The sequence below is a fragment of the Triticum urartu genome, chromosome 7 (assembly GCF_003073215.2).
Source record: "Triticum urartu cultivar G1812 chromosome 7, Tu2.1, whole genome shotgun sequence".
Lineage (NCBI taxonomy): Eukaryota > Viridiplantae > Streptophyta > Magnoliopsida > Poales > Poaceae > Triticum > Triticum urartu.
The window spans coordinates 558,373,688-558,445,776 of record NC_053028.1 but is presented as its reverse complement, the minus strand read 5'-3'; the positions used below and the strand labels follow the sequence as shown (position 1 = coordinate 558,445,776).

At 46.6% G+C, this 72,089-nt stretch overlaps 3 protein-coding genes across 4 annotated transcripts in view; 2 read left to right on the top strand and 1 right to left on the bottom strand.

Moving 5' to 3' along the window:
• LOC125517968 (TBC1 domain family member 13-like) overlaps window positions 1–463 on the bottom strand; it is a 14,898-nt gene extending 14,435 nt beyond the window's left edge. The window contains exon 1 of one of the 2 annotated variants that reach the window (XM_048682930.1): window positions 2–463. In XM_048682930.1, the coding sequence (XP_048538887.1) occupies window positions 2–283 (282 nt within the window). In that variant the 5' untranslated portion in view covers window positions 284–463. The remainder of the gene's footprint in view (window position 1) is intronic. The other variant, XM_048682929.1, reaches the window with a different exon arrangement.
• Window positions 464–32,602: 32,139 nt separating this feature from the next.
• LOC125519066 (protein MAIN-LIKE 1-like) lies at window positions 32,603–34,059 on the top strand. The gene is made up of 3 exons (XM_048683954.1): window positions 32,603–33,039; window positions 33,120–33,749; window positions 33,838–34,059. The coding sequence occupies exons 1-3, from the start codon at window positions 32,971–32,973 to the stop codon at window positions 34,057–34,059; spliced, it is 921 nt and encodes a 306-aa protein (XP_048539911.1). The 5' UTR covers window positions 32,603–32,970.
• Window positions 34,060–34,363: 304 nt separating this feature from the next.
• Window positions 34,364–35,677, top strand: LOC125522634. Its single transcript, XM_048687680.1, has 4 exons — window positions 34,364–34,751; window positions 34,835–34,936; window positions 35,012–35,188; window positions 35,266–35,677. Exons 1-4 carry the CDS (start codon window positions 34,416–34,418, stop codon window positions 35,539–35,541), a joined length of 891 nt encoding a protein of 296 aa, XP_048543637.1. The 5' UTR covers window positions 34,364–34,415; the 3' UTR covers window positions 35,542–35,677.
• Window positions 35,678–72,089: the final 36,412 nt, after the last annotated feature.

Sequence of the window (72,089 nt, the reverse complement as noted above, 5' to 3'; positions counted from 1 at the left end):
CCGCGGCCTTGAAGTCGGCAAGCAAGTGCGCCCGGAGAGCAGCGCCAGCGCCGTCCTCTTCTCGTATCTCTCCCCCGCGGCCAGCATAGGAATCGACCGCCTGCTCGCGCATCGGCGGCGGCGGAACGGAAGGAGACGGCTTGGGGGACGGGGCAGGTGGCGGGGAGAAGTCGGTGCCGAAGGGGTCGGCGGGGGTCGAGGCGAGCGGCGGGGTCGACCAGAGCGGGCTGTTCAGCCACTCCGGCACGGCCTTCGCCTTCTTCCGCATCGCTTCTCGAGTCATCTAGAAACCGCGGGGAGGACGGAGGTGCGAATAGAGGGGTTTGGGCTCGGGAGGTAGGTGGGGAAATTTGGGAAAGGTCAAGCCGCAATTTTCTCAAGCCGAAGAGTATGTTAGAGCATTTGTAGCACAGCAATCTCGGCGCAAAATCGATTTTGCGGACACTTTTTTCCGAAGTAGTACTCCCTTCATCCGGTCCTCGAAATGAATGAAATGAATATATCTATAACTAAAATAAGTTTAGATATAACTATTTTAAAAACAAATATTTTAGGACGGAGAGAGTAACTTGTAAAGTTAAAAATTTAAGATAAACATGTTCTCGCTACATTTTAGGTAGTCCGGACCTCACCGGAGTTCACACAGACACGCACACAAATCCTAGACGGAGTGCGGCGGCGGCTCACGGCTTCACGCCGAGGTGGTACTCAAACGCGGATTTGTAGTTGATGTACGTTAGCTCGTGCTCCGCGTCCATCTTCTTGAAGCGTGCGGCGGCGCCCTCCTAGCATGCGCGCCTCCTTCGTGGCGAATCGGGGACTTGCACCTTGAGGAGAGCCTTCATGGACGACTAGCGGGCATCGTATAGCTCGTCGAAGCGCCGCCACCCGCGGCTCCTTTCTTTACGGGAGAAGGCGTCATGCTGGCAAGCCTACTCACGGCGCCACGGCGTGGCCGCTGGAGCTGCCAGCCTCTGCGTCGTGCTAGTTGCATTTGCGCGGCGGCGACGGGCGGGGGCCACCATGTCCGTGGCCTTCTCCCGACATGGCTGCACTCGCCAGTGGTATGAAGAACGGTGGCGGGAAGAGTAGGAAAGCGACAAATATGATACGAGGCGGTAGGTATAGCGGCTGGAGGGGGCGGAGCGAGCCGCCCGAATATGGCAGACCTGTTTTGGCCCGAAAACGACCGGATACGCCATCCCACCCGCGAATATATGGGTCGGCGGGGGTAGTGCACCTCCTAGAGATGCTCTTAGAGCAACTCTACCTTGTCCGCCCCGCATAATTCCGGTCAATATAACGCGTGTACATTTTTTACGGCCCGAGCAGATTCACTATGTCTAGCCCACCCCGAAAGATTATACAAGCGACCCGCAAAACTGCCCTTCCGCCGCTATATCTACCGACCGCCAGCGTATCAGGTTTCGCATCTTGCATTTCCTCCGCCAGAATCCACCTCCTCCTTCGCCCCCCTTTCTATCTGATGGGTTTCGTAGTAATTTCAAAAAATTTCCTACGCTCACTCAAGATCATGTGATGCATAGCAACGAGAGGGGAGAGTGTTGTCTACGTACCCACGCAGACCGACTGCGGAAGCGTTGACGCAACGTAGAGGAAGTAGTCGTACGTCTTCACGATCCAACCGATCAAGCACCGAAACTACGACACCTCCGAGTTCGAGCACACGTTCAGCTCGATGACGATCCCCGGACTCCGATCCAGCAAAGTGTCGGGGAAGAGTTCCGTCAGCACGACGGCGTGGTGACGATCTCGATGTACTACAGCAGCAGGGCTTCGCCTAAACTCCGCTACAGTATTATCGAGGATTATGGTGGCTGGGGCACCGCACACGGCTAAGGAATAGATCACGTGGATCAACTTGTGTGTCCATGGGGTGCCCCTTGCCTCAGTATATAAAGGATGGAGGAGGAGGAGGCCGGCCAAGGCTTGGTGCGGCCAGGATGTGGAGTCCTACTAGGACTCCAAGTCCTAGTAGGAGTCCACCAAGAGGGGAGGAAGGGAGAAGGAAGTGGAGGAGAAGGAAAGGTGGCCGACCCCCTTTTCCCTAGTCCAATTCGGACTAGAGGGGAGGGGGGCGCAGCAGCCCCTTGGCCCTTTCTCCTCTTCCCACTAAAGCCCATCAAGGCCCATTGCTTCTCCCGTAACTACCCGGTACTCCGAAAAATACCCGAATCACTCGGAACCTTTCCGATGTCCGAATATAGTCGTCCAATATATCGATCTTTACGTCTCGACCATTTCAAGACTCCTCGTCATGTCCCCGATCTCATCCGGGACTCCGAACTCCTTTGGTACATCAAAACTCATAAACTTATAATATAACTGTCATCGAAACCTTAAGCATGCGGACCCTACGGTTCGAGAACAATGTAGACATGACCGAGACACGTCTCCGGTCAATAACCAATAGCGGGACCTGGATGCCCATATTGGCTCCTACATATTCTACGAAGATCTTTATCGGTCAGACCGCATAACAACATACGTTGTTCCCTTTGTCATCGGTATGTTACTTGCCCGAGATTCGATCGTCGGTATCCAATACCTAGTTCAATCTCGTTACCGGTAAGTCTCTTTACTCGTTCCGTAATACATCATCCCGCAACTAACTCATTAGTTGCAATGCTTGCAAGGCTTAAGTGATGTGCATTACCGAGAGGGCCCAGAGATACCTCTCCGACAATCGGAGTGACAAATCCTAATCTCGAAATACGCCAACCCAACATGTACCTTTGGAGACACCTGTAGAGCACCTTTATAATCACCCAGTTATGTTGTGACGTTTGGTAGCACACAAAGTGTTCCTCCGGCAAACGGGAGTTGCATAATCTCATAGTCATAGGAACATGTATAAGTCATGAAGAAAGCAATAGCAACATACTAAACGATCGGGTGCTAAGCTAATGGAACGGGTCATGTCAATCAGATCATTCACCTAATGATGTGATCCCGTTAATCAAATAACAACTCTTTGTCCATGGTTAGGAAGCATAACCATCTTTGATTAACGAGCTAGTCAAGTAGAGGCATACTAGTGACACTCTGTTTGTCTATGTATTCACACATGTATTGTGTTTTCGGTTAATACAATTCTAGCATGAATAATAAACATTTATCATGAAATAAGGAAATAAATAATAACTTTATTATTGCCTCTAGGGCATATTTCCTTCACTATCTTCAATGAGGAATTTCACCCGACGCAGGTCTTTTTTCCGACGAGCCATGGCGGGATCCGCACGCGGGCATGGTGGCCAAGGTCATGGCAGGTCGCGACCAAGCAAGATCTCACGCAATGACACGGAGGCCGGCAGATCCAGCTGGCCCCCCGTCGAGGCTTGGCAGTCCAAGCAAGCACGGGAGCACAATCGCCTCTCCCACAGCGGCGGGCGGTCCCCTTGGGCCAACTTCCACCGCCTCCACGAAGAGCTCTACCCACACATTGTGGCGTGCCGTAAGGCGGATGCAGAGCTCCTCGCCGTGGAGTGCACCGACGAGTCCAGAGAAGAAGGGGTCGCCGACAGGCTCACTGTGGTGCAGGAGGAGCATACCTACGCCCACGCTTGCTGCAGGTCGGCGGAGGCGTTCTTCCTCAGCATCGGCCACTGAGCCACCACCTCCCTATCTATTAGATCTAAAGTTAATCTAAGTTTATCCATGTTTTATCTATGTATGAACTCCGGTGTGTTGTGATGAACTTTGTAGTGAGAACTATGTATGACATATGTGTTTAAATTTGCAATATGTGATAGCGGGTCTGTTTTGCGGACACTTTTTGCCCGGCGTAGAATAGATACCACAAATCAACCTGTAAATTTAAAAACTTAAGATTAACATGTTCTTGCTACATTTTAGATAGTCAGGATCTCACCGGGGTTCACACAAACACACACGCAAATCCAAGACGGAGGGCGGCGGTGGCTCATGGTTTCACGCCGAGGTGGTGCTCGCACGCGGATTTGTAGATGGTGTATGCGAGCTGGTATTCTGTGTCCACATCCTCGAAGCGTGTGGCGGCACCCTCCTAGCCGGCGTCCAGTGCCTCCTTCGCAATGAATCGAGTGACCTCCACTTCATGGAGAGCCTTCATGGACGACCAGAGGGCGTCGTATATCTCGTCGAAGCGCCCCCGCTTGTGGCTCCTACCGCTACGAGAGAAAGCGTCACGAGGTGAGCTTGGTCACTGCATCACGGCTCGACGGCGTGGCCGCTGGAGCTGCCGGCCTCCACGTCATGCCGGTCGCGCTTGCGCGGCGGCCACCACGTCTGTGGCCTTCTCCTGACATGGATGCACTCAGCGGTGGTATGAAGAACGGTGGCGGAGGGAAGGAGGAAAGTGGCGGATATGATACGGGGTGGTAGATATAGCAGCTGGAGGGGCGGAGCGAGCCGCCCGAATATGGCGGACCTATTTCTAGCCTGCAAACGACCGGATACGCTATCTCGCCCGGCAATATGTGGGTCGGCGGGGGAATAGTGCACCTCCTAGAGGTGCTCTTAGAGAAACTCTACCTCGTTGGCCCCACATGATTCCAGTCGATATAGCGCTTGTACACTTTTTATGGCCCGGACAGATCCGCTATATCTAGCCTGCCCTGAAAAATTATACAAGTGGCCCTCAAAACCACCCTTCTACCGCTATATCTACCGAACCGCCAGCATATCAGAGTTCGCATCTTGCATTTCCTCCGCCGCAATCCACCTCCTCCGCCACCTCCATTTCTATCTCCGGTGAGCAATTCCACCCGACATAGATCTTTTACCGACGAGCGATGGCGGGATCTGCACATGGGCGTGGTGGCCATGGTCGTGGCAGGTCGCCACTGAGCAAGATCTCATGCAACAACACGGAGCATGGTGTGAGAGCCTGGCTTAATAGGAATGATAGACTACTCATATCAACAAGGAATTCCTTATTTTTGGGGAGCCCATTCGAAAAGAACTCCACAGTTAAGTGTGCTTAGCTTGGGATAATTCTAGGTTGGGTGACCAACCGGGAAGTTGGTCCCAGGTGCGCACGAGTGTGGACAAAGTGCCCAGGAAAGACTATTGTTGGTCTGTGGGGCCAGTCTTGATCACGCCAGGCGTAATGGGGTGTTACAATTGGTATCATAGTTGACCCTCGTGGTTATACAGGCATGCACGGGTCAAGTGCGCGAGCATGTGGCGCATGGCGTGTGTGGCCCGTTGTGGCACACGACATGGCCCATGTGCCAGACTGGATGCGCATATGTGTGATGACCCACAAGTATATGTTGGGGAACGCAGTAATTTCAAAAAAAAAATCCTACGCACACGCAAGATCTATCTAGGTGATGCATAACAACGAGAGGGGAAGAGTGGTGTCCACGTACCCTCATAGACCGTAAGCGGAAGCGTTATGGCAATGCGGTTGATGTAGTCGTATGTCTTCACGATCCGACCAATCTTAGTACCGAAGGTACGACACCTCCGCGATCTGCACATGTTCAGCTCGGTGACGTCCCGCGAACTATAGATCCAGCTGAGTGTCGAGGGAGAGTTTTGTCAGCACGAGGGCATGATGACGGTGATGATGAAGCTACCGACGCAGGGCTTCGCCTAAGCACTACAACGATATGACCGAGGTGGATTATGGTGGAGGGGGCACCTCACACGGCTAAACAATGTCAACTTGTGTGTCCTAGGGTGCCCCCTGCCCCCGTATATAAAGGAGCAAGGGGGAGGCCGGCCGGCCCTTGGTGCGCCCAAGGAGAGGAGGAATCCTCCTCCTAGTAGGAGTAGGATTCATCCTTTCCTAGTCCTACTAGGAGGGGGAAGGAAGGAGTGGGAGAGGGGAAGGAAAAGGGGGCACCACCCCCCTCCTAGTCCAATTCGGACTCAAGGGGGAGGGGCGCGTGGCCTGCCCTGAAAGCCCCCCTCTCTCTCTCCACTAAGGCCCATCTAGGCCCATTAGTTCCCCGGCGGGGGTTCCGGTAACCCTCCGGCACTCTGGTTTTACCCGAAACCACTCGGAACACTTCCGGTGTCCGAATATAGCCGTCCAATATATCAATCTTTATGTCTCGACCATTTTGAGACTCCTCGTCATGTCCGTGATCACATCCGGGACTCCGAACTATCTTCGGTACATCAAAACACATAAACTCATAATACTGATCGTCACCGAACATTAAGCGTGCGGACCCTACGGGTTCGAGAACTATGTAGACATGACTGAGACTCATCTTCGGTCAATAACCAATACCAGAACCTGGATGCTCATATTGGTTCCTACATATTCTACGAAGATCTTTATCGTTCAAACCGCATAACAACATACGTTGTTCCCTTTGTCATCGGTATGTTACTTGCCCGAGATTCGGTCGTCGGTATCTCAATACCTAGTTCAATCTCGTTATCGGCAAGTCTCTTTACTCGTTCCGTAATGCAACATCCTGTAACTAACTCATTAGTCACTTTGCTTGCAAGGCTTATAGTGATGTGCATTACCGAGAGGGCCCAGAGATACCTCTCCGATACACGGAGTGACAAATCCTAATCTCGATATATGTCAACTCAACAAACACCATTGGAGACACCTGTAGAGCATATTTATAGTCACGCAGTTACGTTGTGACGTTTGATAGCACACTAAGTGGTCCTCCGGTATTCGGGAGTTGCATAATCTCATAGTCATAGGAACATGTATAAGTTATGGAGAAAGCAATAACAGTAAACTAAACGATCATCGTGCTAAGCTAACAGATGGGTGAAGTCAATCACATCATTCTCTAATGATGTGATCCCGTTCATCAAATGACAACTCTTTGTCCATGGCTAGGAAACTTAACCATCTTTGATTAACGAGCTAGTCAAGTAGAGGCATACTAGTGACACTCTGTTTGTCTATGTATTCACACATGTACTAAGTTTCTGGTTAATACAATTCTAGCATGAATAAGAAACATTTATCATGATATAAGGAAATATAAATAACAACTTTATTATTGCCTCTAGGGCATATTTCCTTCAGTATATGGGATCAATCATAGTCCTTTCTATAAGTAAGAGTGTCGAACCCAATGAGGAGCAGAAGGAAATGACAAGTGGTTTTCGGCAAGGTATTCTCTGCAAGTACTGAAATTCTAAGTAGCGAGTAGTTTGATAGCAAGATATTTTGTAACGAGCAAGTAACGGTAATAGTAACAAAAGTGCAACAAAGTAGCCCAATCCTTTTGAGGCAAAGGACATGCCAAAATGGTTTCTTATGATAAGCAAAGCGTTCCTGAGGATACACAGGAATTTAATCTAGTCACTTTCATCATGTTGGTTCGATTTGTGTTCGCTACTTTGATAATTTCATATGTGGGTGGACCGGTGCTTAGGTGTTGTTCTTACTTGAACAAACCTCCTACTTATGATTAACCCCCTCGCAAGCATCTGCAACTACGAGAAGTATTAAGAATAAGTTCTAACCATAGCATTAAACTTTTGAATCCAAACCGTTCCCTTACAGAATAGCGCATAAACTAGGGTTTAAGCTTCTGTCACTCTAGCAACCCATTATCTAATAACTACTCCACAATGCATTCCCTTAGGCCCAAATATGGTGAAGTGTCATGTAGTCGACGTTCACATGACACCACTAAGGGAATCACAACATACATACCATCAAAATATCGAACACATATCAAATTCACATGATTACTTGCAACAAGATTTCTCCCGTGACCTCAAGAACAAAAGTAAGTACTCACAAATGATAATCATGCTCAAGATCAGAGGGGTACTAAATAGCATATTGGATCTGAACATATAATCTTCCACCAAATAAACTATATAGTAATCAGTTACAAGATGTAATCAACACTACTAGTCACCCACAAGTACCAATCTATAGTTTTGGTACAAAGATTGAACACAAGAGATGAACTAGGGTTTGAGAGGAGATGGTGTTGTTGAAGATGTTGATGGAGACTGCCCTCCCCAAGATGTCAGAGTTGTTGGTGATGATGATGACGATAATTTCCCCCTCTGGGAGGGAAGTTCCCTCGGCGAAATCGCTTCGCCGGAAGGCAAAAGTGCTCCTGCCCAAGTTCCACCTCGAGACAGTGGCGCTTCATCCCGAAAGTCCTCCCTCTATTTTTTCTAGGTCAAAATGACTTATATACTAGATGAGGGGCATCGGAGGTGGGCCGAGGGGAGCACAACCCACCAGGGCGTGCTTGGGCTCCCTGGCGCGCCCAGGTGGGTTGTGCCCACCTGGTGGGACCCCTCTGGTACTTATTGACTCCAATATTTCTTAAATATTCCATAAAAATTCCTCGTGAAGTTTGAGCTCATTTGGAGTTGTGCAGAATAGGTAGCTTGACGTAGCTTTTTCAGGTCCAGATTTCCAGCTGTCGAAATTCTCCCTCTTTGTGTGTACCTTGCATATAATGAGAGAAAAGGCATTATAATTACTCCAAAAGCATTATTATGCATAGAAACATCATAAATAAACAGTAGGAAAACATGATGCAGAATAAACATATCAACTCCCCCAAGCTTAGACCTCGCTTGCTCAAGCGAAAACCGAAATCGAAAAACATGTCCACATGCTTAGAGAGAGAGATGTGTCGATAAAAACAAAATACGGGTATAGAAGCATCATGTAAATTAGTATAACAACAACCACTACTGCAGGTTGCTGCTAACGCGACACTATGATCAGAGACCCTTCGACGAAACTGTGTGCGATGCCATAATCGCAAACGGTGGTGTAAAAAAACCATCAAAAAGGTGCAAAACGTTTGCGATGGAGGATGCATCAAACACGGTTCAGATTTTAGTTGCATGTGCGATGCAGGGCATAGGATTCAGTTCAATTAACCCGACCACCTTGCACTTCTCCGCGGCAAGCAACAACTCCATGATGTGGATGGAGTGCTCCACCCAGACTGGGTCGTTGGTGTACACCATCGAGAGTTCCATGAACCGTCTGTGGGTGTCCACCATGGCACGCATGATGAACTGCTGCTCGTCGTCGGCAGCCGCTCGGCGCGCCATTGGAGCCGCGCAAGATACCCTCTAAGAATTTCTCGTGGTGGGTGTGCTTCTTGCAATGGCGGGGCGCGATCGAAAGGTTGAAGAGACACAAGGGTTAAATGGCCGTTGTAATAAATGGGGGTCGGCCGGCCTGTAATTGTCACGTCTTGTCACAGCGTTCATAGCGGAGGATTCCAGTGCACGCTTGACAACACCGCCCCGCACGCGTGGGCTCGAAGAGGCGCCAAATGAATCATCGGTGAGCATGTTCCCGCGCCACCGCGCTGTTTACCGCGCAAGCTTCCTGCCCGGCTTGTTTGGCCACGCGTCGGCTAGAAGAGGGACAAATCGTGGGCGTTTATTGGCAAAAAGCTTTGTAAAAACAAACTGTGTGGAATGACTTCGATTATAAGTTTACCCGTGGGTGATGAGGTCAAAGTTACACAGAAGGATGATGATGGACACTCGAGTGCGATAAGTAATTCTGCGCTCTACATTGCACACGGTGGAAGAAACCAACTGTGTGCAATAATGTCGAAGATCGCAGTCGAGTTAGCTATACAGATCGTGTGATGTGAGATCGACAAGGTAAACTGATTCGAAAATGGTTAATAAAATCTAAGACCATTGCATATTAAGGTCAAAATAGTGTTAGCAATATACAAGTCTCATACGATGCCATTTCAACAATTGTACCACAAAAGCTCAAAATATTACAAGTTTCAAATTCTAGAGTTATATGGCTCAAATTCGAAGATTACAAGGTTCAAACTGATATTAGAAATGAAATTCAGCTCATCAGCTGCAAACGCTTGCGCCTATCCGCTGAACATGGATATCAGATAGGTTCAAACTAATATCACCGCTTCTAAGTCTGGTTTCAAAACCTCACAATTTTTGCAAAGGGGTCAGCCACTGAGAAGTCATGTATGGGGTTGACATGATGACTTCCGATTACTCTATCATCTGAAGTTCCAAAACAAAATTCGGCATTTTTGGAGCCTACTCCATTCTGCCGCATGCACCGGCACTGATCAACAAACCAATCATTTTTGCGAAATAGATGTAGGGCAAACCTCATTTCCTTTAGCACCCTTGCTCTGAGAACAAAGAACCTGGTGAATATAATCTCCGGTAAGGTCCCTCGGTAGGAGTTCAAAGTAATTTCTGAGAGATGCAGATCTAGGCATTCGATGTGATTGTTATATTGTATCACATTATCCACCACTAGGCCTAATCTTATCTGCAAAAGAAGAAAACACGTGAGTGCCTACATGCAGTTTTGAACATTACTACAGGCCTATTTGGTTTGCAGGATTTGTAAAATGCACTAACATGCCATCTTCGACCTGACATGATTAACATGGGCATTTGAGTACATTCTATAAAAATGTAGCCTTCTTCACAAGAGGTTGGAGTGGATGAAAAGTTCCCTAAGAAAACTTGAACTCCCTTATGGTTAACATTTAACAGGAAAGGAACATCACCTCAATATATAGCTTCTCCAGGCATGGAAAGCATCTGAGGAAACTAATAGCTTGTTCTAGGTTGGGGCCAATAGATTCTAGTGCCAAGACCTTCACTGTGCACAGTTTCAGGGTCAAGCTTGTCGGAATCATTTTCTGAATGACAGATGGACAAACATCTTCAAAATTAGAAATAATGTTAATTTGTAGAAGGAGAGGTAGAAGGCAGCTGTTGTACTTGAACAGGTGTGGATCCAATAACAAGTTCGGAGTATTTGTGAGACGAGTAGCCCACCACTGTCAATTTTGGCACAGAAATGACATTGATTCTTGTTGGACCTTCTTGATCAACTACAAGTAATCTCTCGAGTGCAGGTGTGTCCTCAATGACCATACCGTGGTACACATCTTATGATGTCTTCCTGCCGCACCAGCAACACACATAAATAGTCCGGAGAGTCATGTAGGTGATGTGGAAGGTACTCAACCCATTGATCGCCTGAAGACGAAGGTACTCGAGTGCAGTACAGCCACGGAGTAGGTGCTCCATGTCACCGTTTGAGAGGCAGACGGCGACGATCTCGAGGTGCTTCAGTCGTGGTAGAATAAGAGCGGGTGCGTCATTAAGGGGGGGGGGAATGGCAGTTCCTGAACTTGGCGACGCGCAGCGTGCGAGGCGGAGTGCGGACATTGGCAGCGACTGCATATGCCCATCATCAAAAGTGAGATCCTCGAGCTGATCTAGGGCGGGGGATCAGAACCAGTCGTCAAGCTTGTCTCGGTCCTTGCCGTTGGAACGGAACTTGCCCATTCTAAGGCCTTTGGTTGAGCCAAGGTGACCGATGAGGATCTTGGAGAACGTATCCAAGCTTTTGCGATAGCCATGGCAGAGCTCATGGGTGTCGATGAGGTCGAGAGGGCTGGAGTTCCATAGGGGGCGCCACCGCCGAGAAAGGAGGGTTGTCCGTGTTGGGTTTCGTAGTAATTTCAAAAAAATTCCTACGCACACGCAAGATCATGTGATGCATAGCAACGAGGGGGAGAGTGTTGTCTATGTACCCAACGCAGACCGACTGCGGAAGCGATGACACGACGTAGAGGAAGTAGTCGTACGTCTTCACGATCCAACCGATCAAGCACCGAAACTACGGCACCTCCGAGTTCGAGCACACGTTCAGCTCGATGACGATCCCCGGACTCCGATCTAGCAAAGTGTCGGGGAATAGTTCCGTCAGCACGATGGCGTGGTGACGATCTTGATGTACTACAGCAGCAGGGCTTCGCCTAAACTCCGCTACAGTATTATCGAGGTATATGGTGGCAGGGGGCACCGCACACGGCTAAGGAATAGATCACGTGGATCAACTTGTGTGTTCTAGGGTGCCTCTACCTCAGTATATAAAGGAGCCAAGGGGGGAGGGGGCGCCGGCCAAGGAGAGGGCCCAGGAGGAGTCCTACTCCTTCCGGGAGTAGGACTCCCCCCAATCCTATTCCAACTAGGATTCCCAAGGGGGAAAGGGGGAGAAGGGTGGCCGACCACCTCTCCTAGTCCTAATAGGACTAGGGGAGGGGGGAGGTGCGCAGACCCCTTGGGCTGCCCCTTTCTCCTTTCCACTAAGGCCCATGAAGGCCCATATGGCTCCCGGGGGGTTCCGGTAACCTCCCGGTAACCCGGTAAAATCCCGATTTCACCCGGAACACTTCCGATGTCCAAACATAGGCTTCCAATATATCAATCTTTACGTCTCGACCATTTCGAGACTCCTCGTCATGTCCGTGATCACATCCGGGACTCCGAACAACCTTCGATACATCAAAATGCATAAACTCATAATGTAACTGTCATCGTAACCTTAAGCGTGCGGACCCTACGGGTTCAAGAACAATGTAGACATGACTGAGACACGTCTCCGGTCAATAACCAATAGCGGGACCTGGATGCCCATATTGGCTCCTACATATTCTACGAAGATCTTTATCGGTCAGACCGCATAACAACATACGTTGTTCCCTTTGTCATCGGTATGTTACTTGCCCGAGATTCGATCGTCGGTATCCAATACCTAGTTCAATCTCGTTACCGGCAAGTCTCTTTACTCGTTCCGTAATACATCATCTCACAACTAACATATTAGTTGTAATGCTTGCAAGGCTTATGTGATGTGTATTACCGAGAGGGCCTAGAGATACCTCTCCGACAATCGGAGTGACAAATCCTAATCTCGAAATACGCCAACCCAACATCTACCTTTGGAGACACCTGTAATGATCCTTTATAATCACCCAGTTACGTTGTGACGTTTGGTAGCACCCAAAGTGTTCCTCCGGTAAACGGGAGTTGCATAATCTCATAGTCATAGGAACATGTATAAGTCATGAAGAAAGCAATAGCAACATACTAAACGATCGGGTGCTAAGCTAATGGAATGGGTCATGTCAATCAGATCATTCAACTAATGATGTGACCTCGTTAATCAAATAACATCTCATTGTCCATGGTTAGGAAACATAACCATCTTTGATTAACGAGCTAGTCAAGTAGAGGCATACTAGTGACACTCTGTTTGTCTATGTATTCACACATGTATTATGTTTCCGGTTAATACAATTCTAGCATGAATAATAAACATTTATCATGAAATAAGGAAATAAATAATAACTTTATTATTGCCTCTAGGGCATATTTCCTTCAGTCTCCCACTTGCACTAGAGTCAATAATCTTGATCACATCACCATGTGATTAACATCGATAGTTCACATCATCATGTGATTAACACCCATAGTTCACATCGCCATGTGACCAACACCCAAAGGGTTTACTAGATTCAGTAATCTAGTTCACATCGCTATGTGATTAACACCCAAGGAGTACTAAGGTGTGATCATGTTTTGCTTGTGAGAGAATCTTAGTTAACGGGTCTGCCACATTCAGATCCGCATGTATTTTGCAAATTTCTATGTCAACAATGCTCTGCATGGAGCTACTCTAGCTAATTGCTCCCACTTTCAATATGTATCTAGACCGAGACTTAAAGTCATCTAGATTAGTGTCAAAACTTGCATCGGCGTAAACCTTTACGACGAACCTTTTTTTCACTTCCATAATCGAGAAACATATCCTTATTCCACTAAGGATAATTTTGACCGCTGTCCAGTGATCTACTCCTAGATCACTATCGTACTCCCTTGCCAAACTCAGTGGCAGGGCATACAATAGATCTGGTATACAGCATGGCATACTTTATAGAACCTATGACTGAGGCATAGGGAATGACTTTCATTCTCTTTCTATCTTCTGCCGTGGTCGGTCTTTGAGTCTTACTCAACTTCACACCTTGTAACACAGGCAAGAAACCTTTTCTTTGACTGTTCCATTTTGAACTACTTCAAAATCTTGTCAAGGTATGTACTCATTGAAAAAACTTATCAAGTGTCTTGATCTATCTCTATAGATCTTGATACTCAATATGTAAGCAGCTTCACCGAGGTCTTTCTTTGAAAAACTCCTTTCAAACACTCCTTTATGCTTTGCAGAATAATTCTACATTATTTCCGATCAACAATATGTCATTCACATATACTTATCAGAAATGTTGTAGTGCTCCCACTCACTTTCTTGTAAATGCAGGCTTCACCGCAAGTCTATATAAAACTATATGCTTTGATCAACTTATCAAAGCGTATATTCCAACTCCGAGATTCTTGCACCAGTCCATAGATGGATCGCTGGAGCTTGCATATTTAGTTAACACCTTTAGGATCGACAAAACCTTCTAGTTGCATCGTATACAACTCTTCTTTAGTAAATCCATTAAGGAATGCAGTTTTGTTTATCCATTTGCCAGATTTCATAAAATGCGGCAATTGCTAACATGATTCGGACAGACTTAAGCATAGATACGAGTGAGAAAATCTCATCGTAGTCAACACCTTAAACTTGTCGAAAACCTTTTGCGACAATTCTAGCTTTGTAGATAGTAACACTACTATCAGCGTCCGTCTTCCTCTTGAAGATCCATTTATTTTCTATGGCTTGCCGATCATCGGGCAAGTCAACCAAAGTCCATACTTTGTTCTCATACATGGATCATATCTCAGATTTCATGGCTTCAAGCCACTTTGCGGAATCTGGGCTCACCATCGCTTCTTCATAGTTCGTAGGTTCATCATGATCTAGTAGCATGACTTCCAGAACAGGATTACCGTACCACTCTGGCGCGGATCTTACTCTGGTTGATCTACGAGGTTCAGTAGTATCTTGTTCTGAAGTTTCATGATCATCATCATTAGCTTCCTCACTAACTGGTGTAGGTGTCACAGAAACAGTTTTCTGTGATGTACTACTTTCCAATAAGGGAGCAGGTACAGTTACCTCGTCAAGTTCTACTTTCCTCCCACTCACTTCTTTCGAGAGAAACTCCTTCTTCAGAAAGTTTCCGAATTTAGCAACAAAAGTCTTGCCTTCGGATCTGTGATAGAAGGTGTATCCAATAGTTTCCTTTGGATATCCTATGAAGACGCACTTCTCCGATTTGAGTTTGAGCTTATCAGGATGAAACTTTTTCATATAAGCGTCGCAACCCCAAACTTTAAGAAACGACAGCTTAGGTTTCTTGCCAAACCATAGTTCACACGGTGTCGTCTCAACGGATTTAGATGGTGCCCTATTTAACGTGAATGCAACTGTCTCTAATGCATAACCCCAAAACGATAGTGGTAGATCGGTAAGAGACATCATAGATTGCACTATATCCAATAAAGTACGGTTATGACGTTCGGACACACCATTATGCTGTGGTGTTCCATGTGGCATGAGTTTGTGAAACTATTCCACATAGTTTTAATTGAAGACCAAACTCGTAACTCAAATATTTGTCTCCGCAATCAGATCGTAGAAACTTTATTTTCTTGTCACAATGATTTTCCACTTCACTCTGAAATTCTTTGAACTTTTCAAATGTTTCAGACTTATGTTTCATCAAGTAGATATACCCATATCTGCTCAAATCATCTGTGAAGTTCAGAAAATAACGATACTTGCCGTGAGCCTTAACACTCATCGGACCGCATACATCAGTATGTATTATTTCCAATAAGTCAGTTGCTCGCTCCGGAGAACGGAGTCTTAGTCATCTTGCCCATGAGGCATGGTTCGCAAGCATCAAGTGATTCATAATCAAGTGATTCCAAAATCCCATCAGCATGGAGTTTCTTCATGCGCTTTACACCAATATGACCTAAACGGCAGTGCAACAACTAAGTTGCACTATCATTATTAACTTTGCATCTTTTGGTTTCAATATTATGATTATGTGTATCACTACGATCGAGATCCAACGAACTATTTTCATTGGGGGTGTAACCATATAAGGTTTTATTCATGTAAACAGAACAACAATTTATTCTCTTACTTAAATGAATAACCGTATTACAATAAACATGATCAAATCATATTCATGCTCAACGCAAACACCAAATAACACTTATTCAGGTTCAACACTAATCCCGAAAGTATAGGGAGTGTGCGATGATGATCATATCAATCTTGGAACCACTTCCAACACACATCGTCACTTCACCCTTAACTAGTCTCTGTTTATTCTGCAACTCCTGTTTCGAGTTACTAATCTTAGCAACTGAACTAGTATCAAATACTGAGGGGTTGCTATAAACACTAGTAAAGTACACATCAATAACATGTATATCAAATATACTCATGTTCACTTTGCCATCCTTCTTATCTGCCAATCACTTGGGGTAGTTCCGCTTCCAGTGACTAGTCCCTTTGCAGTAGAAACACTTAGTCTCAGGCTTAGGACCAGACTTGGGCTTCTTCACTTGAGCAGCAACTTGCTTGCTGTTCTTCTTGAAGTTCCCCTTCTTCCCTCTGCCCTTTTCTTGAAACTAGTGGTCTTGTCTACCATCAACACTTGATGTTTTTCTTGATTTCTACCTTCGTCAATTTCCGCATTACGAAGAGCTTGGGAATCGTTTCCATTATCCCTTGCATATCATAGTTCATCACGAAGTTCTACTAACTTGGTGATGATGACTAGAGAATTCTGTCAATCACTATCTTATCTGGAAGATTAACTCCCACTTGATTCAAGCGATTGTAGTACCCAGACAATCTGAGCACATGCTCACTAGTTGAGCGATTCTCCTCCATCTTTTAGCTATAGAACTTGTTGGAGACTTCATATCTCTCAACTTGGGTATTTGCTTGAAATATTAACTTCAATTCCTGGAACATCTCATATGGTCCATGACGTTCAAAACGTCTTTGAAGTCCCGATTCTAAGCCGTTAAGCATGGTGCACTAAACTATCAAGTAGTCATCATATTGAGCTAGCCAAACGTTCATAACGTCTGCATCTGCTCCTGCAATAGGTCTGTCACCTAGCGGTGCATCAAGGACATAATTCTTCTGTGCAGCAATGAGGATAAACCTCAGATCACGGATCCAATCCGCATCATTGCTACTAACATCTTTCAACACAATTTTTCTCTAGGAACATATCAAAATAAACATATGAAAGCAACAACGCAAGCTATTGATCTACAACATAATTTGCAAAATACTACCAGGACTAAGTTCATGATAGATTTAAGTTCAATTAATCATATTACTTAAGAACTCCCACTTAGATAGACATCCCTCTAATCTTCTAAGTGATTACGTGATCCATATCAACTAAACCATAACCGATCATCACGTGAGATGGAGTAGTTTTCAATGGTGAACATCACTATGTTGATCATATCTACTATATGATTCACGCTCGACCTTTCGGTCTCCGTGTTCCGAGGCCATATCTGCATATGCTAGGCTCGTCAAGTTTAACCTGAGTATTCCGCGTGTGCAAAACTGGCTTGCACCCGTTGTAGATGGACGTAGAGCTTATCACACCCGATCATCACGTGGTGTCTGGGCATGACGAACTTTGGCAACGGTGCATACTCAGGGAGAACACTTCTTGATAATTAGTGAGAGATCATCTTAAAATGCTACCGTCAAACTAAGCAAAATAAGATGTATAAAAGATAAACATCATATGCAATCAAAATATGTGACATGATATGGCCATCACCATCTTGCGCCTTTGATCTCCATCTCCAAAGCACTGTCATGATCTCTATCGTCACCGGCATGACACCATGATCTCCATCATCTTGATCTATATCAATGTGTCGTCACACGGTCGTCTCGCCAACTATTACTCTTGCAACTATTGCTATCGCATAGCGACAAAGTAAAGCAATTATTTGGCGCTTGCATCTTATGCAATATGGAGACAACCATAAGGCTTTGCCAGTTGCCGATAACTTTAACAAAACATGATCATCTCATACAACAACTTATATCTCATCATGTTTTGACCATATCACATCACAACATGCCCTGCAAAAACAAGTTAGACGTCCTCTACTTTGTTGTTGCAAGTTTTACGTGGCTGCTACGGGCTTAAGCAAGAACCAATCTTACCTACGCATCAAAACCACAACGATAGTTTTTCAAGTTGACTCTGTTTTAACCTTCGCAAGGACCGGGCGTAGCCACACTCGGTTCAACTAAAGTTGGAGAGACAGTCGCCCGCAAGCCACCTATGTGCAAAGCACGTCGGGGGAACCGGTCTCGCGTAAGCGTACGCGTAATGTTGGTCCGGGTCGTCTCGTCCAACAATACCTCTGAACCAAAGTATGACATGCTAGTAGGCAGTATGACTTATATCGCCCACAACTCACTTGTGTTCTACTCGTGCATATAACATCAACACATAAAACCTAGGCTCTGATGCCACTAATGGGTTTCGTAGTAATTTCAAAAAATTTCCTACGCTCACTCAAGATCATGTGATGCATAGCAACGAGAGGGGAGAGTGTTGTCTACGTACCCACGCAGACCGACTGCGGAAGCGTTGACGCAACGTAGAGGAAGTAGTCGTACGTCTTCACGATCCAACCGATCAAGCACCGAAACTACGGCACCTCCGAGTTCGAGCACACGTTCAGCTCGATGACGATCCCCGGACTCCGATCCAGCAAAGTGTCGGGGAAGAGTTCCGTCAGCACGACGGCGTGGTGACGATCTCGATGTACTACAGCAGCAGGGCTTCGCCTAAACTCCGCTACAGTATTATCGAGGATTATGGTGGCTGGGGCACCGCACACGGCTAAGGAATAGATCACGTGGATCAACTTGTGTGTCCATGGGGTGCCCCTTGCCTCAGTATTATAAAGGACCAAGGGGGGAGGCGCCGGCCCAAGAGAGAGGTGCAGGAGGAGTCCTACTCCTTCCGGGAGTAGGACTCCCCCCCAATCCTATTCCAACTAGGATTCCCAAGGGGGAAAGAGGGAGAAGGGTGGCCGGCCACCTCTCCTAGTCCTAATAGGACTAGGGGAAGGGGGGAGGCGCGCAGCCCTTATGGGCAGCCCTTTCACCTTTCCACTAAGGCCCATGAAGGCCCATATGTCTCCCGGGGGGTTCCGGTAACCTCCCGGTACCCGGTAAAATCCCGATTTCACCCGGAACACTTCCGATGTCCAAACATAGGCTTCCAATATATCAATCTTTACGTCTCGACCATTTCGAGACTCCTCGTCATGTCGTGATCACATCCGGGACTCCGAACAACCTTCGGTACATCAAAATGCATAAACTCATAATGTAACTCATCATCGTAAACCTTAAGCGTGCGGACCCTACGGGTTCGAGAACAATGTAGACATGACCGAGACACATCTCCGGTCAATAACCAATAGCGGGACCTGGATGCCCATATTGGCTCCTACATATTCTACGAGATCTTTATCGGTCAGACGCATAACAACATACGTTGTTCCCTTTGTCATCGGTATGTTACTTGCCCGAGATCGATCGTCGGTATCCAATACCTAGTTCAATCTCGTTACCGGGCAAGTCTCTTTTACTCGTTCCGTAATACATCATCTCGCAACTAACTCATTAGTTCAATTGCTTGCAAGGCTTAGGTGATGTGTATTACCGAGAGGCCCAGAGATACCTCTCCGACAATCGGAGTGACAAATCCTAATCTCGAAATACGCTAACCCAACATCGTACCTTTGGAGACACCTGTAATGCTCCTTTATAATCACCCAGTTACGTTGTGACGTTTGGTAGCACCCAAAGTGTTCCTCCGGTAAACGGGAGTTGCATAATCTCATAGTCATAGGAACATGTATAAGTCATGAAGAAAGCAATAGCAACATACTAAACGATCGGGTGCTAAGCTAATGGAATGGGTCATGTCAATCAGATCATTCAACTAATGATGTGACCTCGTTAATCAAATAACAACTCATTGTTCATGGTCAGGAAACATAACCATCTTTGATTAACGAGCTAGTCAAGTAAAGGCATACTAGTGACACTTTGTTTGTCTATGTATTCACACATGTATTATGTTTCCGGTTAATACAATTCTAGCATGAATAATAAACATTTATCATGATTATAAGGAAATAAATAATAACTTTATTATTGCCTCTAGGGCATATTTCCTTCAGTCCGCGCCCCATATTTGATTGAGAGGAGGGAGATGATGACTCTCAACATATCATCGGGGAGGCTGCTGATGAAGTCTGGGCCTGTTGGAGTCGCTTGCGGTTCTAGCTCGCGCCGCCTCCGCTTGTGGGCAACCCGGTTCTCCACCTCTGGAGTCTCCTTGTCAGCGGCGCTTTCTGATAGAAATGGGAGTACATGGAATATTTAGTTAAAACAGGGCAATAGAAAAGTGTATTGGTAATTAGAAGTTATTAGGTAGGAACATAGTAAGAAAAGGGAATAACAATTGGTTGCTTAAATACTACACAATTCATTTGACATTGCTGGGTAAGTCAACATGTAGATAGTTGAAAAGAAAACTTACTTCGAACAAAGTCTGGACGGATGATTTTGTCAGGGAAGTTAGCATATATCTCATGACCAGGCCCTTTTATGTGCAGTGCAATTTTAGTGCCAGCTTTTAGTACATAAGACTTTGCAATTTCTTTCCAAAAGCCAGTGCCAAAATAGGAGTCACCATGTTCATCAAGTCTTACAGTAGCAACGATTGTAAATCCATGGTTTGTGTGCAGTATGACATCCGTGGAGCCTTCATCTATGTAAAGGGAAAAATTGTGCACTACATAATATGTTGCATAGCAAGAGATGTTCTGCAGAAAATGGTAGGATTGTTAAAGAAGGTAACATGCAAATATGGGCCCAAATTGAAAGAACTGTACATCCGTTGAAATCGAAGGACAAAAATCTATAATTAAATAGATAGGGTAAACATGATGTCATGGAAATATGAGAGTAATCGAAAGAACAATACATCATTAATTTGCCTAATATAGAAAGAAGAGGGGGTAAATCCCCTTTGATGTATATGGTGCATGTGGCACATTTTATCCAAATGTAGCAATATTTAGAATATGTTCAAGAAAGTAGGCCATGCCAACCGATTTAGGGTGAGATTGAACATACCGCGCGCGTCCTCAAGTTATCTGGTACGGTGAGATGGAATCTCTCGTGGAGGTCACAAAGTCCTGAAGTGTCGGCGCACTGTACATTATATGAATGAAAGAAAACTCTCAAATCAGCTCGAATAAAAATGAATTCACGGCGATTTCCGCCAGGTGATTAAAGGAGGCAGATGAACTGGGATAAGAGATGAGATAATATCTTGTTAATTAGTTACCTTGTCGTCCATGAGAAAGAACCCTAAGTATGGCAGATTCCCCACCCGAGCGGAGCTGGGTCGACCGCGAGCAGCGTCGAGAAAGTCGATGACGATAGGCGGCGGCAAGCGGAAGTGGCGAAATGCGGTGGGCTTTGCCGGCAGCCTGGCGGCGGCAGGCGTCAAGCTAAGTGTTTACCGCCGCGATAGGCGGTGCCATGGCATAAATGCGGAGGAGCTTGTGCAGGTGTGAATGGGGAATGTACCGGAGGGGACGAGGGGGTGGCGGGCGGGGTGAGGGTTTTTGTGACGTGGGGATGATGAGGGTTTTCTTTTTTCTTTTTTGAATTGGGTGGTAAGGGTTTTCTATTCCACAAAGAATTTTGGGGGCGACGGTTTGCTAGAGCGATCCGTGTGATTGACGCAGTAGGAAAAATGGAAGTCATTGCACATGGTTCCAATTTTGGGAACCGTGTGTGATTGACGTACTACCTCTGTCCTGGTTTATTGGTCCCCCATTGTATTTTTTACCAAAATTTGGCGAAATATTTAACATACTCAGACATAGATAATAAACGTACACGTACATAATCATAGTTCAACCATAAGTAGTACATAGTTCAACAGCATTAAGCATACTCAAGCATACATATATAGTTCGATCCATCCCACATCTCATCTCACAGACCGGCACGATCCTGAAGCTTCTCTAGGTACTCGGCATACACGCCATGCGTCACCCTGTGAGAATACTTCTGCTTGAAGGAGCCAATGGCCCCTCCTCTTGCATGTGCCAGAACACTTAGATATGCGTCATGAAACTTCTGTTGCAAAATGGGCATCCATAGCTGCTGTTCCAGGTCCTAATACGCCTGTTATGCATTCCCGCATAAAGCTCCCTCGGGATTTGCCTGTTGTACCTGCTCTGGACATCTTCATCTTTGTTGTCGACATCGTCAGACAACACCTACACAAATATTAAAACAAATTTGGCATCAAATCAATTATTACATGCCGTGAAGTAGGATTAGGAATTTATGGCTATTTATTTATACATATCCGTAGATTATGGTTCGATTTTTAAGCACAGTCGTCTATGTACAGACCAATCTTGAAGAAAATAATGGCACAAACATATGTAGGTCATTGGAAATCAATTTTCAAGCCATGGCTAGGAATTATTAGCACGAAAACTAACCCTAGTCGGATTACTAGCAGAAATCATTTGCACAGATGAAACAACTAATCACTTATCACCTGTACCATTCAAACAATCAATACACCACATGGATCTAACGAAACTTACTCAGATTCCATGGATTGGGAGAACATAACCATATGATTTATATTCCAAAAAGGGTGAGGCGGGAGTAACCAGAGAAACCATATGATCTATTTGACACATAAATGTGTATAGATGACTAACCAGCTGTCCGTCGTCGTCGGAGTGGTCGTCGGAGTCGGTGTGGAACTCCGCCTTCGGCTGTGGAAGCTCAACGCCGTCGACGACGTCAGGGTGCAGCGACAACTCGCCGACGGTGACAGCAACCTCTGTCTCCATCTCCACACCGTGCTCCGGTGCTTTAGCAGCCCCAGTGTCGTGAGTCCCTCCGATGGGGCGCTTTGGCGGCATCCTCATACACTGGCGGCTTTGAGGACTGAGAGCGGCATCGACGATGCAAGCGGAGAGAGAGGATTGTGTGTGTGTAGCGAGGATGGGGGGTGCGGCCGCTCGGGCGCACCATTAATATGGAGTAGTGGGAGTTGTTGGAGAGAGGCGGGCAGTGGTCAAACCGATGGCTCGCCTCCCGGTGAGCCTGCGCACCGTACTGCTGGCATGCCTACCAAAGTTTCACACAACTACTCGCATGCCTCCCGATGACACTGCGCAGCGAGCACACCTCCGTCAATTCACACGCCTGCACGCATGCCTCCCCGTCTGCCTGCGCGGCGGGCACGTCCCGTCAACTCACGCCTGCACGCACAACACACGGATCGCGCGGCGGCACGTATATTGTTTTTCTATTTGGATGATTAATGTTGTCGCTTTATTACTTAACCGAAGCATGGCACATATTCATTGTTGGTATAACGCTCATGGTTCGAATAAATAATCCGTTTGGGATATTGGTTCCCAATTATTAATAATCTCCCGTCTGTAATTAGATAAAGATTACATCAAAACTGGTCTCAAATTTGACAAAAAAGTACAATGCCACTTTGTATTGGTGTCCATATGACAACACGATAAGTTTCATGAACTTCAAATAAGTTTTGGATGTACTAGAATTTAAAAATCAAGATTCTCAATGTTTGAAATTTGTTGAACGGGGAGTAAACATACGCCCAGTGAGACACATGTGTTTTTGCAATCCATTTAGGTGCACTGTCACATGTGCATGTAGCTCAAATTTGATTTTTGTACATTATACAAGTAGAAAATCAATCAATGTACTAAAACATCTTGTGATTTTTTTTGAAATTAAAACGCCCCTCCTTTGGTAACATGTATGTTCACCGCGGGATAATTAATTTAACATGCTTTGTAGTTGCGGTAGATTCGTGGTGTGTGTGGGTGTGTGCATCTGGGGGTGGTGGGTGGCTTGCAGTACACTACGAGTTGTGAGCCACCGTGCGGGTTGGCCATTTTGTTAGGCAGGCCGGTGCCACATCAAAGTTGTGAAATCGTTATTTAAAACATTACACAACCCTATCATACATAAATGTTTTGGCCACATGTAGTCGATGGTTGTCCTACACGACACTCGATACTCACGCGTGACGCTTTTCTGTGGGCCCGTGAGGTCATCGTCCATCACTTTGACGAACAACCGGCAGTAAGGTTAATTTGACCAGCAAGATATAATCTTTTTTGTTTGTGTTATAGTGGTATATAGTACGCGTCGAAGAGGTGGGAAGGGACTAGCGTATATACTATACGTATGCATCCGTGAACAAGTAAACCTCACTCAATGTCAGGACTTTTTGGTTTTCGAGGCACATGCCACATTAAAAATGTAAAATTGTGAAGAGGTAGGTATGGTGGACTCTCGAAATAAGATTTGGGTTTAAGGGTTTTTGGATGCACAAGTAGTATCTCTACTTGGTGCGGAATTTTTGGCTAGCAAAGGTGGGGGGCAAACACTACATGTTGAAGGATCTATGACAATATAACTTCTATGTGAATATGAACAAACATAAATCATTACGTTCTCTTCCTTGTCCAACATCAACAATTTTGGCATATAATATTTTGATGGGGGCTCACAATCACAAAATATTTCCAAGATAGTGTATTTGCATGTGGATCTTCTCTTCCCTTACTAATTCTTTCATGAATTGCATCATTGACTAATGTTGTGTTTGTCAATCTCCACTAAAATTTTCTACTTATACTTTTCCTTATGTGATGTCATTACTTACTATAAGATTAGCATATGATCTTTTTCATTTATTTCCTTTCTTTTTATTGAACAAGAAAGTAAAGAAACAAAACTCAAACTAAACTTTATTATATATCTTGCACACGATTACAAGGATAGATCACTAAGCAAACTTTCGAAAGAAAGGATCGAACTAAACCTTTATTCATCCAAGGCAAAAGATAACTATGGATCAAACTAAGATAAATAAAGGAAAAAGATAGTGGAGGTGATACGATACCGGGGCACCTCCCCCAAGCTTGGCGTTAGCCAAGGGGAGTGCCCATACCCGATACTCAATTTTCATTTTGGTGATGAAGGAGGTGGTGGTGAGATAACTCCCAATATATCCATGAGTGCCCCTTCAAGCCTTGAATCTCACGAAGGGCTTTATGAAGTAACTCGGTGTTTTTCTCCACTTCAACCATAATATGTTTATTCTTCGGTCCCCAAGAACTTGTTCCTGCATCACTTTCTCTTGGACGGGATATGTCCCAATTGGACAACATATGCAAACTAGGAGTATATTCAAACCCAAAATTGTGAATCAAATTGTGAAAATTGTTATGATGTAACCTGTGTAAAGGTCTCCTTGGTGGGGGTTGTTCTTGCACTTCAGGCTTCTCCTGATGGTTTGATGATCTCATGGCCTGATGAGGATTAGGAAGAGTGGAGATGCCAGCCAATGTGCCCCTCTCAGAGGCCAGAGAGTGAACTCCAGGAGAGTCTCCTTCATCTTCCTCCATGGAAACCTCCTCAACTCCCTCTCCCCTTAGCTCCCCCTGTGGCAACCAAGCACCATCTTCTTCATGATTGGAGAAGGGAAAATCCATGGTACCTGGCCTGACAGACCTGACAGAAAATAACAACAAAAGAAAACATAAGATTTCTCTACAATACGGAGGTCAATAGGTTCGGGGGGTATATAAAGATTTTTTATCTTGGGGAGAAAGCATACAGAAGAAAAATGGAGTCCGGATGGTACCCGAGGTGGGCACAACCCACCTGGGCGCGCCTGGCAAATATTTTTGCAGATTTTTCGGAGTCCATTTACTTACCGTATCACGTACCTCCTCTTTTCACGATTCTGGAGTGTTCCAAAAGATTTCTTTTATGTGTTCTTCCGATGTCATGGTTTGGATAATATTACTTTCAACATTAATGGGCGTACCTGAGATATAATATTTTATTCGTTGCCCATTAACAACCTTCGGATTAGTACCTTCGGCATTATTTATTTTGATAGCTCCAGATCGATAAACCTCCTCGATAACATAGGGTCCTTCCCATTTGGAGAGGAGTTTTCCTGCAAAGAATCTGAAACGAGAGTTGTACAAAAGGACATATTCTCCAACTTTGAACTCACGCTTTTGGATTCTTTTATCATGCCATCTTTTAACTTTTTCTTTAAATAACTTGGCATTTTCATAAGCTTGGGTTCTCCATTCATCTAATGAGCTAATATCAAATAACCTCTTCTCACCAACAAGTTTGAAATCATAGTTGAGTTCTTTAATTGCCCAATAAGCTTTATGTTCTAACTCAAGAGGCAAATGACAAGCTTTTCCATAAACCATTCTATAAGGTGACATACCCATAGGATTTTTATATGTTGTTATATAAGCCCAAAGTGCATCATCTAATTTCTTAGACCAATTCTTCCGGGACCTATTGACAGTCTTTTGCAAAATCAATTTTATTTCTCTATTGCTAAGTTCAACTTGACCACTAGACTGAGGATGATAGGGTGACGCAATTCTATGGTTAACATCATACTTGGCAAGCATTTTACGGAAAGCACCATGAATAAAGTGTGAACCACCATCAGTCATTAAATATCTAGGGACTCCAAACCTTGGGAAAAATAACTTCTTTAAGCATTTTAATAGAGGTGTTGTGATTAGCACTACTAGTTGGAATAGCTTCTACCCACTTAGTAACATAATCAACAACAACCAAAATATGAGTATACCCATTAGAGGAAGGAAAAGGTCCCATGTAATCAAATCCCCAAACATCAAATGGTTCAACAGCAAGTGAATAATTCAAGGCATTTCTTGACGCTTACCGATATTTCCAATTCTTTGGCATTCATCACAAGATAAAACAAACTTACGAGCATCCTTGAAGAGAGTAGGCCAATAAAATCCGGATTGCAATACCTTGTGAGCAGTTATATCTCCCGCATGATGTCCTCCATAAGCTTTGGAGTGACATTTCCATTGGATTTATTCCTGTTCATGCTCAGGTACACAACGTCTAATAATACCATCTACTCCTTCTTTATAAAGATGTGGGTCATCCCAAAAGTAATGTCTTAAATCATACAAGAATTTTTCTTTTGTTGGTATGTAAAGCTCAGTGGTATATATTTAGCTACAATATAATTAGCATAGTCAGCATACCAAGGTGTACTATGAGAAACATTTATTGCAGCTAATTGTTCATCCGGAAAACTATCATTAATAGGTTATGGGTCATCAAGAATATTTTCTAACCTAGACAAGTTATCAGCTATGGGGTTCTTAGCTCCCTTTCTATCAATGATATGCAAATCAAATTCTTGTAGCAAATGAACCCACCTAATGAGTCTAGGCTTGGCATCTTTCTTTTTTGTAAGATATTTAATAGCAGCATGATCAGTGTGAATAGTCACTTTAGAATCAACAATGTAAGATCTAAATTTATCACAAGCAAACACCACTGCTAAGAATTCTTTTTCAGTAGTTGCATAATTTCATTGAGCACTGTCTAGAGTTTTACTAGCATAATGCATAATATTTAGTCTCTTATCAACTCTTTGTCCTAAAACATCACCAACATCATAATCACTAGCATCACACATAATTTCAAAAGGCAAGTTCCAATCAGGTGATTGAATAATAGGTGCTGAAATTAAGGCTTTCTTAAGTGTTTCAAAGGCTTCTAAACAATCATCATCAAAAACAAAAGGAATATCCTTTTGCAAAAGATTTGTAAGAGGCCTGGAAATTTTAGAGAAGTATTTGATAAATCTCCTATAGAAACCAGCATGACCGAGGAAACTACGAATACCTTTGATATCGTTAGGACATGGCATTTTCTCAATTGCATCCACTTCAATACCTCGTTCAGAAATTTTATGCCTGTCGTGGAATTGTCACGGCAGATGTCCTAGTGTGAGGACTTAGTCGTGAGGCTAGCGCATCTTTATGGCAGCTTGAGAGGGGTTGATCGGGATGAGAGACGCAGGGCGGATCAAAGCATAAGACAAGGATTTAGACATCTTCGGGCCCCGGGAAACATCATCTGGTAATAGCCCTACATGCTGTTTGTGGCTAGGTCTCATTATGCTCATGAGGGAGATGCCGCATAAGCCGGCTCTCTTCTAGTTGTGTCTAGCCTTAGCTATTATTTTCTTACTTGTCCCTCTTGGGGTGCCCTGCCCCTCCTTATATATGTTGAAGGGGCGGGTTACATGACTAGTCCTAGTAGGATTAGGATTACTCTATTACAAGTGGAGTCCTAGTCTTGCTTCCTTTGTAGGAGCATATTCCTTATGCCTTTCTTCTTAAGCCGACCCATCATAATGTGAGCCGGCCTTCTGGGCCTTGGGCTTTGTTATCCATCTGACCCGCCCGCCGGGTTACTAATGAGTCGTCAAGATCAGGTGGGTTATTTGTGAATCGCCAAGCTCTAGGCGGGTCACCAGTGAGTCGCCACGCTCCAGCCGGGTCATACATCTGGCGAGTTACACCGCGGGGTATATCCCGGACATTAGCCCCCAGTTTAATTTGGATTTATCCATGTTAAACTGATCTGCTACATAAACACAAGAACAAATTTGACAGGTTGTGCTCCGGGTTAAAAAAAATTTTGTAAGCCGGCACCTGATCATCCTTAAGTCCTTGTCATTTCCTTCTTTTGGACAGTACGGGTCAATAGACCAGCTTCATAATCAATTTGCTGACATTGGCTTCTCACAGAAATATATTGTGAAGAATATTTGATTCAGCTCCCAATGCTTGACAAAAATATTGGTCTTCAAATACTATCTGATTTTCAGCCGGCTTGAAGATGTAGAACTTGCCGGTTTATGATTACTACCATTGCCGGGTTATAAAAACTGATAATTCCGGATCATGATTGTTGCCAACGCCGGTTCATGATTATTGATGACGCCGGTCTATGATTGTTGCAGACACCGGGTCATAATGATTGGTGATGCCGGGTCAATCTGGTTTGCTCAAAACAAAGACTTTGAAAATATTTCTCCCTTATATTCGTGTTACCTGTAGCCCCCAAGTCTTGAGCAAGACAAAGTGATGACTTAAGACTTGCTTCAATATAAATATTACCACTTTGAAGAAATCCATGTTGTTCATCTCAGTCACTAGTCAAAACTGAATATTCCACATATGTAGCCCCCAAGTGCCGGGTTGTCATGATTGCAGCAGCCTGGGACTTATAATTGCCTTTATGCTCATAAAAACTTCAACCAGTGTAGCCCCCAAGGGCCGGATTATTATGCAATAATGAGCAGGGACTTTATAAATATGATCATGTATAGTTGAGCAGCGACGTGTTGCCTCCAAGGGACGGCTCAGTAAGATAATACTGAGCTGGGACTTTATATATACTTCATTGAAAATAACATCATATGATGCAACCCCCATCATGGGGCTTGAACCCACGTCCATAAGGTTAAGAGCTTTGTATTCTACCAACTGAGTAGATCTTTCAATATAATGGACTGAGGCTTGTGTACCTTGAATTTTTGACAGGAGCAATTGGTAGTCCCCAAGGGCCGGCTCATTACAGTGGGATGAGTCGGGTCTTCAATAAGTTGATCAAAAAATGACTTTACATTAGCTCCCAAGTGCCATGGTGCATGCTGGCAGTGACATGGGACTTGCATATTTGATGTAATCTCAATTTGAATAATGTAGCCCCAAGTGCCGGGTTGTAAGCTTGCAGCGACTCGGGACTATTCCCTCCATTGTAAAAATAAATCATGTCCATTAATAAAATAATAACCATTGCGCTGAAGCGACTTTGAAGATCTCCATCATAATATTGGCTATTGATAACCATAATAAAAATCAAGCCATGTTGGCTATTAAAGATTTGAATAATATAATCCGGTTTGGAAAACTGGTTCCTATGATATTGAATCATACTGTCGGTTTAGGATACCTGTGCAGTAAGGGTGATAACCCAATCTTTAGAAGCCAAAACTTCCAAATGTTTATGATTGTCATATGATGGCGACCTATTATCCAAAGTCAAGCCGGGTTAATCAAAACCACATATATGCTTCAGATATGAACAAAAAGTCTCAAGACAAACCCAAAAGACTGTTTTCAAAAAACTTAAGTCAAACAGAGAAAAAAATGAGGCTTCTGATTCGAATACGATCAGTAAACCGGACCAAAGGGGTTAAGCTAGGATTCGAATACGATCATGTAGCCCCCAGTGGCTTTGGCGTTGCGCTGATCAAGAGGATATCGACAGCTATGTTCTCTTTGGTTTGAATACGACCTATATTTGAACAGGAAGCCCCCGAATGACCTTGAGAGGTTTTTAACGACCTTGGTTCGAATATGATCCAAGTCGGACCCAAAAGGGGTTAAGCTATGATTGGAATAGATCAAGAAGCCCCCTAGTGAGTTTGGCATTGTGCCGATCAAGAGGATACCGACAGCTATGTTCTCTTTGGTTCGAATACGACCTATGTTTGAACAGGAAGCCCCCTAATGACCTTGAGAGGTTTTTAACGACCCTGATTCGAATACGATCCAAGTCGGACCCAAAAGGGGTTAAGCTAGATTCAAATACAATCAGCACCCAATGGTCTTTTGAAGCAGGGTACCTATGTTTGAGTTGTGCCTTGCAACAGACTCTCTTTAGTCCCTTTAATTTTTCCTGAGAACTCGAGCTTTGCGAGAGATAAATTCTTCTTGAACTGGAATTTCTTAAACTGGATATTGAAAGCTTCAAAGCTTAGTGGGGGACAGATTTCCCTTAAGCCAGATTTTAAACCGGCACCCTTTATTTTGAGCCAGAAATTTTCTAATGGCCCTTAAAGTTTCATCAATATAGCAGCAGCCTCCGGGACCGGGTTACCTTCCCTCCAATGACCCAGGGTCTTGAATCTCGCAATGTTTGATAAGTCATGTCATTGTAGCCCCTGAGTCTTAAGACTACTCGAGGAGTTGGCTTCGAGACTCTCCATGCTTGACCATGATATGACCAGTGGATTGCTGGAATATGTTGAATCTCAGCGGGTTATAATTGACCATGTCCATTGACCCGTCCGGTGTAGGCAAGGGCCATAGCTTGATGACCTCTTTTGTGATGATGAATTGTTCTGCATAGGAAATTGCACAAACGGGAGTAATTGTTCTCAAAGAAAATAACAATGTATCAATAAAAATTGATTGGACAGCTTTCACCTGATTTGTCTGGACGAAAAATGAGTTGTATATAACGTCCATAGATCACCTCCAGTAACTTCAACAATGATTTAGCCACTCTCTCATGGGTGCGGTAGAGGTGGTGGTTTAAAGCGCGGCACCGGGCGGCTCAAAAAGGGACCCTCCGGATCATGTTGACCATTGTATTTTTTTTCGTTGTGGTAGTTGAGCCATTAAACCTTTTTGCAGTTTGGCTTGACGTGATCAGCACTTGTCATTTGACTGATGTGATATGACCCGCCATGACCGCCGAACGATGCAATCACCTAGCTGTGGCCGACATGGACCCATTGTAGTGCGTGATTCCTCACAAGACGGATCATCCACGGCGGGCGGCGGCTCTCAGCACGACGACTTAGAGGTGCAAGGCGGGTCAACCGTGGTGGAGGCGGAGATACGAGCAACACACCGAAAACGCTGGAGTTTGGCCGTCAATGCGGAAACGCTAGATGTGGACACGATGACGCCGGTGGCCGACTGTCAATGCAGAGATGTTGGATGTGGACGCGACGATGCTGTAGGTCGGCCACGGACACGGAGATGCGGGCAACGCCGGCTTCCATCTTCAAGTTTTGGCTGCCGCATGCGTTCGTGAGTGTACGTAGAGGAATGTAGGGAGTAGTATAAGAGCAATTTGTTCCTTGGAACTAGCACGTGAAGGATTTTTATGAAGCCTTCTTGCGTGTTAATTTGGCCTTCTCTTGTTCGACTGATGTACAAGTTTCCACGACGGCGTCGGCTGTGGGGGCAGAGGCGATCCCGGGACGGGTCAGAAGTGGGTGCAGGAGCGGAGATCAGCAGAGACGGCCCGACGGTTCAGAAAGCGGCTTGGCGCGTGTGCCGGCAGGTGCGGCAGGAGGCGGCCGAGCACAACAGTCAGGTGGATCCGGCCAGCATGGACCTACATTCGGTAGCTGCGGCGGTTCACGGCAGAGGCTGCGGCAAGGGGCGCCGGCGGCTCGAGGTACGGCGGCAGCAGACCGCTCGAAACGAAGGCAAAAATCATATATTTGACCTCAGGGCGAAATCAAATCACAAAATGATCTGCTCTCGAAAAAATTTCACTCTGCTGACCCTTTCGTGTGGCGCCCGACAGCTAGGCGCCACACACCACTGTGCAGCGCCTCTGCCTTAGGCGTCGCACCTCCTGCCAGCATGGCAGCCCTGGTTGGGTTGCGGCCCCACAGACAGCAGTGCAGCGCCCAAGGGATAGGCGCCACACTGTGTAATGTGCAGCGCCTATGGCTTGGGCGCTGCACATTGACTTAAGCCGCATCGGGCCAGCCCCTCCCAGCAGTTCTTCCCCCTCTGAGCAGTTGCTCTGTTTACAGAGAGCGGCGGCAGCGGCGCTCCCTTCGGATCCCCCCACATCCCTCTCAGATCTGAAGTTTTGAGGCCCGGATTCGATCTCCAATCCCTCCTACTAGGTAAACTCCTCTGTTCCCTTTCTTTTTCTCCGTAAATGCGTTGTAATTTTAGGGATTTGCCCAAGATTAGGTGGAACCTTTGATTTGCTTGGTTTGGATCTTTGTTTGCCCAAGATTAGGTGGAACTTTTGACCCCCCCACACTATATGATTCTTGTTAGTGAAACCTAGATTGTAATTTTTTTTAGATATATATGAGATGCCTAGTTTTGTAGATAATTATGAGATGTTGAGTGTTGTAGCTATATGTGAGATGTTGAATTTTTTTAGATATATATTAAATGTTGAGTTTATTTGAAATATGAGATGTTGATTTACTTGAACACATATGACATACTAGATATATATGAGAATTTACAATCATTTATTCATTGTGTGAGAAGGAGATGTTGAGATTCTTGTAGATGAATACATATGAGATGTTTAGATGAACACATATGAAATGTTGAGTGTTTACCGATATTTGAGATGAACTCATATATGTTTATTGTTTGAACTTTGTAAGGATGGTTTGGCTTCTCGATGATGTCTACGACATGAAACACCGGGCCTACATGATGCGCGAGAAGGAGATGGTAATAACGAGTAATCTAAATATTTTGCCTTAAGTTGAAATTTACATGCCCTAAGATTTGTCATTACTTGTTTTTTGCAGAAGCTTGAACCTTTGAAGATTCGGTATCACGGGGTCTCTGGTCCTGCCATGCCTTACGATGAGCGGTACACACCGTACATCAAGCAGGCAGGACTACTCCCGTGGATTCAGTTGGTCAGCCGGTCCACGCCGAATCTGAACGCTCCACCGGTGTCCGCTCTTGCTGATCGGTGGAGGCCGGAGACGCATAGTTTCCATCTTCGGACTGGGGAGATGACCGTGACGCTCGAGGATGTCTCGTTGATCACCGGTCTTGCTATCGACGGGATGCCTCTCTGTATGAGCACCGATTCTGATGGGTGGCGCGAGCAGATGATTGCTCTTATCGGTATGGCTCCTACCGAGGCTGAGGCTGATGTAGAGGAGGGAGAAGAGAAGAATAAGAAGGAAAGGAAAGCATCCAGAGCTGCTTTCACGTGGATTCAAACTCACTTTGCGACGTGCCCTCCGGATGCCACTGATGACGTGATCCAGACACATGCTCGTGTCTACATGTGGTATGTTGTGTCGAGGACTTTGTTTCCTGACTCCACTGGCAAGAACACTCCATGGATGTGGCTGAAGGCGTTGACCGTCTTCGATAGCAAATGGAGCTGGGGTTCAGCGACTCTTGCTTACTTGTACCGACAGGTAGTTGGTCTGTTTTGTGATCAACTCATTTCTTCATTAGCAATGCAAGCTTGCTGTCAAGTTAACATTGTTTTTCTTTCATATGCAGCTGGACGATGCATGTTGCAGGATCACAGATAGTGCAGGCATTGGTGGTAATATGCTTCTACTTTCTGTATGGAGCTGGGAGCGTCTGCCTGTTGGACGCCCGAAGAGCGTCAGGTTTAATCCTTGGTATGAAGATGAAGATGACAAATTACGGCGCCCCACTTGGGCTTACAAGTGGGATGTGGTTTCCGAGATGACGAACAATGTCAATCTCATGTACTAGAAGTACGTTGCCGAGTTGGACACGATTACGCCTGAGCAGGTAACGAGGTCATTACTTCAGTCATTTCTCATGTTTGCCTAAAAAAATTCACCAATTTTGCATTGTTGCCCTATTTCATAGGTGGAATGGCAGCCATATGGCGCCGATGACAGACTTGGGTACACCCCGGAGTTTACCATCAACCAGATGTGCTTGCGGGATAGGGATCTCTGGCGTATGCGGTGCCCACTGATATGCAACTGGGCTGTTGAGTTTCATTTGCCACATCGCGTGTCTCGTCAGTTTGGTCAAAGCACTTCATAGGTAAGACAGCATGAACCGTATTGACTAAGCATCGTCACTCCTTGATTTTGCTAATGTTTGGTTTTGTACCATGCAGGTTGGACAGGAGAAGGCAGCGGAAGATAAAGGACTGGGACAAGCATCATGCTTCGTATGTTACCCGCTTCCAGTTTTGTGTGGAGGAAGCTCGTAGCAGTGCACGCGCCAAGCTTCGTGAGCATTGTCCACTTGCTTTTGATAACTACATACGATGGCTTCTTGAAAATACTCGAGTTGAGATATGCCCGCCGGCATATAATGAGGATATTCTTGAAGAACCCGTAAACTTTGAGGATCTATCAAAGGGGAAGTACAACAGAGATGTCAGGGTAGGGCACGGAGTCCCTGCTGTTCCGGTGATTAACTATGTGGTAAAGTGTTTCTTCTTTACTTTCCCGTTGGCCGTATTACACATGTTTGAATGGCTAACGTGTTCATTCTTTCTCATCCGCAGCGCACCGAGATCAAGAAAGCAGCTGATGAGAGCCAGTCTATTCTGGAGGAAACACCGGTTGGAAAAGGCAATGATGATGGTCCACTACGAGCATTCCTCAAGGTACAAATCGCATTCACTATGAGAGGTAGTCTATGTTGCGGAGTTTCATATCTTCCACACTTGTTCATGTTACAGCGTCAGGCCAGGAAGTTAAGGCGGTTATCGAATCTTCTCGGTTGCCGTGATCCCAAAATTGATGAACCATCTGCCTCTAGGTCTGGTACACCATCAGACCCCTCATCTCACCATCAGAGGGACGATGTGAGTTCCTCATATGCTTATCAGGATGATGAGGGTGCGGTCACCCAAGAGGTATGACTAATCCTTTAGATGTGATTCTCACTTGATTACGACGTCGGTCTTCACCATATTGTTTGATTGTGTGATAGGGCGATGAGCTTGATGATGACATGACTTTGGCGGACGCTCAACTTCGGTCCCCATATGTGTTCAAGCCTAGGCAGCCCAGACGCCGGTACACGCCCAACGACTTTGACAACAGAGGCAACCCAAAGGTGGTCGTAGGGACCTCGCGGATGGCTAGCTTGGATCATGAGGCGGAGGCGGAGGCGGAGGAGGAAGTGCAGGAAGAGGAGGCTCGTCCATCCAGGAAGAAGAAGATTGCCTGCAGGCGTGGCACCAGGAACACGCGCGGAAGGCATTAGTGTTTGTTACTATGGAAGTGCTCTCTTGTAGCCATTTCGTTAGGTTGATGAACTTGTTTGGTTATGTTATATGTTGGTGAACTCTTACTATTGTGGTATTTGTGTTGTCCTAAAAGATGTGATGTTCAAATTATTATGGTATCGTGGTATTTGTTCAGTTGAATTGTTCAGTGTTTGTGGTATTGTGGTATTGTGGTATTTGTTCAGTTGAATTGTTCAATATTTGTATTTGCCAAAATGGAATCTGTTTCTGCAGTTTGGCAGTTAACAGCACTGCAGCGCCTGACTGTCAGGCGCTGCACTGTACAATGCAGCGCCCAAAGCCTAGGCGCTGCACCTCACAGTGCAGCGCCCAAAGCCTAGGCGCTGCACCTTACTGCAAAAACAGAGTTGACAGCACATTCATTTCACCGGAACATCATAATACTTACAATGACTGCATCATCACAACAATTTGAACAAACAAAAATTTTATGCCGACGAGTTCATAACTTAAGACAATTCGAACTACGACATGGTTCACGACACATTCATTACAAATGACAAATGGTAGCTTGCCCTAGAAAATAGTTCACCAACATCTTACATGCCCTCACAAGTTCACGACTCGTGCACCGAACCGAAGTCCCTACTGAGTAGAGCGAGGCCATTTCCCCTTCTTGTCACGGGCCGAGTCCTCCTCTTGCGCCTCGCGAGCCTTTGCAAGCTTTCTTGCCCTCTCCTCCTCACGAGCAAGTTTCGCTTGGCGTGCCCTCTCCTCGTCTCGTTTCTTCCGCTCCATCCTCTCCTTCTGACGACGCTCTTCCTCCAAGCCTCTTCAAAACGATTCTTCGAACCGCCGTTGCCGCCTAAGACAATCTTGGTATTGGTCCTTTTTGACATCTTCTGGCACTTCAAGATCTATCCACGTGAAGTACTTGCATAGAGGAGGCGGTGACTGCATACAAAATTTTTGTTAGTGTTGACACACATTTGATAATAACATTTTACTTCTTGAGCTTACCGGTGGTTGGTCATAGGCGTTAGTTGGAACCGGATGAAGCCATGCCTACAAAACCGATAATTCTTGGTTAACCCTAACCCCCACTTAACAATAACACAATCCTAACCATAGCATAACCCTAACACCAACATCAAACACACATACCCCTAACCCTAGCATACCATGAAAGCCTAACCAACCCAAATTAGCAAAGAAACTTAACATCATTCAACAAATATTTGCAAATCCAATCCAATCCCCAAAGTAGCAAGATTTGAGCAAATGTGACAATTCCTATGGATGAAAACGAGGGGAACGTAGGAGATTACCTTAAGGGAGGGTTTGGCTTCGAAATCCATGGTCAAATACTCCGGATCTGAGGAGGATTTGAGAAGGGGAGAGAGGAGGGCAAAACTAGGGTTTCCCCAAAGTAGCAATATTTGAGCAAATGTGACAATTCCTATGGATGAAAACGAGGGGATCGAAGGAGATTACCTTAAGGGAGGGGTTGGCTTCGAAATCCACGGTCAAATACTTCGGATTTGCAAGATTTGAGAAGGATTTGAGAGGGGGAGAGGGGAAGAGAGGAGAGGCGCAAGGCTAAGGGTTTGTGTGGGGTGGGGTGTGTGGGGTGGGGGTGGGATGGGAGAGAGGGTGGGGCCAGCCTAAGTGGAACACAGACTGTGCAGCGCCCAAGAGCTAGGCGCTGCACATTACAAGTGTGGCGACTAAGTCTGAGGCGCTGCAGTGCTGTCTGTGGGGCCGCAACTGGACCAGGGCTGCCACGCTGGCAGGAGGTGCGACGCCTAAGGCAGAGGCGCTGCATAGTGGTGTGTGGCGCCTAGCTGTCGGGCGCCACACAAAAGGGTCAGCAGAGTGAAATTTTTTCGGAACGAGGTCAGTTTGTGATTTGATTTGGACCTCAGGTCAAATATGTGATTTCTGCCCGAAACGAAACCGCAGTCGTAACCATATCTGTCTCTGAGTCATGGCCATATCCAATTCCAGGTCGTGGCCCTTTTTCCTTTTTAAAAAAAAATACCCCTTGAGCCTTGATGCGTGGAGTAGATTGCTTCCTGTTTCCTTGATGCGTGGAACAACCGCAGCTTTCAGTCAATCCTTCCAAGTTTTGAACAGCGTGCCGGTGCGTTTTTTCCTCATGTGCACGTGTTGCCGCACATACAAATCGGTAAATCCTTCTGATTCGAACACAAGTTGTAGGTACGGATCAAATCCACCGTCTCAAGAACACGCCCCAAAAATTGATCTGGCTTCAAACCGCCGGATCGAAGTGTATGCCACAACGCGCAACGTAATCTTAATTTTTCTTCAATTCTTCTTCATCTGATCAACCCAAGTTTCTCGATCCCTGAAGAGATCCCTCCAAGAACTCAACACCACCGTGTGCAAGCCTCACGGTGGGCGCCAACTGTCGTGGAATTATCACAGCAGATGTCCTAGTGTGAGGACTTAGTCGTGAGGCCAGTGCATCTTTATGGCAGCTTGAGAGGGGTTGATCGAGATGAGAGACGCAGGGCGGATCAAAGCACAAGACAAGGATTTAGACAGCTTCGGGCCCCGGGAGACATCATCCGGTAATAGCCCTACATGTTGCTTGTGGCTAGGTCTTATTATGCTCATGCGGAAGACGCCGCATAAGCCGGCTCTCCTCTAGTTGTGTCTAGCCTGAGCTATTATTTTCTTACTTCTCCCTCTTGGGGTGCCCTGCCCCTCCTTATATATGTAGAAGGGGAGGGTTACATGAATAGTCCTAGTAGGATTAGGATTACTCTATTACAAGTGGAGTCCTAGTCTTGCTTCCTTTGTAGAAGAATATTCCTTATGCCTTTCTTCTTAAGCCGGCCCATCATAACGTGAGCTGGCCTTCTGGGCCTTGGGCTTTGTTGTCCATCTGACCCGCCCACCGGGTTACTAATGAGTCGTCAAGATCAGGTGGGTTATTTGTGAATCGCCAAGCTCCAGGCAGGTCACCAGTGAGTCGCCACGCTCCAATCGGGTCATACATCCGGCGGGTTACACCGCGGGGTATATCCTCGACAATGTCCCAAGAAAATACCTTCATTAACCATAAGTGGCACTTCTCCCAATTCAAGACGAGATTAGTTTGCTCGCATCTCTGCAAAACTCGATCAAGGTTGCTTAAACAGTCATCAAAAGACTTCCCAGAAATAGAAAAGTCATCCATGAAAACCTCAACAATCTTTTCACAAAAGTCAGAGAATATAGCAGTCATACATCTTTGAAAGGCAGCAGGTGCATTGCATAAACCAAAAGGCATACGTCTATAAGCATAAGTTCCAAAAGGACAGATAAAAGTGGTCTTTTCTTGATCAGGTTGAGAAACAGGTATTTGTGAAAAACCAGAATATCCATCAAGGAAGCAAAAATGTGTGTGCTGAGATAGTCTTTCTAGCATTTTATCAATAAAAGCCAGAGGGTAATGATCTTTTCAAGTTGCTTTGTTTAATTTTCTGAAATCAATTACCATTCTATAGCCTGTAACAATTCTTTGTGGAATAAGTTCATTCTTATCATTAGGAACAACAGTAATACCTCATTTCTTAGGGACACAATGAACATGACTTACACATCTACTATCATCTATAGGATAGATCATACCTGCTTCCAGAAGTTTTAATATTTCCATTCTTACCACTTCTTTCATCTTTGGATTTAACTGACATTGGTGATCAACAACGGGTTTAGCATCAAGTTCCATATTAATCTTGTGCTGACATAGAGTATATCCAATAGTAGCTCGGTGCTTCCTTAGAACTTTCAATAATCATCAAGAATATATCCAATAGCAGCTCGGTGCTTCCTTAGAACTTTCAATAATCTTTCTTCTTCATGTTCTAAAAGGTTAGCACTAATAATAACAGTATAAATCTTGTTCTCATCGAGATAAGCATATTTCAAAGTGTCTGGCAATTGTTTTAATTCGAACACAGGATCACCTTTAGGTGGAGGAGGACCTCCTAGAGTTTCAATTGGAAAATTGTGCTTAAGTAGAGGTTGTTGTTCGAACAAGATTCTGTCTATCTCATTTCTTTCATGCATATGTAAATCATTTTCACGGTCTAGCAGATATTGTTCTAAATGCTTAGTAGGGGGTACAAAAATAGAAGCAAGGTGTCGGTGTCAAAACCGGCGGATCTCGGGTAGGGGTCCCGAACTGTGCGTCTAGGCCGGATGGTAACAGGAGGCAAGGGACACGAAGTTTTACCCAGGTTCGGGCCCTCTTGATGGAGGTAAAACCCTACGTCCTGCTTGATTAATATTGATGATATGGGTAGTACAAGAGTAGATCTACCACGAGATCGGAGAGGCTAAACCCTAGAAGCTAGCCTATGGTATGATTGTTACATATGTTGTCCTATGGACTAAAACCCTCCGGTTTATATAGACACCGGATAGGGTTAGGGTTACATAGAGTCGGTTACAATGGTAGGAGATCCACATATCCGTATCGCCAAGCTTGCCTTCCACGCCAAGGAAAGTCCCTCCCGGACACGGGACGAAGTCTTCAATCTTGTATCTTCATAGTCCAGGAGTCCGGCTGAAGGTATAGTCCGGCCATCCGGACACCCCCTAATCCAGGACTCCCTCAGTAGCCCCTGAACCAGGCTTCAATGACGACGAGTCCGGCGCGCAGATTGTCTTCGACATTGCAAGGCGGGTTCCTCCTCCAAGTACTTCATAGAAGATTTTGAACACAAAGATAGTGTCCGGCTCTGCAAAATAAGTTTCGACATATTGCCATAGAGAGAATAATATTTACACAAATCTAATCTGCTGACGTATCCCGTAGTGTGACATCGCACCACGGCCAAGCCTTTATTCGATCCCACCTCAGCGTGTTATGCGAGGCGGTTTCCTTGGCACGTCTTGTTAAAGCAGAGATCGTGTCCCCTTATTCCGGGATTCTCATCAATACGGGTGTGGGTAACCCAACCGCGCCATTGATTACGGCGCTTGGGAGATAAGCGAGTTTTACCAGGCTGGTGGGGACGCATAGTCGCGTCCACCCATATAAGGGGATAAGGATCCACCTTTTCACCTACGCCTTCTTCCTCCTTTGCCTATCCATTTTCGCGCACTCGAGCTCCAGCGCCCAAGTCCGCACTCCCCACCTCAACCTTCTCCAGCCATGTCTGGAGCGGGAGGCAAGTGGATGGTCTCCTCCGTAACGGAGGGACACATCAAAAGACTAAGGAAGGCCGGATACTTGTCTAATGACATTGCGCACCGGCTTCCCGAAGAGGGGCAGCTCATCCCCACCCCTAGGCCCCATGAGAGGGTGGTGTTCCTCCCCCACTTCCTCCGCGGACTGGGCTTCCCTCTCCACCCATTTGTCCGGGGGCTCATGTTCTACTATGGCCTGGATTTCCACGATCTGGCCCCGAACTTTGTCCTCAACATCTTGGCGTTTATCGTCGTGTGCGAGGCTTTCCTCCGCATCCGCCCCCATTTCGGCCTATGGCTCAAGACTTTCAATGTCAAGCCAAAGGTGGTGCACGGCAACTAGGCGGAGTGCGGAGGCGCCATGGTGGGCAAGATGCCCAACGTCTTATGGCTCGAGGGCTCCTTTGTGGAGACCCTGAAGGGGTGGCAATCGGGGTGGTTTTACATCACCTAGCCGCGCGACCCTAAGTGGGTCGCAGCCCCCGAGTTCCGGTCCGGACCCCCAACGCGGCTCACGTCCTGGAAAGAGACGGGCCTGTTGTGGGGCAGTAAAGGAGAGGTGACTGTACTGCAAACATGCATCCAAACCCTGGTGGACAAGCAGCTCAAGCTTGTCAGCGTAGTCCAGGTTATGCTCATCCGCCAGATCCTCCCGTGTCAACAACGGGCCTTCAATCTGTGGGAATTCAACCCGGCGCAGCACCGAACTCTGAGCAGGCTCTTCGACACGATGTATGAAGATGCCTGGAAGGTTCTTTTCAAGGGCGCCGAGGCTCCCGCATCCGCTACCGAGGATCGCGGATTCAGCGCGCAGCGTCACGCTAACGCGGTAAGTTGTTTGTACCTTTTACAGGGTATTAGTTTTTCATAGTTTAACTCTATGCGGGATCTAAGCTCCCTGACCTTTGACAGGATTGGCAGGCGAAGTCCAGACAGATCGACTGTCCGGCTCCTTTGCCCGAAGGCCCAGCAGACGCTCGTTTGGCGAAGCTGCTGGTCCCGGCACCCTATGTGGTGCCGGAGAAGAAGGCCAAGAAGAAGGCCACGGGGACTCGAAAGAGTGCCCGGCGCCCGGAGGTGTCGGATTCATCATCCGACGACTCCAAGACGCACTCCTCCCACGAAGACGAGGAGGAGGAAGAAGAGACCTCTCCCCCTCCAGCAGGGGAAGGGAAGAAAAGGAAGGCCGCCCCAACTGGGGAGGCCGAAGGGTCCAAGAAGGGGAAAACCCTTCCTCCGGACTACTCCACCAATGCTGATGACGGCGAAGAGGAGTGGCCGCTCAGGGCCAAGCCCCTGGCGAAATCGTAAGTATCCGGATACCAGAGTAATCCATAGTATTCCTTTATTGCACAGCTTTCCCTTATGTCGAATATGATTATGCAGCCCACCCAAAGACCGGCTCGACGCGTCGTCGAGCGGTTCGCTGGACTCGTCGGATGTGAATTCGCTTCCGACGGCTTCCTCCCCCCGCCCTATGGACGATGCTGAAGCGTTGTCCCAACAGGTTCCAAGCCGGGAGGAGGTGGTCCTGGAGGCGCCGCAAGGCGACCTCCCAGACTCCAGGAGTAAAGGGGATAAAACCCCCCAAGGCTCCAAGTCCGGCTCTAGGCCGGACACCGCTCCGGAACCTTCAAAGGTTCCAGAGTCCGGTGAGCGACCTCCTTCCAAGAGGAGCAAGCCCTCCGTGCCGGTGACCCCCGTCCAACCGGAGGCGCCGGACAGTCCGTTGGAGGCGCTCAAAGGCGGTTCCATCGATGAGGAGCACCGCACCATTATGAGTGCGGTGGTCCAGAAGGTTCAGTCCGCCAAGAACGGACTGACTGAAGCTTGTGCTAGCCTTTTAACAGGCTTTGAGGTAAGTAAAGAATGTGTAAATAATATTACCGCATAGACAGTAGCCCCTGATGCTCTGTTTGGCGTTCGAGAAGAAAAGCCGAATAGAGGATCAAATAAAATTCGCAGGAGTCTAAAAAAGGAGTCAATATGCGTATGCAGGCTTCTCTGCTGGCGTCCGCCGCACTGACTGCAGAAGTGGACACGCTAAAGCAGAACCTCGAGCAGTCCGAGCAAGAGCTCGGGCGTGCCAAGAAGCAGCTCGAGGACGAGGAAGGTAAGAAATACCTTGTTTAAATATATATATAAAAGTGCAATTACAAAAAATGACAGGATTATCATGGCTATTGTAGGGGCCACGAATGAGGTGGCGACCCTTAAGCAAGCGCTGCTCGAGGCCGAGAAGAGGATGGCCACGGAGCGCACCGAGCGGGAGAAGTATTAGGCCGAGGTTGGCAAGGTGCGGCAAGATCTCCAGGCTCTCATGGAAAAACATGAGAGTTTGGAGCTTGACTCAAAGACGCGAGCGTCCGAGCTCGCGGTGGCTATTGAAAATGCCAAGTCTACCAAGGCCGAATCCCAGAAGACCCTCCAGGAGTTGGATGAGGTGAAAAAGACAGCGGCGGGTAAGGCATTCTTTATGCAAAGCAAACACATAAACGTGAGTTACTTGTTACTTACCCGAATCCGGAGCTCTCCAGGAGCGTTCGCAGATCTTCCCCGTAGCGTGTCCGATGCCGCCGCATTCTATCGAGCCGAGGAGGGCAGCTCGACAGAGAAGGTGTTCTAGTCTCAGTATGCTGAGGCCGGACACCCCGTGCCCCTGAGCGACTAGCTGAAGCAACTGGTCAAGCTCCACAAGGCGGCCAAACAGGCCATGAAGGGCCTCATAGTTCGGCTGTGGCCTGGAGAGGCTCTGCCTGGGAGCTATTTTGGGCTGGTGCGGCGGCTGGTGGCGGCCTGTCCAAGGCTTGAAGTCATCAAGTGCTCCGTCTGCATTGAAGGTGCCCGTAGGGCCCTTGCCCGTGCTAAGGTGCACTGGGGCAAGCTGGATGCTGAGAAGCTTGTGAAGGACGGGCCACCGCCGGGGAAGGAGCATCGCAAGCCCGAAAATTATTATAAGGATGTTCTGAAGGGTGCCCGCCTTATGGCGGATGAATGTTCCAGGGATGTAATTTTTGAGTAAAACTCGCTCGTTTTGTCCTGTGCGCTGAAAACTTGTTCATATGCGCTAAGCAATGCTGTTGGAATTTAAAATATTACCTTCTGTGCGGCTGTTTATCAATTCTGAGAGATGGCGAGTCATCGGCTTCTGCCCCCGTGCCGCTAGTGCTGGGGTGTTCGGGGATAAACTTGAGTGCTCTTTTTCCCATGTTTGGGTCCTTCGAGGGAGGCGCTCAACAGAACGAACAAGGAAATCGGACTATAATGCTTGAACACTCTCACCTAGCCATAGAATTCTATAATTTTAAATTTTGGCGAAGCCCCTGGTATTCGGAAGATCGAGTTTGGGGCGCTATCCACGCCTTGGCCGGACAGAGCCGACTCCTCGCTCTAAGCGGCATAAGTCTTTAGGGACTCGAAAAACCTCTCGAACAGCGACCAGCTCTCGCTTCATCATGACAGTCAGTTTTAGCTTTCTCTACTGAGGTGCTCGACCCAGCTCAACTGGGGCACAATCGCAGTAGTTATCCTAGTGCTACCTTAGCCGATATAGCGGAACGTAAGGCACCAAAACATAGGAGCCGGGCAAACCCAACTATTGACCCAAGACATGATTCGGAGCCGATGCATATAATGCTATAAGTTCGTGGTGCCGCACTTGTTAAAGTGTTCGGACTTCTCACACCATATTGAGGGGTACTAAAGCCCATGGCGTATTTTGGCCGTACCAAAGTGTACGGGTGCAACATGTCGTTAAGGAACATATATTTGTAAAAAAAGTAATGCAAAAATAGACAAAAGCTATGCACTGTTTATTAAAAAGGGCTGGGATCAAAGGAGAACGATACAAATAATGCGATAAGCAAAAGGTTGGACTATTTAACATGTCCGCTCCAGGGGCAGGCTGCGAAATGGTATGCGAAACAGGTATATTGCTTGTGATAGAGACCACCTGGGAGTTCCGTAATGCGGCATGGCTTGTCTGCTTCCCTGGTCCTTGCATCGTTTGTGCGGCAATTGAACTGCCGAACAGGCCTTCCGAAGAATGGAGTCCTGAAAGTAAGAGAAAATTAAAAAATCGGCAGCCCCTGGTGCGGTTTAAGCCGTGTTTCGGGCGTGCCATGATGGTGCCCCTCCCCCTGTACCCATGGTATTTCTAGAGCGTAGTTATGTACGCGAAGCACTGGTGTCGCATTTGTGCGAGGGATGGGGTTGGGGCCGCATTGCTACGCCTGCTCGGAACGTGCCAGGCGGTCTTGTTGTAGGTTACTCCAGGCGCGCTTGACGGTGTCCGGACGTTTAATGGCCGGACTAGAGAACTGCCTGGAGAGGCTGCTTTGTACTTCCGCTGCAAGGGCCACTGTGTGCTCCTCCATTCGGAGGGAGCGTTCGGTGTTTCCATTGACCGTAATTACTCCTCGAGGGCCTGGCATCTTGAGCTTAAGGTATGCCTAGTGCGGTACTGCATTGAACTTGGCAAATGCGGTTCGTCCGAGCAGTGCGTGATAGCCGCTGCGGAATGGGACTATGTCGAAGATTAATTCCTTGCTTCGGAAATTATCCGGAGATCCGAAGACCACTTCAAGTGTGACTGAGCCTGTACAGTTGGCCTCTACACCTGGTATTACGCCTTTAAAGGTCATTTTGGTGGGCTCAATCCTCGAGGGATCTATGCCCATTTTCCGCACTGTATCCTGGTAAAGCAGGTTCAGACTACTGCCGCCGTCCATAAGGACTCTAGTGAGATGAAATCCATCAATAATTGGGTCTAGGACCAATGCGGCGAATCCGCCATGACGGGTGCTAGTGGGATGGTCCCTTCGATCAAAGGTGATCGGACAGGAGGACCATGGGTTGAACTTTGGGGCGACTGGCTCTATCGCGTATACGTCCCTAAACGCGCGCTTCCGCTCCCTCTTGGGGATGTGGGTTGCGTATATCATGTTCACCGTTCGCACTTGTGGGGGAAAACCCTTCTGTCCATTGTTGTTTGGTGGCCGGGGCTCTTCGTCGTCATCGCTATGCAGCCCCTTGTCTGTATTTTCGGCATTTAACTTGCCTGCCTGCTTGAACACCCAACAATCCCTGTTGGTGTGATTGGCTGGCTTTTCGGGGGTGCCATGTATCTGGCACAACCAGTCGAGTATTCGGTCCAAACTGGACGGGCCCCTAGGATTTCTTTTGAATGGCTCTTTCCGCTGACCGGATTTATAGCCTCTGAATCCGGCATTAACTGCCATATCCTCAGCATTGTCGCCGTTAGTGTGGCGCTTCTGCTTGGTGCGACACGACCTGCCACTACTGTCCCTGGTATCCGAATTACCAGGGTTCTTGGTCATATTGTTGCTACGAGCAAGCCAGCTGTCTTCTTCCACGCAAAAGCGGGTCATAAGTGTCATGAGTGCTGCCATAGATTTCGGCTTTTCCTGTCCAAGGTGCCAGGCAAGCCACTTGTCACGGATATTGTGCTTAAAGGCTGCTAGGGCCTCTGCGTCCGGACAGTCGACTATTTGATTTTTCTTTGTTAGGAACCGTGTCCAGAATTGCCTGGCTGATTCCTCTGGCTGGTCCTTTAAGCTTGAGTGGGAGGTATTTGATGGCGTGGAGATCATCGCCACAGGCCATGTGGATATGAAGGAGATAATCCTCGATCCATACCGCAGGATCTGTTGTGCCATCATATGATTCGATGTTTACGGGTTTGAAACCCTCCGGGATTTGATGATCCATTACTTCGTCTGTGAAGCATAATGGGTGTGCGGCGCCTCTGTACTGGGCTATATCATGACGTAGCTCCAATGAGCTTTGTCTACTGTGTTCGGCCCTACCGGAATTGTGTCCGGCGTGACGGTTATCGTCTCGAGTCGTGGGGCGCCCACGCGATCCATAGATCGATCTTGTTTGCCTTGCCTTGTCCTCCAACATGTCTCGCAGGTCTAGCACATATTCCCGTGCCTTGGTACGAGGTGCGGCTTGAGTGGAGGGCCGAGAGGCCTCTCTGTCGCGGCCACGAGGTGGCCGGTCGGCCATATCAAGTGCTGGTGATGTAGGTTTAAGTGCTTCCTCCTCTAATCGGGGTAGCAACCTGCGCTTTGGGTAGCTCTTGGAGGGGCGTTCGAGTTTGTGCTCTTCGGCCGCAAGGACTTCAGTCCATCTGTCGACTAGCAAATCTTGATCAGCTTTAAGATGTTGCTGTTTTTCTTGAGGCTTCTTGCCGTGGCCATAAGCCTGCGTTGAAAACGCTCTTGTTCGACGGGATCCTCTGGCACGACGAATTCGTCATCGTCGAGGCTTGCCTCGTCTTCGGAGGGAGGCGTATAGTTATCGTCCTCGACCTATCTGTCTGCCGCTCTCTCATGAGGGTTGGCTTCTCCATCCTCCTGTGCTGAATCTTGCTGGAGGGGGTGTTCTTCGGCACTCTCCGGAGTATTATTATCTCCCATGCTGGAATCACCGTATTTACTTTGGCGGGATTTTGAGCAGCGCCGCTGACGCCGGCGCTTAGGCTGTTTCTTGGAGGGGTCATCCTCCGCTGTTCCATCGCCATCTCCTTCTTTTGGGGTGTCCACCATGTATATGTCATATGACGACGTGGCTTTCCAGGGCCCAATAGGCGCTGGTTCTTCATCATCTCCTGCATCGGCGTCCATACCGTCGATGTCTTCGAAGTCGAAGTCGAGCATGTCGGTTAAATCGTCGACAGTGGCTACAAAGTGGGTGGTGGGTGGGCTTTGAATTTCTTCATCGTCCGTATCCCAACCTTGCTGACCGTAGTCCGGCCAGGGCTCTCCTGATAAAGAGAGAGACTTTAGTGTCTTCAGAATATCGCCGAAAGGCGAGTGCTGAAAGATGTCCGCGGCAGTAAACTCCATGATCGGCGCCCAATCGGATTCGATTGGCAGGGGCGCGGAGGGTTCGGAGTCCGGCTCCTTGGAGTCACGAGTCTCGCGGAGTGCGGGGCTGGTGTTCGGCTCGATCGCCGTTGGGATCGTAGCCCCCGAGGCGGCGTCCAACCACCCATCCTCGATCGGCGCAGTTGGCTTCGAATTAAGGGTCGAAGCCGATGCGGGTGCGGCCTCCAGGGCACTGTTCGATGGTAGAGCTAGGTCATGCTCGTCGTGACAGTGCGGCGCGCTCGGCAGTGGCTCGAATCCATCGAGGATCAAGTCCCCGCGGATGTCAGCCGTGTAGTTTAAACTTCCAAATTTGACCTGACGGCCAGGGGCATAGCTTTCGATCTGCTCCAAACGGCCAAGTGAATTGGCCCGCAGTGCGAAGCCGCCAAAGACGAAGATCTATCCGGGGAGGAAGGTCTCACCTTGGACTGCATCGCTATTGATGATCATAGGAGCCATCAAGCCTGATGGCGATGACACAGAGGAACTCTCAATGAAAGCACCAATGTCGGTGTCAAAACCGACGGATCTCGGGTAGGGGGTCCCGAACTGTGCGTCTAGGCCGGATGGTAACAGGAGGCAAGGGACACGAAGTTTTACCCAGGTTCGGGCCCTCTTGATGGAGGTAAAACCCTACGTCCTGCTTGATTAATATTGATGATATGGGTAGTACAAGAGTAGATCTACCACGAGATCGGAGAGGCTAAACCCTAGAAGCTAGCCTATGGTATGATTTTTACGTATGTTGTCCTACGGACTAAAACCCTCCGGTTTATATAGACACCGGATAGGGTTAGGGTTACATAGAGTCGGTTACAATGGTAGGAGATCCACATATCCGTATCGCCAAGCTTGCCTTCCACGCCAAGGAAAGTCCCTCCCGGACACGGGACGAAGTCTTCAATCTTGTATCTTCATAGTCCAGGAGTCCGGCTGAAGGTATAGTCCGGCCATCCGGACACCCCCTAATCCAGGACTCCCTCACAAGGCAAATAATTTCTTCCTTACTAGGCAATTCTTTGTTATGAGGCTTTCTATTAAACTTAGAAAATTAAACTCATGAGATTCGTCACCAAAGCTAACATCGACAGTTTATTTCTCACAATCTATTTTAGCATTAATGGTGTTCAAGAAAGGTCTACCAAAGATAATGTGACAGAAGTCATCTTGTGGGGAACCAAGTACTAGAAAATCAGTGGGGTATTTTGTTTTCCCACACAAGACTTCAACGTCTCTAACAATCCCAAGTGGTGTGATGGTGTCTCTATTACCAAGTTTAATAGTAACATCTATGTCTTCTATTTCAGCGGGTGCTATGTCGTTCATAATTTCTTGATATAAGGTAAAAGTAATATCACTCATGCTAGCACCTATGTCACATAAACCATGATAACAATGATCTCCTATTTTAATGAAGACAACAGGCGTGCCAACAACGGGTCTATGTTTATCTTTCCCATCGGGTTTGGCAATTCTAGCAGCTTCACCAACGAAGAAAATAACATGGCCATCAATATTATCGACCAAGAGATCCTTAACCATAGCAACACTAGCTTCTAATTTGATTTGCTCAGGTGGTTTAGGTGCTTTGATATTACTTCTAGGAACCACATTTGAAACCTTAGCATGTTCTTTTATCTTAACTGGGAAAGATGGTTTCTCAAGATAAGCAGTAGGAACAACTTGATCAATATTGTACATGATAGTTTCTTCTTTAGCTATTATCGGTTCTTTAATTTCTTAATTAATAGGGGGATGATATTTAAACCATTTCTCCTTAGGGATATCAACATGAGTAGCAAAAGATTCACAAGAGGCTACTATCTCAGAATCAAGTCCATATTTATTGCTAAACTTTTCAAAAGCATCGGTATTCATAAAAGATTTAACACAATCAAACTTAAGCTTAATACCTGACTCTTTACTTTCGTCGAGTTCCGAATCTTCAAAGTTGCATTTAATTCTTTCTAAAATATCCCACCGTAATTCAACAGTCTTCTTCATAAAAGATCCGGCACAAAAAGTATCGAGCATGGATCGATCATTATGAGAAAGCCAAGCATAAAAATTCTGAATAATAATTTCTCTTGGGAGCTCATGATTGGGGCATGAATATAACATTGACTTAAGCCTCCCCAAGCTAGAGCGATACTTTCTCCTTCATGAGGCCAAAAATTATATATATAATTCCGATCACAATGAACTAGATGCATAGGATAATTTTTTTGGTGGAACTCCAATTTCAATCGGTTCCAATTCCAAGATCCAATATCATCGCATAGCCTATACCATGCCAATGCCTTTCCCTTCAAAGATAAAGGGAAAACATTCTTCTTAGCTTTATCTCCGGGTAAACCTGCAAGCTTAAACAATCCACAAATTTCATCCACACATATCAAGTGCATATCAGGATGCTCAGTTCCATCTCCTGCATAAGGATTAGCTAGCAGTTGTTCTATCAAACCCGAAGGAATTTCATATTCAATATTTTCAGTAGGTGTAGTGGGTTGAGGGGCAACTAATTGTGGTTCCGGTCGAGGTGAAGCTACCCCGAACAAACCCCTCAAAGGATTGTTCTCCATAGTAACAAGTGACAATAAATTTCAGCATGTAGTAATAATTTTTCCTTACCAATTTCCACTTACCAAAAGCGCTTGACTCCCCGGCAACGGCGCTAGAAAAGAGCCTTGATGACCCACAAGTATATGGGATCAATCGTAGTCCTTTCTATAAGTAAGAGTGTTGAACCCAACAAGGAGCAGAAGGAAATGACAAGTGGTTTTCAGCAAGGTATTCTCTGCAAGCACTGAAATTATAAGTAGCGAGTAGTTTGATAGCAAGATAATTTGTAACGAGCAAGTAACAGTAAAAGTAACAAAAGTGCAGCAAGGTAGCCCAATCTTTTTGAGGCAAATGATAGGCCAAAACGGTTTCTTATGATAAGCAAAGCGTTCTTGAGGATACATGGGAATTTCATCTAGTCACTTTCATCATGTTGGTTCGATTTGTGTTTGCTACTTTGATAATTTCATATGTGGGTGGATGATGTCTACTACACAACTTTATTCTTGTAGACACGTGTTGGGCCTCCAAGCACAGAGTTTTGTAGGATAGTAGCAATTTTCCCTCAAGTGGATGACCTAAGGTTTATCAATCTGTGAGAGGTGTAGGATGAAGATGGTCTCTCTTAAACGACCCTACAACCAAATACAAGAAATCTCTTGTGTCCCCAACACACCAAATACAATGGCAAATTGTATAGGTGCACTAGTTCGGTGAAGAGATGGTGATAAAAGTGTAATATGGATGGTAGAAACATATTTTTATAATCTGAATAAATAAAAACAACAAGGTAGCAAATAGTAAACGGGCACAAAAACGGTATTGCAATGCTTAAAAATGAGGCCTAGGGTCCGTACTTTCGCTAGTGCAATCTCCCAACAATGCTAATATAATTGGATCATATAACCACCCCTCAAAGTGCGATGAAGAATCACTCCAAAGTTCCTATCTAGCGGAGTACAGAAGAATAGATTGTTTGTAGGGCACGAAACCACCTCAAAGCTATTCTTTCCGTTCGATCTATCCAAGAGTTTGTACTAAAATAACACAAAGCTATGCTTTCTGTTCGATCTATCCTAGAGTTCATACTAAAATAACACCAAAGCAAATTCATATTCATAATACTCAATCCAACACAAAGAACTTCAAAGAGTGCCCCAAGATTTCTACCGGAGAAACAAAGACAAGAACATGCATCAACCCCTATGCATAGATTACCCCAATGTCACCTCGGGAATCCGCGAGTTGAGTGCCAAAAGATATATCAAGTGAATCAATATGATACCCCATTTTCACCACGATTATTCAATTGCAAGACATATATCAAGTGTTCTCAAATCCATAAAAGTATCAAATCCGATAACAACGAAATCTCAAAGGGAAAAACTCAATTAATCACAACAAGATAGAGAGGGGAAAACACCATATGATCCGACTATATTAACAAAGCCCACGATACATCAAGATCGTGACATCTCAAGAACACAAGAGAGAGAGAGATTAAACACATAGCTACTGGTACAAACCCTCAGCCCCGAGGGTGGACTACCACTAGTACGCGTCGGTGTTATACAAACGGTTTTAAACCCCTTTCCGCGACGACGTTTGGAACCGTCGCCTAGTGAGTGACGGTGATAGGGGGTCCTTCTCACATGACCCAAAAACCGTCGGGGATATGCCCTCCTGGCACACACCCTCGGCAAAATGAGTTCGTGTGCGACCGACGAGCGCTCAAATACGGAAATACATACAGTAGAGCTAAAAAATACAATTATACATGCAAAATTGTTTCCGGTTGCAAGTACATTCCACACAGTCAGTCCCCGCTAAATGTTTCCGTTCGTATGTACATCCCACACAGTCGCTCCAAGGAAAACGCTTCCGTTCACAGGTACATCACACGCATTTTTCCCGTTAAATCGTTTGTGATAGCGTTGCCATTGCACACGATATTAAAAATTTTATCGTTTGCGTTATTGAATGCATCACACAAGGTCCGTAGAAGAAACTGTGTGGCAAAGGCTGTCCATCACACATATTTTTTATGTGGTAAACATTTGCGCAAGGTGGCCTAACGCAAACAATTTTCAAGAGGATGTCGTGTGTGTAGTGGAGATTGATCGCACACGTAGTGGATCCTAGAAACGTTTCTGATCTCCACGTCTACCACAGACGTTTCGCTTTCGCAAACCATGTGCAGTGTAATCCCTAATTATTCCCTAATTTAAAAATCACATGTTTTGAATTTGAAAGTAGGCAATCACTTATTTCATATCCAACCATGTTTATGGCAAATATAGGTTCAACCACGAATGCATAATTCGATGCACAGGTACATATACTGAAGAACTATAGAAGCACCAAGTAAAGAATGATGAACCAAATTTGTACTAAAGACTATAATGAGAGAGACGAAAGACATTATGGTTGCTGGAGAAGGTGAAGCGGAATGCCCATATTGTGCCCTCCTCCATGTGTAATGCGTGCACAACTCTAGGCCAACCCCATGTGATGGTTGCCCATCCATCCTTCACTGTCTTCATTACGACTTCTCGATGCTCATTGTAGTCTGGATGAAATACTTTAACCTTCATTGCGTGTCCACCAATCATGTACTTTGCGAGGTAATCTTGAGTGAACCGCTTCAGGAACCACTGGGAACGAAAAAGATTCAGACATTGTTGTCTAACAACTCATTATGGGCAGTAAAAAGAGAAGGCTGCAGAGTTTGTAGTTACCACCCTACGGCTCACTATTGTGTTGGATAGAGCATAAACAAATAATCTGCTTGCCACCATTCGTATCTTTTTGCTAATAATCCTTATCGGTTTCCTCACTTGATGATTGTTCATGAATATCTCATTGCCCCATACGCAAAAAGGGTCGATGTGTGGATCCTTGCCAAGGGCATATGTACCTACAAGCAACAAGTCAATATTAGAAGCTAACAAGTGTCCAGGCCTGGATCTATATGCACTACATTATGGAACGATGGGGGGAGTACAAGCCGAGGGATGAAGCTAACCTCGGCAGAAAATGGTGGCCACTCCCGTTGTTGTCCTGCATAAGTAGTGGAAAGGCATGATAAGTATAGCAACCTTAACATCAAACAAATATAGAAAAGGTAAACAACATCATCTACAAATGATAGCTTGATTGTGTTGGTTTCAGCATGCTGTTAAAGCAGATATAAAATGGAAGGCAATGTTTCCGACAGCAGGCTTAACAGCCATCAAATATTGCAATTCAAACTGGTACCGTTGAAAATGAATAGAACGTAGGCAATGCTTAAACATCACACTGGATAAATGTGTAAAACTAAAATAAAGGGCATGTGTTAACTACACCAGGAATAACTGGAACCAAATATAGCTGTTCAAACTGGTATTGATGTAGTCGAGCGGCACAGTTCCGACTTGCACATAATGAACAACACATTGTGAATGACTGAAATAAACAAGGCATAAATGACCAGTATAACAACCAAATATAGCCATTGAAAACTGGACAGAGTCTCACTACAACCAACCTAACAAGCAAATACAGATAAACAGGGCATACGCTTGAAAACCGGGCAAATGCTCACTGCAACCAACCTAACAAGCAGATAAAGATAAACAAGGCATCTGCTTGATAACTGGATAAATGCTAAAAAAAGCAACCTAATAACCAAATACAGATAAACAAGGCATCTTCTTGATAACTGGACAAATGCTAAAAAAGCAACCTAACAACCAAATATAGATAAACAAGGCATCTGCTTGATAACTAGACAAATTCTCACTGCAACCAAACTAAGAACCAAATACATATAAACAAGGCATCTGCTCGATAACTAGAAAAATGCTCACTCCAACCAACCTAACAACCAAATACAGATAAACAAGGCATCTACTCACTATAAACAACCAAATATAGCTATTCGTGAAACTGAAGTGGACAATTCATACTTAAACATCACATAGCCCTATTGAACAATACATTTTTGCATAACTGAAATAATTAAACACGTCACAGTTAAAGCACCGCATGACAAATTCTACTACAACAAAGGGTATGGGTTGGCAAGCTAGAAAAGGTAAGATTTGCTGATAGAATGTTGCCGCACATTTCATGGATGGGATCCTTCCAGTTGGAAGATCACAGACCCATGGTGTGCTCTCTGATGTCAGGATGGGTTGTTTCACCTTGGAAGAACCTTCATGGATGCCCTTTTGGTGGTCGTGGTCGATGAGATCTGACTTGGCAATTGAGGATCCCAAGCCGCCGCCGTAGAACGTGTCCTTCAGAAATGACAAAATGGGCTCGATGGCGTATAAAGCTCGCAAATCCTTGACCGCTTGGCGGAGGAGATCAGCGGCAGGGCTGTCGAAGAGATCGACGGCGGTTGAACCAGAGGGTTGGGGATGGACCACTTAACCTGTGACATGGCCTACGTGAAGCCGTCGCTGTGGACGAGCTTGATGTTGTAGCCAGCTTTCCCGAGATACAGTAATGCGCTAGCCCGCTGACATGAAGCCTTTGGCATGGCAACGTAGTCAACGTCTTCGCCAGCTTCCGCGGCGACGTGTTGCTCCGGGGTTGACAGGTCGGGGCGAACGACGGTCACCTTGCCAACGTCCACCGGAGAGGCCATGGTAAACCTCTTCTTAGCTAAATGCTCGTCGAGCTCCCTGGGATATGTGGTCGAGCTTAGGCTGCGACATTTTGGAGCAGGGGATGTGGATGTGGCGGGGAGGGACACCGCAGGCCCCATCTAAAAACTCAGGGGAGTGGGGTGACGGTATGGGAATCGCTGGGTAACTTGAACTTTATTATCTAGGCTAGGAGGAACAGGCAGACCGGCAGGGGTTGGCGGCGGCGCCGGTGGCGGCCACGAGCTAGGGTTCAAGTGGAGGGGGGGAGGGAGGGGGCGGGTGGGGGACTGTGGAGGGGGGGTTGGTGTTTGAGGATACGCTGCCGTTACTAAAATTTTTAGTAATGGTGGGTGGAGATGGTGGTGGATGAGGGAGGGCGACGGTTCAAATGCCTCGGCTACTGCAATTTTACTATAAGGTCGGTGCTGGAGGAGTGTGGGTGACGGTTGAAGTACGATGGCTACTAAAATTTGGGTAAAGGAATTGATGCGGGGTGGGAGTGCCCAAGATCGCGCACGGTCCAATTACAATATGCGTGTATGATAATAAGGAGAAGTGGCGCGGAACCACCGATTTTTGCAACGCTCAAGGCGGGTAGTTTTTTTATATTTCATCGCACACGGTTCGTCCAAATTTCCAAATAAACTTACCCGCCTTTAGCTTACACAGGTGGTGGTTTTACAACGCACTTGCATCGCACACGGTTAAGCCAATACCTGCACCCTTTGCTCGCGCTTGCATGGTCGTGGTGATTTTACAACGCACTAGCATCGCACATGGTTGAGCCAGTACCTCCACCTTTGCTCACGCTTGCGCAGGCGTGGTTATTCACAATGCACTTGTATTGCACACGGTTAAGATATTATACCCGTGTCCGTTGAGCGTCATCAGAGTCTTTGCAGCAAAAAATAACGTTAGAGAGGGTCAGAAGACAGCCACACCAGCATGTGGCCCAAATATATATGAGTGAAAAGGCTGGTCTGTGATGTTCAAAATTCCAATGAACAACTTTGACCGCGCGGGCCCACGGTTGGGCGCTTCGTCGTAGATCGATGAGAGGGGCTAGAAGTCAAGAACCACCTGGAAGTGGCCAAATATATGTAGGAATATTGGACATGTTTAAAACTTTAAATACACAATGCGTAACTTTGGTGGCACCTGCCTCGTAAACCCGAAAGCACCCTTGGATATATATATATGTATGTATATATATCGTACCTAGCTAGGATGCTTGGCCCACCACCTCCCACTTCGTGTCAGCGGGGCAGATGCACGTAATGACCGATACTTTGGTCATACATGCATGTCGCCATGACCTACCATAAGACGGACCAATGAATCTATCATTTGGTCAAACGACAGTTGTTGTTGTTGATAAACCACTTGGGCCAATAGATTGAACCATCATAAAAATCGCACAAGAGGGACCACAAAACCAGCACCTCTTGCATGCGGCCCAAAATGATGTACGTTGGGAAGGGGTGATGTGTGTTTTCAATATAGAACAATGTACAATTTAGATGTGGTGCCTACCTCTCAATACAGACAACAACTATGAAGGCAAGGTAGTTAAGGACGAGATACGCAGGGTTTGATGTAGGTCGAACCCAGCAATCCGAGCATGTGGGAGGGAATCCTGACAACACATGAGCTCGAGCTTTGGTTGAGAGACATGTGACTGTGACCGACCCTAACACGAACTAGGAGGAATCCATTCATGGCCAACACATACGCCTCATTATCGGTCAAAGGGATGATATATATACACTCGAGGAGCCCACAGATATGCGTGTCATCACAAAAAACCGCACAAGGGAGACATGGTTGATCAGAAGACCCCGTATACACTGCATGTGGCCCGAAAATATGTATGGGTACGGTGGTGTGTGATATGTTTAAATCCCAAATGCAGAACTTCGATGGGCCACCAACTACATTAAAAACTGAACACCGTACCCTACTCCAAGCCTGGTTCAATACGTACGATGTCAGTTTCCCAACTTCAAGGTGGCGGCTGGGGGGGGGGTCATCCCACGCATGCGCTCAAACATTATTTGGTCTAGCATGGGACTCATCTATATATACATATATCTATACATCTATACACCTATATAGTGTGCGAATAACTTTGAAAGTTGGTTGTTAGATGAAGCCAATCCGATGGAACAGAGATGGCAAATCCGAGCACTACTGGCCATTGGATATCATCTACATTCCACCAGATTCTGCCACATGTACAATCTAGAAGACTCCATGGTTGAACTTAAGCATAATGCACAAACGTCAAAACACAAACACTTCTCCTTTCTTCTCTAGAATCTTCCATATATTAATTGCCCAAACTTCTTTTTTTTCTAAATGAATTGTCACTTTTTGTTTTTACCTTTACAATGGCACAATTCAATGAATCTTAAAATATTTTTTATAAAACTAATTAATTTTGGATGAGAGGAACTATAAGAATTAAATGAACATCTACATCATGCCTATATGACTCAAACCTTCACTGAGCACTGACACTGATAGCGGGAAAACTATGGGAGAAGAGGCGGGAAACCGATGAGAGGAGTGGCAAGAAACAGTAGCCTATTTTGAAAACCTAGTAGAGAAGGAAGCGTGAGCTAGAACGATGGATGCGCACAGTGCTTACCATGTACTGCATGTGATGTAGAAAGGGCTCAGGGTTGCCATTCGATCTGGGAGCATCCAACGGTGCACACATACAATTCGTGGAGTTTGGGTTCTGGCCAATCAGAATGCACGACTCAGATTGCGCACGCAGCAGGGGGGAGAATATCATACGGAAACCAACATTCTGTTGAAACCGGTGAAAACCAGGAGAAAAAGATATTTTGAAGATTCAATTTTTTTTGAAAAAATGCGGGATGTTAATAGGATGATGTTTTATTGCCACACAAAAATTCAAGTTGAAACACATTACGAGATGTGAGCTATGAAAAACACAAAATCAACGTTGAATAGTGCCGAATAGTAATGTCACTCTTCAGGGCTGAATTTGTCTTTTTCATAGCTCACATCTCGTAATGTTTTGCAACTTGAAACTTTGTGTCGCAATAAAACATCACCTTCTTAACATCCCACATTTATTTTAGTTTTTTATGAAACTTTAAAATATGGTTTCCACGAAGTTTTCATTGAATATCGACTTTCGTGAGTGAATCGTGTGCTATTTGAAAACATTTCGTGAGAAGAATCTCGGTTTTTAAATCCCCGTAAATTCAAAACTAAGCCAAAAATCATGAAACCTGGCATGGTGTCACGACATGGCACTTATATGTCGAGGAATTTTTTTCGTCCATTGTGGCGCAAGTTTTATTACAAGCCTCTTACAAACCGGAGCTTCTCTCAAAGAAGCCTCGTGGTTCCGATAGGGAAACGTGTCCCCCTTGTGGGCGAAACATAATCACTGCCTCTTTTCGCCTTGTATTTTCTTCTACGGGCAACATGGAACGACAGGATATCCGTGCTGAAATTTAAACTTATTCAGGGTTCGTTTGGCCTTTTTATACACTAATTGAGTTTCCTAGGCATTTAATGTCCATAATTCAAATCCGAACTTCAAATACATGCTCCAGTTCACCAAAATGGCTAGAAAATTTATACATGTGTCTTTGGGTGCATGTTTAGGTCCCATGCTAGGAATGGGAACGAATTACAACCGTACCCGCGTCCTGGCTCGTCCTCAAACATTTGGAATCTCGGTTTTTAAATCGCGGTAAATCCTAAACTCACCAAAAAGTCATCAAAGGTGGCATGGTGTCACGTCATGGCACATATATGTCGTGGTAAAAATATTGTCCAATTTGGGCCAAGCTTTATTACAAACCTCTTACAAAAACCGGAGCTTCTCTCAAAGAAGCCTCGTGGTTCTGATAGGGAAACGTGTTCCCCTTGTGGGCGAAATGTAATCACTGCCTCTTTTCGCCTTGTATTTTCTTCCACGGGCAACATGGAACGACATGATATACGTGCTGAAATTTAAACTTATTCAGGGTTCGTTTGGCCTTTTTATACACTAATTGAGTTTCCTAGGCATTTAATGTCCATAATACAAATCTGAACTACAAATACATGCTCCACTTCACCAAAATGGCTAGAAAAATTATACATGTGTCCTTGGGTGCATGTTTAGGTCCCATGCCAGGAATGGGAACGAACTACAATCGTAGCGGTGTCCTGGCTCGTCCTCAAACATTTTGAATCTCGGATTTTAAGTTCCCATAAATCCAAAACTCACCAGAAAGTCATCAAAGGTGGCATGGTGTCACGTCATGGCACATATATGTCGTGGTAAAAACATTGCCAATATGGGCCAAGCTTTATTACAAACCTCTTACAAACCAGAGCCTGTCGCAAGAACCCTCGTGGTTTCGATAGGAAACGTGTCCCCTTGTGGGCCAAACGATAATCAATCCCTCTTCTAGCCTCATATTTTCTTCTACACGCGACACGGAACAACGGGATATTCACGCTGAACTTTGAAATTATTCAGGGTTCGTTTGACCTTTTTTATTCATTAATTGAGTTTTCTGGGCATTTAATGTCCATAATTCAAATCCGAACTACAAATACATGCTCCAGTGCACCAAAATGGCTAGAAAAAACGTACATGTTTCCTTGGGGTGCATGTTTAGGTACCATGGAACGAATGGGAACGAATTCAACCGTCTCGTCGTCCTGGCTTGGCCACAAACATTGCGAATCTCGGTTTTTAAATCTCTGTAAATCCAAACCTCACCAGGAAATCATGAAGCTCGGCATGGTGTCACTACATGGTACATATAATTGTCCAATTGGGCGAAGATATATTACAAGCCTCTTACAAACCGGAGCCTGTCGCAACCCTCGTGGTTCCGGTAGGGAAACATGCCCTCTTGTGGGTGAAACGATAATCGTTGCCTCTTATCGCCTTGAACTTTGTTTTCTACATGCAACATAGAATAACAGGAGTGTCGGGCTGAAATTTGAAACTGTTTAGGGTTCATTTGGCCATTGTATATATATTACTAATTACTAAGTTTTCTATGCATTTAATATAGTCCATAATTCAAATTTGAACTACAAGCACTTGCTCCAGTGAAGCAAAATGGGTGGGAAATCGTACATGTGTCATTGGGTGCATGTTTAGGTCTCATTTAAGGAATGGAAATGAAGTATAAACCTGTCGTCGTCCTGAAACATTGAGAATCTCGGTTTTTAAATCCCAGTAAATCAAAAACTCACCCAAAAAACATGAAACTTGGCATGGTTTCATGACATGGCACATATATGTCGTCGTAAAAAAATTGTCCAGTTTGAGAAGAGGCGCACACATTAGTAGCCAACGAAGTCCTTTTTAAAACAAAAAGTTGACGCGTTAATATCGCAAATAGTTGTATTATATTAACCGTGTCGAAATTTAACCATACTCGGTGGCGTGCGTGCAGCTGTTTGATTAGACGGGATGAGCGCGAGAAGTCCGCCGTGCAGGCTCGACGGGACGCATGCGAGCAGTCCATCGCGTAGGCTCGATGAGACGCGTGCATCATGTCCACCTCGCAAGATCGACGAGACACGTGTGAGAAGCAAGTCCGCCCATGCTCATCGGGAAGAGAGCTCTTTGACCTCCATGCAGCAGCTGCCGTCTGCCTCGCTCACAACTTCTCCATTAATGGGTTAATTAAAGAACCTGGACGGAGGGTGTTTGCTTGTGATCCCATGGCAACATTTGCTTTGTTCGTGTTTTCAACTTGTATTGCACCCTAATTTAAATTGCCACATAGGGCAACGGATAATACGACCACAAATAAAATGGCAACGGATAATACGACGACAAATTTACAATGGCGCAGATAATAGTTGTCTTAAATATTCCTGATAATTGAAAATGCCACATGCGGCAAAGCCCGGAAGACACGGGGGCAAGAGAAGAAGGAAATTGCAGACAACGATCTGGGTCGCTACTGTCTCTACTCGTCGATGGATCACCGGGCGACGAAATCCTCCAGCTCCTTCTTCAATTCCTCATGACTTTGCTTGAAAGCAGCCATAGATTCCTCCACCTCTTGCTTGTGCTCGATCCGGAGCTTCCTCAAGCCACCCATCAGTTCCTCGACGACCGCTTTCAGCATCATCTCCGAGGCACTGCTCTTCTCATGCAGCATCTTCCAGCCGGCGGCCTCCTCCTCCTTCTCGGCGAGCAACTTGAGGAGCATCACATTATCACCCATGAGTTGCTCAACGAGGCCGGTCGCCTTGTCAACCAAGGCATCACTGATCTTGAGCAGCTTCATCAAGCTGTCGACCAGCTCCTGCTGCGTAGTGACGCCAGCGAGAATGTTGTTGTCGCCGGCGAAGGACTTCAGGAACGCCGACTCATCGCTATGGCTGACACCACGAATGCGCTTGTGAGAGCCCTCGTGTGCCCGTGAGAGCTCATTCAAGGGCTCCACGGCGCGCTAGGACATCTCTGCTGCGGCTGCGACTTTGCGGCGGGACCTCTCTAGTGCTTTTGCGGCCTTGGTCTTTGCTGCATGGTTATATGTCCACCCTAAACTCCTCCTACCGGTCATGGCGGAACGACTTGACAGGAAAGACCAGTTTTTTGGGTGATGAGGAGAGGAACTGTGAAGTAATTTTCGAGTGGGTAGTTTTATAGCCCAGTGCTAAGTGTGAGCATATATTAGTTTGATAGATGTGAATAGATTAGCAATTACTTATTGCATTGTAATCTGTAATGTGACGAGAAACAAGGTCAAAATTTATTGATGGCAGAAGGTTGACCACGTGGTTGCTCGCTGTTGAGGCGGCCGCGGCGCGCTCTGCTCTGGCGTCCGTGCGCGCGCTCCGCTTTGGCGTCCCCGCGCGCGCTCTGCTCGCCGTTGAGGCAAATTTACAATGGCAATGGTTAATAATTCTTAATAATTGTCTTACATATCCAGGATAATTTAAAATGCCACATGCGGCAAGGCCCAGAACACTCATGACCTACATATGCATACAATTATAATAAAAATATAAGCTAAAAGGCTGAGCTGGCAGCCTTCCGACGATGGTCTTCTCGGACTCCATGATTAGCATGGCACCCTTGCGGCCATTCACTCCAAGTGTCCTGACCCGCCTCCGCTTACGGAGCTGCTGGCGCTGGGAGGCTCTTTGGGCTACTGGGCCTCTTCCAGAAGAGCTTGACAACGTGTAATCGTGCGCATGACAACTCCGCGGAACCACTCCATTTTCATGTCTCTGGCCTGGTAGCAAATTCCGTCCATCACCTGCATCCTCAAGATATCACGTTGGCGATGTTCTACTTCGTCGGGGACGTCAACTCCGTCAAGGATGCGCTCGAGCCTGGCCACCACATCATCGGGATCGAGGTTGACACGGCTGCCGTGAGCAATGATGAAGTCGTAGGCTACCTGCGTCTTGACTGAATCGCAGAGGTCCTCTGCCCACTCCTTGTGGGGCATCAGGCTCTTGATGAGCAATGGTGACGGGAGCTCTTCGGGTGGGTCGTCGATCATGCCGCCGAGCAGCTCTGGATCTCTTGCACGATTGTAACGCCCCGGATACAACTTTCCATATTTGTAACTCCGACTCTTGTCTTTTCCGAAGATGAGTTATGAGATTCTCTTCGTGGTTGGGTTTTTGTCTTCGTTTTGCATTTTGTTCATGTCATGCATTTCTTATCATGTCATCATGTGCATCGCATTTGCATTCGGGTTCGTCTCATGCATCCGAGCATTTTTCCCGTTGTCCGTTTTGCAATCCGACACTCCCACATGCACCAGCGCACCCCTCTTGTCTCTTTTTGTGAGAAGATGTGAAACGTTCTCGAAATGGGACGAGATTTGTCAAGTGGCCTTGGTACACCACCGGTAGACTGCCTGTCAAATTTCGTTCCATTTGGAGTCCGTTTGATACTCCAACGGTTAACCGGGTAACAGTGAAGGCCTTTTGTGTGTTGCAGCCCAACACCCCTCCAAAACGGCCCAAGAACCCATCTAAACCTTCTCCATGTCCTCCGTCGTCGGATCACGATCGTGTGGGCAAAAACTACACCTCATTTGGACAATCCTACCTCCTTCCATCTAGAAATAGGTGTCCCTCCCCGAATTCTCACGCAGATGAAACCCTAGCCTAGCCCGTCTCCGCCGCCGGACACGTCCAGATCGGCGCCGGATGCATCCGCCGTCCATTCGCCTCCCGCCACGTGGCGTGCCACCGCTGCTCGCCGCCGAGGCCCGCGCCCGGCCCCCGCGGTCCTAGCGACGCCACCGCCGTCCGCGTCCCTCGCGCCGCCGCGTCTGCCCCACCGCGCCGCCCCACATCGATGCCGCGCCGCCGCCCGAGCGCCGGCCGCCGAGCTCCTACATGTCTCCCGCCGGCGACCGCCGCCTTCGCGCCTCCCGCCGCCGTCCTCCGCGCCGTCCGCCGTCGTCAGCGCCTTCTCTGGCGAGCTGCGCGAACCCCGACCACTTCTCCGGCGAGGATCCGGCCAGATCCACCGCCGCCTCGATCTGCGTGCCCGAGTCAACCCTAGATCTCGGAGAGGTCTATTTCTTCCAAGTCCCTTTTCTGCATTATTTTTATGCTCCCTTCATCACATCGTTTCTCGGTGACCGTAGCTCCAAATGGTGCATATGATATGTCGAATTGTTCGTCTCGTTGAGCTCTTCATGCCAGTAGCATTTCCATGCATGTTCATGTTCATTATGATGCCATTTTCATTGATGCAAGAGTGCTATATAATGTTAACTGCTGGTACTTATCAGATCATGAGTTTTTGTCATTTTTGTTGCATTTGATGTGTGCATTGTTTGAGTATGAGGTCTGCATGAGTTTTGAACTAAATCATGCCATCTTTACAGAGGTGCTTGTTTTGTAGTTTTGTGATCTATGTGGTGACTAGCACAAACATGCAAACTAGGCTTCGTGATGTTACTGTTTTCAGGGACTTAGGATTTTGCTGTCTTTTCCTGCTGTTATTTTGATGCCATGTAAACTTGATGCTACAGTGAGATCCATGCTTGTTTTGAGATACTTCAGTAAGGATGTTTTGAACATGTGGTTATGCTCTATCCATCCATGCCCCTGTTTGCAATTATGGATTTTTCTAGCATGTCTTGTTCTTGCTCTACTTTTGCTATAAAATATTCCTGGCAGAATGTTAACATGTTAATCAATATTGCCATGGTTGTTGCTAGTGATCCATGCATCCTATGAACTTGATCTTGCCATGGTTAGCTTCATGAACATGTCATCTTACTGTTGGTATGCTTATTTTGTCATTTAATGCTTTGTGGTGAGTCGCATGAGCTCGCAAAGTTGCTATCATAATTCTATTTATGCCATGCTCTGTTTTTCTACCAAGTCTGAAATTGTTAATAAAACTTGCTATGTTTACATGGGTGCCATCATATCTTATGTGCCTTTTTGGCTCATGATCAGTAAGGAACTTTTGATCTATGCATTTAGTAGAATCATGCTATGCCTTGTTTTGCTATGATATGTTCCTGTAGCATGTTGTTCGCTTACTCTAAACATTGCTTCCTGATGTTGCTTTTGACATGTTAGTATTTTCACAAAGTCTGTGATGCTGATATCTTTTGCACTTTTGCCATGCTTGTTTGAACCTGCTCTTGTGTGATTTAGCCATAGCTCAGTGTTCATGTTTTGTCAAGCGTCTCTTGTACGTCATTGCCATATGCTTTGTTGCTATGTTGGAGTGCAGTAGCTTAGTTTCTTGTTGCATTCTAGATGGCATCGTGCCGTTAATCGTAGAATTGTGCCATTCTTGTTTTGCTTGCCATTTGCAAACCGCGCATCTGTTTACGATGATCCTTATATCGATTTCAACCGAAATCATATCATATTTCCAACGGCATACTTGGTTTGCCAAGTTGATGCCTTGATCATTCTTTCCCTTCCGGAGCACGCATATGCATTGCATATCATGTCTTGCATGTCATGCCATGTATTGCATCATGTTGCTTGTGCATTGCACGTGATTGATTGTTGTTCCATTGCTTGTGTTCTTGCTTTGGGTAGAGCTAGGAGACGAGTACGTGATGAGGAACCTGTTGAGTTCGCTAACGAGGATCAAGCTTTCGACAACTCTGAGTACATTGCAGGCAATATGACTGTCGGTGTCAAAACCGGCGGATCTCGGGTAGGGGGTCCCGAACTGTGCGTCTAGGCCGGATGGTAATAGGAGGCAAGGGAGACGAAGTTTTACCCAGGTTTGGGCCCTCTTGATGGAGGTAAAACCCTACGTCCTGCTTGATTAATATTGATGATATAGGTAGTACAAGAGTAGATCTACCACGAGATCAGAGAGGCTAAACCCTAGAAGCTAGCCTATGGTATGATTGTTGTGTATGAATGTGTTGTCCTACGGACTAAAACCCTCCGGTTTATATAGACACCAGATAGGGTTAGGGTTACATAGAGTCGGTTACAATGGTAGGAGATCTACATATCCGTATCACCAAGCTTGCCTTCCACGCCAAGGAAAGTCCCTTCCGGACACGGGACGAAGTCTTCAATCTTGTATCTTCATAGTCCAGGAGTCCGGCTGAAGGTATAGTACAGCCATCCGGACACCCCCTAATCCAGGACTCCCTCAGTAGCCCCTGAACCAGGCTTCAATGACGACGAGTCCGGCGCGCAGATTGTCTTCGGCATTGCAAGGCGGGTTCCTCCTCCAAGTACTTCATAGAAGATTTTGAACAGAAAGATAGTGTCCGGCTCTACAAAATAAGTTTCCACATATTGCCATAGAGAGAATAATATTTACACAAATCTAATCTGCTGACGTATTCCGTAGTGTGACATCACACCACGGCCAAGCCTTTATTCGAATCGTTTTACTGTCCCATCTCAGCGTGTTATGCGAGGCGGTTTCCTTGGCATGTCTTGTTAAAGCAGAGATCGTGTCCCCTTATTCCGGGATTCTCATCAATACGGGCGTGGGTAACCCAACCGCTTCTAGGACTCCTAGACTATTTGCAAGTCCAAACGGCCATGGAGAGGACGCTTGATATTCACCCTCTTTATAAAGGGACAAGGTTTTTACTTTTCCCCTCCCGTGCTCAATCGAATCCTTCCCCCACCTCAAGCTCAAACACCCAAGGTTCAGGTCAGGTGCTCCGAACCCTCAATCATGTCCGGATCTGGCCTTCAAGACCGATGGATTCCTTCCTCCGTTACGGAAGAAGACATCAAAAAGTTGAGGGAGGCCAGATATCTGACCGCCAAGGTTTTGCATCGGCTGCCTGCTCGAGGGCAGGCCGTCCCCTCCCCCGAACCCAACGAGAATGTCGTGTTCGTCTCCCACTTCCTCCGAGGTCTAGGACTTGCTCTGGATCCTTTCGTTAGGGGTTTGATGTATTATTACGGGCTAGATTTGCATGATCTAGCTCCGAACTCCTTTCTTCATATCACGACATTTATTGTTGTGTGCGAGGCCTTCCTCCGGGTTACCCCTCACTTTGGCCTGTGGCTCAAGACCTTTGAAGTAAAGCCTAAGATGATCGAGGGGTAACATGCAGCGTGCGGAGGTGCCTCAATACGCAAGATGACGGGAGCCCCCTGGCCCAAAGGTTCCATTCCAGAGGTGTCTGAATTGTGGCAACAGGAGTGGTTCTACATCACGGCTCCTAGAAGTGCCAAGTGGGCGGCCGCCCCTGTTTTTTGCTCGGGCCCTCCACCACAACTGATGTCATGGATCAGCAGAGGTCTGAGCTGGGGTCCAGCCAAGGACATGCCTATACTGCAAAGCCGCATTCGAGATCTCTTCAATGGAGATTTTAGTTTGGTTGCGGTAATACAGGTTATGCTGGTTCGTCAAGTCCAGCCTTGCAAACGCCGGCCCCTTCGCTTGTGGGAGTTCAATCCCGAAGGACCGCGTGTCATTCAAAATTTCCTCGGCCTGACGCACGAGGAGATGTACAAGTCATTCTTTGGACCTCAGGTAGAGTGTCCGGAAATCACCAAGGACGTGGGCCTGAGCAGTAACCGCGCCGCCGAACAGGTAAGGAATCTTTCGGCCGAACATACTATCTCTCATTTGTTACGAAGTTATTTCTGAGAGTTCGCTTTTTGACCAGGACTGGATAACAAAGGCGAAGTTGATTCGGTGTTTGGCCCCCCTCCCTGAGGGTTTGGACAATCCAGTATTGGAAAAGATGCTCCAGGTCGCACCCTGCCCGGAGCCCTTGAAGGAAGATACTGGGAAGGATAATACGGGCGAATGCGGGCCCCCAACGCTGCCCATTCTAACCAAGGGAGCGAGCGTCTCCATGAAGGAAGACGACCGGAGGAGGAAAAGGACTGCGCCCGGGGATTCGGAAGCCGAAGCTTCCAAACGGGAGAAGAAGTCTCCCACAGAGGGTCCTACCTCGGGGGGTGCTTTTGCCGCACCAAGTCCGCATGGGGATCAATCCTCCAGCGAGTCGTAAGTGACCCAAAATACTTTAATAGTACAGGTATGCCATCTTTTTCTTCTGAGAAAATGACCACCGCATATATCTTTGCAGTTCGGGCCTTAGCCCCTCTCAAATGAGTTCGTCTTCGGGGGATCTTCTTCCAAAGATGATGGAGAGCGAAACGCCTCCTCCGGAATCCTCCGCTCCGGAAGCGGGCGACCCCGAAGTGTCGTCGCGGAGGGCCTCTCCGAATCCGGTGAGGCCAGAAGATAATCCCATTGACCCCCGAAGCTCCCAGTGTTCGGCTCCCGAAGAGAGCAGACAAAAGAGTCCGGCACCGTCTGGTGCGCGATCGGATGTTCGGGAGTTGGTGGGGCGAGCGGCCATCTCAGATGAACACCGTATGCTGATGAATACGGTGATGGAGAGAATCTTGTCCGCCGAAAGTGGATTGCATGAAGCTTTTATGAGTCTACTGACAGGCTTTGAGGTACATAAAATAATGTATAATAGTCCTGCACATGCTAGGTGTGCCCTGTGTAGATAGTAGCCCCTGAGACTCTGGTGGTCGTTGGAAACGACGATGAACAGAGGATCATATTCCCAGGTAATAACCATACTGCCTCTATGTGCAGGTGATGGAAGCTCCAATGGCTAGCCGGACTAGCGAGTTTGCCTATTTAAAACGGCAGTTGGATGCGGCAGACGCCGACATCGAGCTTGTTAACAAAAGGCTTGACGAGGCACAGGGTAAGTGTCATTGTCTGGTAAACGCCACATAGTAAGAGTAGCATGATGCCAATATCTTTAATATGTTGTGACTGCATATGGAGCTGCCACTGTTGAAGCCTTGCGGGCAGAACTTGCCCGAGCCAAGGAACAAGCGAGGTTTGGTAATGCGGCTGCTTTGAAGGCGGCCGAAGAGTTGCAAGCCGAGAAGGCCGCGCATGGCGAGAGCCGAGATAAGATGGCCAAGATGGCCACATAATTAAAAGCCGCCGCCGACCGTTGCCGGATTCTTGAAAAGAAAAACTTAGCGAAGGCATCGGACCTTGAGAAGGCTGCTGCGACGAAAAAAGACATCTGCTCTGCTATGAGGGCGAAGAAGGAGGAGATGCGGGAAGCCGAGGGTATTGTAGCTGGGAAATCCTTTATGTTGCGGAGGAAATTCGGAGATCCACGGTATGCCCCTCTGGATCGGCTGTGGAGTTCGGAGGATGTGTATATGGATTTGGCGGCGAGCGCTGCCGATGCGGTCAAGTACTTCCAGGGTCAAACGGACCGTGAAGTGGACCAGCTGTTTTGGACACAATTCCATTCTCTTGAGCGTCCACTTTCATTGACTGACCAATTAACCAAATGGGCCGAACTGAATAGGTTGTCCGGACGCGCCATGAGGTCTGTTGTGGATCAGCTATGGCCGGAAAGGCCAAAACCGAACATCTATTTCAGCTTGGTGCAACAGCTCCTTGACGTGGTGCCGCGCATCAATGCGATGAAGAGGTCGGCGTGCATAGAGGGCTCACGGATGGCCTTTTCCCGTGTTAAAGCATGCTGGGCGGAGATGGATGCCACCACGGTTGCAGTGCGGGATTCGGCCATAGGCCGAATGGCTACTGAGCACTACTTTGAAGAAGTTCGTGAGGGTGCTCGTTTGATAGAGACCCAGTGCTCAAAAAATATTACGTTTGAGTGATATGTAATCTCATTGTAAGCGAAATGCTTTTATAAAGTTTTATAAGGCTATTTTTATACTTTTGCCTGAAAGTAATATGATGCCTCCTGGGCGGCCGTTTATGTATACATGTGTATAACCTGAAAGATTGCAGCCGTCGGCTTCAACCCCCACGCATATAATGCGGAGGTGCTCGCAAAAACACGCGTTCACACTTAACCCAAAATCTTGGTCCTATTAAGGAGGTGATAGCGGAGCGAGCGAGGCAACCGGACTATAATGCTTTAGCACTTTCACTTAGCCATAGGAGTTTGACAGTGGGGCTACTAGATAGCCCCTGGTGGCTCCGCACTCTCCCGATCCCGGGGTGCGTACATGCCTGGCTGGAAAACGGCCCTTCGTTAAGGCGGACGAATTCTAACATTCCAACAGGTCATCGAGTGGTTGACCAGTCTCACGCTATATCATGACAGTCAGTTTTCGGCTTTCTCTACTGAGGTGCTTGTACGGATGAACCAGGGCACAATCGCAGTAGTTCTCCTGGTGCTACCTTAGCCAGTAAAGCGGAACGTAAGGCACCAAACACAGGAGCCGGGCAAACCCAACATTTGACCAAAGACAATGATTCGGAGCTGATTCATATAGGGCCAAACTCGCGACGCCGAACACTCCCTAAGGTATTCGGTCTTTGTGGTATAAATCGGGCCTGAATAATGGCCTTTGTAAGAAGCCCCTTGTGTCCAGGTACGTACATTGTTCTGGCGTGGCCACATGCCAAGACGTCAGCATCCTTCTCAACGATGGATATGTATCAACAAGAGACAGTAAAAAAGGTTTACGCAGGGTCTTAATCTAAAAAGAATCCTTGGAGCGGGTCCCTGCTGCATGTCTGTGCCTGTGTCTCCATTGTGCCGTATCCTGGACGGGTGTAGCATGATGATCGTCTGTAAAAGAGAGGAATTTAGGTGAAAAAGTTGTTGTGCAAAAAGATAGTTTTTAAAGAAACCATGTATAATTCAAGATGAGAAAAGATTGCCACTTATCTGCGCGCGTTGCGCCCCTTGTATTGACAAATAGGGGTGTGACCGTTTATTCGGTATAAATAGCGGCGCTGGACTTGGTTAGTTGTGTCTAAGGTCTTGACGACCTATTGGATGCTTTCGGTGGTCCGGGCGCCTTTAGTGTGCGGCTGCCAAGGCAGCCGCACTCTCTTCGGCGCGTAGAGATCGCTTGATATTTCCGTTCACTGAAATGATGCCACGTGGACCAGGCATCTTGAGTGTGAGGGAGGCGTAGTGTGGTATTGCATTAAAGCGAGCGAAAGCTTCGCGTCCGAGCAGTGCTTGATAGCCACTTCGGAACAGAGCGATGTGGAAGGTTAAATGCTCGCGACGGAAGTTATCGGGGGAGCCGAATATAACTTGTAGTAGAAGGGAGCCCATACAGCGCGCCCCTGGGCCTAGCGTTACTCCTTTAAAGGTAGTATTGCTATGGCGAATTCTTGTTGGGTCTAACCCCATCCCGCAGATTGTATCCTGATATATTAGGTTTAGATTGCTGCCACCGTCCATCAATACTCATGTGAAGTGATATCCGCCAATTACTGGGTCTAATACCAGGGCAGCCCCTCCTGCACGCCGGATACTTGCTGAGTAATCGCGATGGTCGAAAGTGATCGGTTGAGATGACCAGTGGCAGGACTTCGCGGTGACAGGCACTTGGGTATATTTCCCTGGGAGTGCCGCATTTTTTCCCTTGACCACGTGTAACACGTTTACTGTTTTGACTTCTGGTGGAAATTTCTTTTGTTCCCCAGTGTCTTGCTTGGGAGGCTCGTCCTCGTCTTCACTTGGTGTATCCTCCCCCTTGTGTACGGCGTTGAGCTTGCCGGACTGCTTGAAGACCCAACAATCTCCGTGGGTATGATTAGTGGGTTTACCAGGGGTACTATGGATCTGACATACTTGGTCCAGAATTTTGTTGAGGCTGGACAGTTCATCCCTGGTGCCTTTAGAGGGCGGCTTTTGCTGACCTGGCCGAGAGCTTTTGAATCTGGCGTTTACTGCCATGCCCTTCGTGCTGTCTTCTTTATTCCGGCGTTTGTTATTGCTGTTGCGTCGTGATTTCCCGTTTCCATCTCTAACTTTAGATGTACTGGGGTCGCTATTGCTGCATCTGGCTAGCCAGCTGTCCTCACCCGTGCAAAAGCGGGTCATGAGGTTTGTTAATGCGGCCATTGTTCTCGGCTTATTTTGGCCGAGGTGTCTGGCGAGCCATTCGTCACGGACGCTATGCTTAAAAGGTGCCAAGGCTTCGGCGTCCAGACAGTCGACAATCTGGTTCTTTTTAGTAAGAAACCTGTTCCAAAGCTTTCGGGCTAATTCTCCGGGCTGTTGAGTTATATGACTAAAATCGTCCGCATCCGGAGGTCGGACATAAGTCCCTTGAAAGTTTCCCCGAAAGGCATCTTCGAGCTCTTCCCAACTTCCAATGGAGCTTTCGGGGATCCCTTTGAGCCAGTGATGAGCTGGCCCTTTGAGTTTGAGAGGTAAGTACTTGATGGCATGGAGATCATCCCCTCGAGCCATATGTATATGAAGGATATAGTCCTCAATCCAGACCCCAGGGTCTGTTGTTCCGTCGTATGCCTCTATGTGTACGGGCTTGAATCCCTCTGGAAATTCGTGTTCCAGCACCTCATCGGTGAAACATAGGGGGTGTGCGGCACCCCTGTAGCTTGCGTGGTTCATAGATGGATCTTGTTGCACCGTCCTTTGGGTGCGAGCCCTCGCATGGGTCGCGTGTTGTATTGTGAGTGGCGTTGTATGCCGCCCTGTGTTGGTAGAGGGGTCGTCTATCTGGCCAGGTGGCTGCTTTGATGTTTGGTTGTGGAGGGTCTGAGGCCTCCTCATCGAATTCAGGTAGCAGCTTCCGCTTTGGGTAGCTCTTGGAGGGGCGATTGTCGCCGTACCTTGCTACAGTGTTGAGTATTTTGCTCCATCTGAATTGGAGCGTGTTTTGCGCGGCCTTGAGCCTCCGCTTCTGCTTTTTGAGGCTCCTTGCGGTGGCAACGAGCCTTTTACGGGCATTCTGCTGCTCCGAGTGCCTGTCCGGCGTTATGTCGTCCGGACCATTATCATTGATAGGATTTGTTTGTTCGGTTTG

Coding starts and splice junctions, on each gene's coding strand:
- LOC125519066 (XM_048683954.1), top strand. CDS start 32,971: ATGGTTTGGCTTCTCGATGATGTCTACGACATGAAACACCGGGCCTAC. Junction 33,040..33,119: donor TGATGCGCGAGAAGGAGATG/GTAATAACGAGT, acceptor TGTTTTTTGCAG/AAGCTTGAACCTTTGAAGAT. Junction 33,750..33,837: donor TTGCTTACTTGTACCGACAG/GTAGTTGGTCTG, acceptor TTTCATATGCAG/CTGGACGATGCATGTTGCAG.
- LOC125522634 (XM_048687680.1), top strand. CDS start 34,416: ATGTTTGGTTTTGTACCATGCAGGTTGGACAGGAGAAGGCAGCGGAAG. Junction 34,752..34,834: donor TTCCGGTGATTAACTATGTG/GTAAAGTGTTTC, acceptor TCTCATCCGCAG/CGCACCGAGATCAAGAAAGC. Junction 35,189..35,265: donor AGGGTGCGGTCACCCAAGAG/GTATGACTAATC, acceptor ATTGTGTGATAG/GGCGATGAGCTTGATGATGA.